Here is a 72,089-nt window from a genome sequence, read left to right on the forward strand (position 1 = left end):
GGGTCTTCCAAATGGAAAGTTTATTGTGACAATCTTGTTTTTGTTCCATCATTGTAAATGTATATCATTGGAGACAGATAAACCTTTTGTTCATAAGTCCCCTGGGAAAAAGGAACCACATTCAGACCAATTGCAGAAATCTATCCAAGCTTTAATGTCTGTGTCAGTTAGCATTTGCTGCATCACAAACAACCAGAAAACGTTGCCAGTGTGTAATAGATATTTATTTAGCTCAAATGTCTGCAGGTCAGTGAGGTTCAGCTGATTTGGGTTGGGCTCAGCTGCACAGCTCTGCTCCAAGCCTTAGTCCAGCTGGACATGGCTCTTCATTGAAGTTTGGGCTCAGGTCTGTCCATATGTGTTCATCTGGGGCCCAGCCAACAGGGAGCTCTTCTCATGGTGAAGAGAGAGATATAAGACAATGTGCCCAGCTACTAACCACATGTCAATTCCCTACTTGTGGTCGCTCTTCTAGCGGTCTATAGGCCAAGGCAAATTAACAAAGCTAAGGCCAAAGTCAAGGAGAGAGGCATGGCAGGAGGGGTGGGAGAGGGGACCTTTAAACAGTAATCTATCACAATGCTCTTTCCAGCAAAGACAGACTATGCATATGCGTTGGTAGGAAAGCCAACTTGGATACCTCCCCTGACACACAGTGTCCATCAGCATGGGCCTTACACAATTCTTTGGCATACAGGAGAGGATGATGCTCCAAAGTGTGGAAGGCATATCAGAACCAACCAGGAGGATATTCTGAAGTGTTTCCTTTCTTTTTTTTTTTTATTGTTATTATACTTTAAGTTCTAGGGTACATGTGCACAACCTGCAGGTTTGTTACATATGTATACGTTTCCTTTCTTATCTCTTGCTATGCGAGAAACACTTTGTAGTGAGCCACTATCATCAATTCACTCCGCAGATACGGACTAAACAACTACATATGACAGACTCAAGATGGGGCCCTGAGGTGACAGGGAAGATCCAGCCCCTGCCCTTATGTGGTATAGTAAAAGAGACAGACATTAGGAAATAATAATAATAATTAAGCAAATATTTAATTATAATTCAGGTAAGTGAAATAAGGAAAAAGTAACAGGGAAAACTGAGTTCGCCTGGGGATTGAGGAAAGATTACTTAAGAAAGAGACACCTGAACTGTGTTCTGAAGAATGAGCAGAAGATGCCTCAGTGGAATGGGGTAGAAGTTGTGGTAGAAGATTCTGGAAGGGGATTCCAAGAAGAAGGCATAGCAGGAGTGATGGTCCTAGGACAGAAAGTAGTGGGGCATGTAAGAGAAGCCCTCATAGCACCTTCTCTACAGCAGGGCTTTTTCCAAGCTACTTTGGAGGACCTCACTGTATTTCCTTCAACAACCTAAAATTATCTTTTCTTTTTACTTATCTATTTTCTATAATTAAAAGTTCCACAAAAGTGAAGAAGTTTTCCGTCTTATTCACCCAGGTTCTGTATACATGTCTATTGAATTAATTGATTAATAAACATAAAAAGGCTTACTGCCTGAAGTACAAAGAGCTAAGGTAAAATGGCTGAAATAGGAAGAGGAAGAGGCCACAGCTGATCTAACAAGACCTGTGAGTCATATTCAGGATTTGGGTGTTTAATCTAAGAACAATATTGTGCCATTAAAGGTATTAGAATAGAGAAATGGCATGCTTCAAATTACCTCTCTAAAGTATCATTCTAGCTGAATTGTGTACAATGGATAGCAGGGATGAGTTAAGAGGTCATTGTGGTACTCCAGGGGAGGAAAATTGGCTTAAACTAGGAAGAGGTATAAGAGATGGAGAAAATTCTTGTATTGTAGTCCTCAAGGATTCTGGGAAAAAATAAACTTGAAAGCCATACACTTGAGTGCTCATAAGTCTCGTAATAGTAGCTGACTGCTGTGTGTCAGCAGTGGTAGGAAGTTTAGATAACCAGGGGATACTGAAACTTCTAGTTGTAAAACGAATTTTTCTGGATGGATGACAGTGAGATCATGAGCAGATTCTCCAGTGATTGTATGTACCATTTTCGTAGGAATATAAGTACATACTCTTCTAGCATCTGGTCGATATCTGAGTGATAGTAAATAAACAGATGGATACTGACAAGTATGGCTAGTTTGAATCGTGCCTTCCCAACCTGGTTTGAGACTGGGAAGCTTGGAGATGGAGACGAGGGACTGTAACTGTATGTTTTTTTAGCATCTCTTCAGCACCTAGCAGTATTTGAATAAATGGCCAACAGATCAACTGAAAGAAACTGGGAGTTGTTAGTAGTGTAGGGGAGAGGAGGAGTGTTTCAGGTAAGTACACTTCCCACCTGATGAAGTATACTAACACTAAAATGGCTTGTACCAGGATTGGGAGAAACAATGATGGCAAGGTTAGGCCTGAAGTGAAATTCATCCTGATGGTATGGGAACGAAGGGGTCAGTAACATTGAATAGGAGTTCCCAGAGTTGGCATAGGGGCTGCTGTAATCTCGTCTTAGAGATGAACAGGGTTAATTAGGCCTCTTCCCAGGGTAAAAACAGTCAGGTCAATCAAGTAGGCTTTAGATTCCTGTAACATGAGACCCCAGAAGGAAAGCATCTTGACCACTTTTAGCTTCCTTGAATGCAAATGAAATCTGAGAAAATGAAGGATGATATTTTTCCACAGAGTTGAAAAGATAATGGGATTAGCATTTTGGGAGTATCTGATGTCCTTGCCTTGTTAATCTTCTAAGAGACAGACAGGCATATCTAGATCCAAAAGACCTCTTGCTGGCTTCCTAAAACATGAGTGCCAACCTAGCACCACCTGGAGATGTGCAGTGTAAAGTCTGTTCCCCTGGCTGTTGACTTGAACAAGGCGGGAGGAAGTGTCCTGAGGGCCAGGCAGATTAGCTGATCTTGCGTGACAGGCCCCAGATGCCAAAAGTGCCTGGTTAAGAGCCTGCTCTTGAGAAGTTCCTGGACTCTCAGGCTCTGATCCTGGTAATTTACTGAGTGAATGTGTAGAGAGAGTGCATCACCATGTATGTTCTCCAGTTGCATGTCCAATATAAAAGCCACTAGACACATGTGGCTACTTGAATTTAATTCAAATTAAATCAGTTTAAACTTCAGCTTTTCAGTGGTACTAGCCATGTGTGGCTAGTGATGATTATATTAGACGCACAGGTAAAGGACATCTCCATCTTTGCATAAAGTTCTGTTAGACAGTCCTACTCTAGACTTCCTAAGCTTTCTCAGCTGTAAAATGGAAAAAAATTCCTACCTTTCTCATAGAGATATGAGCATGAATAAGCTAATGAGGATGAAAATACTTCAAAAAATGTTGCATGCATTATGAGGCAGGGTTGCAGTGTGATTATTGCTTGCTTTCTGGCCGCTGGATTTATCATCTACTGTCAAACCAGCACAGCAATTTACTGCAGGAGTGAACCATCTCACAAGAACCCAGGCCATTCTGAGAAAGTCCCTCAGCCTGTGGAAGGTGTTTACTGAGCATGGTGTCGAGCAACTAACTGGCTTCTCCAGACTATTTTCCAAGCTGCCTGGCAAGAATCCTTTGGAAGTCAATCTCACCTTGGCTTGATCGCCTGTGATCACACCTAACCCTCCCAGGCCAATTATTTCTATCTTTAGTACCATGTTTGGGGTTGACTGGAAAAATGGTGTGAGGCCAATCCAGGTTTCAATTCATCTAATGGCCCTGAGCAAGGCCCACTTCAGAGATGTAGGACCTGAGTAGTCATACAGTGCCTCGCACTCAAAAGGGCTCTACTATTGCCATGTTGAAATTGCCAACAATTTCATATTTAAACATATTCATAAGTGAAGTCCAGTGTGTCAGGGGAATATACACTGGAACAGAGGAGATACAAAGCAAAATGCAGGCATCTTGGCCTGTTCTATTCCTTAGCTCCCAATTCACACAGTGTTCATGATGTCCAGGAGCACAGGATTCTGGTGGACCCGCGCTAAGTGGAAGTTCATAGAGACTCAAATCAAGTATTCAAGGTCGGTGTCTTATGTCCACTACTGAGGAAGCAAAGGCACTGATAGCCCCAAAAGGCCATGACTTTTATTCAAACCAGAGCTTGCTTCAAACACAGAAAGAAAACAATAGTGTTCTAAGAAACATGAACAACCAAGGAAACTTATCATACTTTCTTATGCATATTAGTTTCCTGGGTGAATGACCTACTTACATTGAAAATGATGACAAAGGAGGAAAGAAAAAAACAGGACAACCCGTATTTCTTTTTCTTTCTGTCTTTCATTACTCATCAGGAAGCTGAAGGTAGAGAATGCTGGTAGAATGTATGCATGCCAAGAAGTAAAATAAAAGCATTTGAATTAGTTTATGCAGTTTCCACTGTTCTGGTAAGGAAAAAAAAGATATTCATGTGCAAACTAAAAAAAAAAAACAAAAACAAAAACAAAAACAATAAAACCATGGTGGAATTTCCACATGCAAATTAAATACTACCATATTTGCATTTAAAAATAGGTATTGCACAATACAAAGATGAATATAAAATGTATGCTAATCATTTTAAATTTTAATTTTCCTTAAGATGACACTAAATGGCAAACAAAACTATCATGACAGGAGAAAGATTGTAAACTAAAGGAAAAGCTTTATATTTTAGTATATTTAATTATACTCTTTTTTCCTATTTTTTGAACAAGCAGTTTCATTATGGACTTGGCCCTGCAAATAACGTAGCCAGCTCTGACTATAAGCTAGTTATTTGACTTCTTTCCATTTCATTCATTCAATATCGAGTGATTAACTGAAAAACAGATTTTGGCTGCAGGTACTCAAGTTTAGAATGCGGCTCCAGGTCTAAATGAAGGGAGCTGAAGTGCAGACTGTATTGAGAGGAAGAATAGTATAGTGATTAAAGCACTGACGCCAGGAGCATGGTGCCTGGCATTACATTCTGGCCCTGTCAACTTTTTGATCTGGGGTAATTTATTTAATTTCTCTGTGTCTCAGTTTCTTCATCTGTAAAATGGAAATGTGGTAATAACAATGCCTACTACATGGGGTTGTTGCAAATGTAAAGTGCATTAATATTAATAAATGTAAAACACTTACAATAGTGTGTGGCATATATTTGGTACTATTAACCATTACTATTATTTTATAAAATAGAGGGAAATAGCGTAACTTTAGTCATAAATCTGAGTCACCTATAGTACATTATTATAAATTAGCATTATTTTAAAAATTATATATGACAATACTTAGAAATATTTAGCTTCGAGCCAGCTGGCGTGTGAGGGGTTTGCTAGTTCTAGGGAGATTCTTCAAGCAATCACTACGTCAACAGACACAGATGCTTCCCTTTCTTCATATGATGAAGATCAGGGACCCAAACTTATTAGAAAAGCTAAAGATGCACCATTCATCCCCATTGGAATGGCAGCTTTTGCAGCAATTGTTGCATAGGGATTATACAAATTGAAGAGCAGGGGAAATACTAAAATGCCCCTTCATCTGATCCACATGTGTGTGGCAGCCCAAGGCTTTGTTGTAGGAGCAATGACTCTTGGTATGGGCTATTCCATGTATTAGGAATTCTGGGCAATCCTAAGCCTTGGAAGAAATGAGGCTGTCTTGGTCTTCTTGGAGGAGCTTGCTTTAGTTAGACATCTCATTACTGAAGTTACATATTAATGTTGAAAATAAACTATTTGAGTGGGTTCAGATGGTAACATGGCATTTCGAATACTGGCTTCCTTTCCTACAGGCTTGATTTGCCTGGTGATCGAATTATTCGTGACTAGTTTACCAACTAGGTCATTCAGGGGAGTCAAGTTAACACAAAAGAAACATGTCACCTAAATGCACTGGATAGCGTTAAAATGTCCACCTTCTTAAACTATTGAGGTGAAATTAGTTCTAAAGAAGACAGCAGGCCAACCCTGAAGTATTCCCAGTTTGCTGCAGAATCTTTCATGTTTTGGATGTTATATAAGAGTCCTATTTGCCCCAGTTAATTTAACTTTTTTTCTACCTGTCTTGTGGACTGGCTGGCTTTTTTAGAGCTCTGTCTAGAAAGTGCATGGAATAGAAGTTGTAAAGCCTCCCACAGCTGAAAGTATATATGTATGTGTGTGTTTAAACCAAATCTAGAAAGCTTACAATAGAGCTGCAGAGTAGTAGTATTTATTAAAGAATCGCGGCAGGGTGCGGTGGCTTACGTCTGTAATCCCAGCACTTTGGGAGGCCGAGGCAGGTGGATCACGAGGTCAGGAGATCGAAACCATCCTGGCTGACACGGTGAAACCCTGTCTCTACTAAAAATACAAAAAAATTAGCCAGGTGTGGTGGCGGGTGCCTGTAGTCCCAGCTACTCAGGAGGCTGAGGGAGGAGAACGGCGTGGACCCGGGAGGCGGAGCTTGCAGTGAGCCAAGATGGCGCCACTGCACTCCAGCCTGGGCGACAGAGTGAGATTCCGTCTCAAAAAAAACAAACAACAACAACAACAAAAAACGTAATTATAAACATGAGAATAACTTATGGATTCTAGTTTAGTTCTCTTGTAATTGTAGAATTATATTTTTGCGGCTGTTATATTAGAATAATTTTTAAATATCATCTTGAAATAGAAATGTGTATTTTAAGCACTCATAGAAAGGTAAATAAACACTTTCTAAATGTGTGCGTTGCTGGCTGTGCACGGTGGCTTATGCCTGTAATCCCAGCACTTTGGGACGCCAAGGTGGGTGGATTGCTTGAGTTTAGGAGGTCGAGACCAGCCTGGGCAACATAATTAAACCCTGTCTCTACTAAGAATACAAAAATTAGCCAGGTGTGGCGGTGCACACTGGTAGTCCCAGCTACTCAGGTGGCTGAGGCAGGAGAATTGCTTGAGCCTGGGAGGCAGGGGCTGCAGTGAGCTGAGATCACACCACCGCACTCCAGCCTGGGCAACAGAGTGAGACCCTGTCTCTAAATAAATAAATAAATAAATAAATAAATAAATAAATAAATAAATAAATGTGTGCTTTTCTTATTTTCTCCCTAAGAATTATAAACATTAAACTAAACAAATTACCTAAAATGGAATTGATTAATGCTTTATGAGCAAGCTGGTTTGCTCAGACAGTGTATACACACTTTTATATACTACAGAATGCTATTACACTTGTGAAATTCTCTTGTCTAACCTGAATTTACATTCCATAGTGATAACATGGTATATGTATTGTTATTAAATCAAGTGACCATGTCTAAAAAAAAAAAAGAAATATTTACCTTCACTAAACACTACTTAAGCACACATGTAGTTTGAGGTTCTGATAGGTGAGCAGAAATCATCATCTTCCCAAAATGAACATTTTCTGGTTGTCTTAGGCTTATGACTAAACACACTCAGACACTGCTTCGGGTAACCTGCCCATAGACAGCCAGACTACATTAGTATTGCTTTGTGTTTGAGCTACAATTACTTGTGAAAGAGAAAAAAATTATCAAATTTTATTTTCCAAATTATATATTTAATTGGTAAGTTACTAACCAGTTAGAAAAAATAAATCATAACAAAGCTAGCTGAAACAAACTTGCCTTCATCTATCCTAGAAACTTACAAATGTTTGGATGTTCAGGCACAGATCATACATTATATTGATGTATCACAACTTGGAAGATTCAATACCATGGAGAATAGAGCCTGAACTTAGAACTGGAAAGTAACGTTTGCAATTATAAAGACCTAAGTTCTCATTTCTCTAAATAGCTATGAAGTTCTTCCATGTTCCAAATCCCCTTGGAAGTGTGTGAGTGTAAGAAGGAAATAAGTGCCCAGCCTTAAGAATTAAAAATACCACTGCAACATTTATCTTTAAAGAGAGCTCTGCAGGCTGGAAAAAGAAAGATTTCAATCTGCTTCTAAGTAAAATAATCTTTAATTTTAAAAAGTACTCCCAAAATTATTTCATTAAAAAACCAAAGGATACATTCTTTCTTTTAGAATTCCATTATCCTGCAAAATGTCCTGAGCATTTTGATTCTTTCATTCTTGTTCATATTTTTATTTCTTAGTGACTTTTCTCTTCTCCTAACATACAAACTAAGGGCAAGCATGCTCCCACAAATGTTTATATCCTCCCAAAGTGACTAATATAGTGTCATACATTCAGTACAAATCTTATTTCATTGATTGCCATTTGATTAATAAACCTTAGTAAGATTTTCTAACAAGGATAATTTTTAAATAATAGGATTTAAAAGGAATAAGTAAAGAAATCATAGATTTTATACTGTCTTTCTGTAATAATGGCTAAAAGTCACCTTAAATTTACTAAATCTCTGTAAACTGAATATTATAAAACAAAACACTTCAAGATGATGTAGCAAAGACTAGCCTAGTCTTATACTCTCAGGGCTACTCATCCCTCAGTAGTTTTTGGAAACCAAATGAATTAAGCTTCCACCTCTACTACTCTGGATAATGTCAAAGCCTAGCTAAGCAGCACTACCCATTGATATTCGCCTTGGTGCCTGGGTGTAATCCAAAGTATCTATAGACACTTGGCAACTTACTCTTAGAATCATATAAATTTAGAATTGGAACAGTTCACTAAATTTATCTAGCCCATATTCTTCATTTTCGCATGAAGTACTAAAGTCCTCAGATGTTCTATCATTTGCTCAAGGGCATTAAACTCAATGAGTATGTGGATGTAAGCTATCAGGTCTCCTTAACTTCAAGCCCAGTTCTTGTAACTCTACAGCATCTTCTTTATCCAACTCTCAGAGAATTTCTATGACCCAGAAGTATTTGGGAGCAATGTTTAATCATTAGATCCTTCTAAAATTAGGAGGAAAAATTCATTAATTCAGGAACTCAAGAAAAACCAGGACTTCTGGATACTTTCTGACTGTTTGGAAATCATGTGAAATGCTAGTGTATGTATATAATCCTTTATTCTACTCATATTTTTTGTGGAATACAAGAATATTGACCTCAGACTCGTCCTGAAACTCTGAAGTAATGAGCGTTCAAAATACCCTATCCAGACAGAGTTCCAAAGGCTTCTTTTCAAAGAAATGTCCTGCCTCTAAGGGTCACTGCAGTCTTCCAGGTGGGAGCGTAGGGGCTGGGGATGAAGCTAGGTATTGGATGCTGAGGCTGTTAAGGTTAATGATGTCAGGTCAAATAATTGCCATATATTTTTTCTCATTACCTCACTGGCTTCCTCTGTTATGGCAGTAAGATATATAGTACAAACACTTAAATACATACAGAAAAGGGAGATATTTTAAAATGAAAGGGCTTAAAGATTATTCCTCTAGGGATGGTACAGAATCTGTCTGGCTATGAGGTAGAGGGAGTAGCCTCTCCTAAATTTTAAGATCAAAATTAGCAAGAAGTGAAGCCAAACTTGAGCTAGGCTAGGAATTTAGGACTTAGCCTCTCTTATGGATGTAATTATGTTATTCCTGTAAAGCTACAGACATAGAAAAGATGACTTCAAATAAAACATATAGACAGCACAAAGGCCCACATGTTTAACTGCACGATCAGGTTGAAACTGCAGCCATAAAAAATTGGCCTGTAGAATCCTAATCCATTAAAACAAAAGAAAAATTTTAGAGGACATGTCAAACAGATGAGAGATTAAGAAACTGAGGGCCTTGACAGTTAAGAGACCTTCCAAAGGTCACACAACTGTCAGAGGCAAATCAGTCAGGCCTCTGCATATATTTTATATTATCAACTGCCTGCTTTGTACTGTTTTGAAGCAGAAGTCCAACCCCCAAATTTAGAAATCGAAATGTAAACTGCTTTAATCTATGAATAGGAGAATTTTGAGATAAGTCAAGGTCAAAGAGAGACTATAGGAAAAGATATTACATATTTTCCTTTTGCCATTATTCAATGAGCTGTCCATTGGCTAGGTATAAGCTGTGGAAAGATTTCTCCTGGATTCATCTATTCCCTGGAAAGAAAACTCAATCTGGCTTAAGAGAAAAAATTCCTCTCCATGTAATGATAAATTGTCTAAATTGAAAGCTCACACCATAATCAAAGTTGAACTGTACAGACATCCTACAAAATTAAATTTTCATCTAGTGAATCTGAATGTTTTGAAGAAAAAAAATACTTCTGTTTTTAAGGCCTACTCCCAGGTAACTAAAACACAATCATAATGAAATTTTTTCTTCATTTCTATAAGCTCTGTTTTTAGTGGAATGCTTAATGTTCTTTGAATGTAACCACCAATAATACTATTTTTATAAGAAAAAAATGCCTGTATATGTTGATATATAATGATTCATGCAGTTTTGCTGAAACTAAATATAAACTTAACACATTTTTTAATGTGTCAAGAAGTTTAACCACACAAAATGTTCAGTGTACATTCATAGTTTTCTTTTGTACTGTACTGAAACTAAATTTCATATTTTCATACAATCTATACAATCTGATTCTCTGTGTGTTTCAAATTTACCTGAATATCATCTCTATAATAGTGCCACTAAATAGTTTAAGATGTAGTTGATTTAAACTACTAGTCACAAACCTCAAGAATCAATAATTTTATAAACAATACATTCATTTTTTTTTTTTACATAACTATCTCCAGGCCCCAAACTATCTTTCTAAATTTATCTCCCACTTTTCCTCATCCTGATGCAGCTCTAGATGCTGTGAGCTGGTGTCTTCCAGCTCATGCTTCTCCAGCTGTCTTGCTCAGCTGATTATGCTCTTTCCTCTAACAGCCAGAAGCTTAAATTCTACCCAGCCTTCTAGAGCCATGTCGGATACCTTCCTAGTGCCACAGCATTTCCTAATAACTTGGTCAGGGATAATCTCATCTGCCTGACAGACTGTAACCTTTCATTTCTTCCTGCTGCACCATCACCTTTTGCCTCATAGCATGGATCTTTAGGGAACAATTTATTATAGTGGTAAGAGTGAGAACTCAAGAGCCATACAACCTGAGTTCAAATCCTGCCAATCTATTGACTCACTGCAGATCTTGGGAATATAGTTTAACCTCTCTTAAATCCAATTTCATCATTTATCAAATGAGATAATTATAGTACCTACTTTATAAAGTTGTAATAATCTAAGATTATAACATATAAAATGCATTGAAAGTTGTCTAATACCTAGTAATTGCTCAATAAACATAAGCAACTACTAATACTTCAATTTTATTACTATTATCATCACTATTTGCAGTGGAAAGAGCTTCTACTAATAATTAAGTGATCCAGGAAGTTGCCTAATCTTTCCAAGTATTTGTTTTATTATCTGTACTAAAGCAAAGCTTCTGCACAGCAAAGGAAACAATCAATAAAGAGACCACCTGCAGAATGGGATAAAATATTTGCAAACTATCCATCCAACAAGGGATTAATAACCAGAACATATAAGAAACTCAAACAACTCAATAGCAAAAAAACAAATAATCTGATTTACAAATGGACAAATGATCTAAATAGATGCTTCATAAAAGAATACATACAAATGGCCAACAGGTATTAAAAAAATACCCAACATCACTAATCATTAGGGAAATGCAAATCAAAACCACAATTATATCACTTCACTCCAGTTAAAATTATCAAAAGGACAAAAAATAATAAATACTGGCAAGGATGTGAACACTCACACACTGTTGGTGGGAATGTAAATAAGCACAGCCACTGTAAAAAACAGTATGAAAGTTCCTCAAAAAACTAAAAATATATCTACCATATGATCCTGCATTCTCACTGCTAGGTATACATCCAAAAGAAAGAAAATTAGTGCATCAAAGAGATTATCTACACTCCCATGTTTATTGCAGCACTATTCACAATAGCCAAGGTAAGGAAGGAACCTAAGTGTTTATCAGTGGATAAATGTATAAAAGAAAACATGCCATACATGTAATATATATGGCATTTATACATACATATACATATATGGCATATATTATTAATATATTAATAATATATGCCATATATGTATATATATAATTAACTTTTTGTATATTTCAAAATACCTACAAGATTTGGAATGTTCCCAATACCACTAAATAACATTTGAGGTGATGGATATTCAAATTACCCCAGTTTGATAATTACACATTGTATGCATGTATCAAAGTATCACATGTACCCCATAAATACGTACAATTATATAACAGTAAAATCTTTAAACATTTTTGAAGTCAACAGCAAAAAACTGTATTTACTTTATTATTCATTATCTATTGCTGCATAAGAAATTATCCCCAAACTTACTTTTTTGAAAAACACGTATTATCTTGTAAGTCCTATGGGTAAGGCATACAAGGTCCTCTGGTTCAGAATTTCTCACAAGGCTGCAATCAAGGTGTCCATAGAGCTGAAGCATTTCAAGGATCAACTAGGGAAGGATCTGCGTCTCAATTCATGCTCTTGTTGTAGGCAGAATTTAGTTTTGCACAAGCTGTTCGTCTTGGGGCTTCAGTTACTTTCTGGCTGTTGGTCACAGGTGATGCTCAGTTTCTTGACATGTGGGTCTCTTTCAAAGGCAGTTTACCACACTGCAGCTTGCTTCATCAAAGCAAGAAAATAAGAGGGCAAGAGAGAGACAGTGTAAGTGAGAGAAAAGTCATAGTTTTCTGGAACCCAATCTCAGAAATGATATACTATCACTATTGTCCTACTCTGTTCATTGGTAGAGTCACTGGGTTAAGCCTACATTCAAAGGAGGGAGATTATACAAGGGGGTGAGTGCTATGTAATGGAGATTATTGGGTCATCTTAGAAGGCCTCCTACCACACCTCATAAAGTTATTGTGGAAATTAAATGGGATTAATGTATCTGTAGTTCATTGTAGAGTACCTAGGACACGGCAGATACGCAACAAATATGAATGTATTCTTCCCTCTCTAGCAGAATAAAAATCCTAGGAGACAAAGACATAATCAGTGAGCCCTGCAGTACCTAAGCATTCTACTAAGCCAACTTTGCTCTCAACAACCAGTAGAGTCATAAATGATACTGACACTACTGTTAACAATCTAGCTAACATTTATCTTTATTTTCAGAAGGTACAACCTATTACCTTTCCACAGTGACTCATTTACAGTACAAGAGTGTGGTAGGCAGAATAACAGTCCTCCAAAGAAGTCCATACTCCAATCCATAGAACTTGTGAATAAATTACTTTACATAGGGAAAGGAACTTTGCACATGTAATCAAGTTAAGGTTCTTGAAATGGGAAGACTGACATGGTTTATCCAGGTAGGTCCAATTTTATGACAAGAATCCTTTAAAAGCAGAGAACCATTCCTAGCTGTGGTCAGAGAAACACTTGTGATTATGCCAGAATGATTAGAGAGATGCAACATTGCAGGCTTTGAAGGTAGAAGAAGGGGGCCAAGAGCCAGTGAATGTGGACAGCCTCCAAAATGGGAAAAGGCAAGAAAACAGATTCTAGCCTGCACTCTCCAGTAAAGAGTGCTACCCTGCTGTCAACTTGATCTTAGGTTGGTGAGATTATTGTCAGACGTCTGATCTATAGAACAATAATATAATAAATTTACGTTGTTTTAAGCAACTAAGTTTGTGGTAATTTGTTATAATGGCAACAGAAAAATAATACAAAGAGAAAATATGTAAGTGTTTCCTGAGAGAGATCACACACAGGTACTCTCCAAATGTTGAAGGAATATATATGATCATTCTAGAATGTACAATATTAAAAATCACTGAGTAAAAAAACTTCTAGTTCAAAACACCACTACAAAGCACGGGACGATTTTTTCTAAATCATTGTATTTCAAGACCATTACCTATCATCAAAAGCAATGAGAATAAAAACTATTATGTTTTTATTTAACAAACACTTGTAGAACATTTACTAGGTGGTAGACACTATTATAGAGTCTAAAGTCATAGATATGTTATAAATATTATTCATTTAGTTCTATTAACTTAAAAGACAGTTACTATTATCATCCTTCTTCTACAGACAAAGAACAAACACAATTTTGATGAGCTTTCCCAAGAAAACTTCCCCAAGCTTGTAAGTGGCAGAGCCAGAATTCAAACTCAGGCACTCTGGCTCCAGAGTACAGGAATTATGCTTCTTCAAAAATCATAATTGAATTGTATATAATAATCATAATTAAATCATATATATTCCCAATACATCGTTTCATATATTTATTTAGAGTGAAGCAGACTAAAAAATTGTATATATTCTGGATTATTTTTCCCAAATCATTCATTGACCAATTACTAAGTACCTCCTATGCCACGGGCATAGAGGAAAAAGAGAAATGAATAAAACAATTAGTCTCCCCTTAAAGAGTTGACAGATTAGTGACAAGAGACAGATGACACAATAATACAATAATTTATGTTATCATGAAATAATATAAATTAATTAAAGCAAAACCATCTCTTATGGCCCTATTCTCCATGAGCTCCTGATTTAGAAGGGAAGATATGTATTTAAATAAACAACTGTGTGATACCTTTTAAGTTACGGTAGAAGCATGTAACTGGTACCAAGAGGCACAGAAAAAAGAGTAATATTTGTAGGACCTGGCAGAGGGGACACTGAATGGTTTGAAGAAGGAGAGTAACATATAGAGTTTTGTAGTTTAGAGATCATTCCAGCAAGCAAGGATAGTAAGCCTGAAGGGCAGTGAGGCTGGAGGCCACCAATTTGTTAAGAGATGGCTTAAAGTGCAAGGATAATGAGGGTTTGAATTAAGGCAATTGCAGGAAAGATTATTAAAAGAGAGAGTGAATTTGGAGTGGTATTAGCAGGCATTATGGAAGGGGATCCAGGATATGACATTGTCCATACTCCCCAGAGTGCCCTCCACACACATAAGTCTCCCTCAAAGAATAATAATAGCAAACGAGAGCAGTGAAAAGTTACAATTGACGGCTGTGTAAATACCCAGCAGAGGAATGGCAAGAGAGAGTCTCTGGAATGTGTGAAAAGTCCTGGTGCCCTTCTAGAGAGTTTGAATATTAGCCTGCAGATACTAGGATCTGGACAAAGTATTTAGAATGCATGATCAGATAACACTGAAGGTACCATGGTTAGAAAGATAGATGCTAGCCTAGAGTGAGGAGAAATCAGAGTCTGAGAAAGGAGATAGCACTGTAGTGTATTAAAGTAAAAATTTTAATTTTCAGTTCTTATTTTACAAGGAAAGACTGATATCTAAAGGAAACATTTCTTTTTATAATAAATACTGTTTTTTAAAGTTGAATTGTCATCAATAATTACAGCTAGCAATTGCTTGCACTGCATAATGATGTTTCAGCCAATGATGGCCCACATACACAACAGTGGTCCCTAAGATTATAATACTGTATTTTTACTGCAATTTTTCTATGTTTAGACATGGTTAGATGCACAAATACTTACCACTGTGTTACAACTACCTATAGTACTCAGTACAGTAACACGCTGTGCGGGTTTGTAGCCTAGGAGCAAAAGGTTATCCCATGTAGCCTAGGTATGTAGTAGACTACATCATCTAGGTTTGTGTAGGTACACTCTATGATGTTCACACAACAAAATAGCCTAATGACACACTTCTCAAAACGTATCTCTATTGTTATGAATGACTGTATGTAGAGGCAGTGCTCTAAGTACCTTATATATAGTATTTGTTTAATTCTCAACTATTATTATTGGTTCAGTTTATTGTTAAGTTTCAGAGAGGTCAAGTAACTTGCCCAGGGTCATTCAGTAATGGGTAGGTAGAATTTGAATCCACAAGGTGATGTCAGAACCTGAATTCATAGCCACTGTATCATCAATACGTATCTAGTTAAATCCAGGTATGTAGAAATTATTTTTATTATGTTGAGCTTCAGAGCATGCACAGGCTCTGGAACCAGACTACCTAGGTTCAGATCTCCATTTCACCATTTAATGGCTGTGAGAAATTCGACAAGTTACTTCAGCTTTCAGCACCTGTTTCCTCATCTGTGAGTGGGAACAATAACAGTGTTTGCCTCCTAGGGTAGTTCTGAGGATTAAATGAGTGAATTTAGTAAAAGGGCTCAGAAAAGTACCTTGAGCATATTATATAACCAACAAAATTTACCTATTATCAATATTATTATTCTAACATAAAGTATTGAGAATAGTGGTATGAAACACTGGATATACTGCATGGCCCCAATTGAGATCTGAGATAGGTAGAATAATGGCTCCTAAATATATCCATTCCCCAATCCCTGTAAGCTGTGAATATGTTCCATTATTACCGCAAAAGCGACTTTGCAGATGTAATTAAAAGTTATGAACCTTGAGCGGGGGAGATTCTGTCTAACCAATGGATTCTTAAAAGGCTGTAATTGGAGAGATACAGCAATGGAAGAAGAAGAAAGAAAGATTTAGAAGGATGAAATGGTCTCAATCCACTATTGCTGGCTTTGGAGACGAAGAGGGCCATAACCAAGGAATGTGAGTGGCCTCTAGAAGCTGAAAACAGCTCTTAGCTGACAGCCAGCAAAGAAACAGGGAGAACAGCTACAAGAGCAAGGGACTCAATTTGTCCAACAACCTGAATAAGCAAAAAAAAAAAAAAAAAAATCTGATTCTTCCCTTACCTCTCTAGAAAGGAACACAATCCTGTGGACACCTTGATTTTAGGCCATTGAGAACCATGTTGGACTTCTGACTACAGAACTGTAAGGTAATAAATTGGTGGTGGTTTGAGCTTCTAACTTTGTTACAGAAATAGTATTAATAGTAAACTAATATAAGATCCATACTTAACTTTTTCCGAAAAGACTCAAATATATTGATTTAGGAACTACGTAATATTCTAGAATAAATTTAACTTCTTAAAGTCAGCATTTTAAAACTATATTAGGGACATAAATCAATGCCTTATTTACATTTCTATTGTTAAATTCTTAGAATCTAAAAGTTGCTAAAAGGCTAAAGAGGATATAAAATGCTATTATAAAATATTTTCATCTTTTCTATGTAAAGGTAAAAAAATCAATTTTAATTTTTCTTCTTCAACTTCTCATAGTTAATGAACAAATTAACTTTGATTTTTTTCCTAATTTTTTTAAGTCCACAGCCAAGTTCTAATAAAGACTCTTAACATGTCACTAGAAATATATAAATTCTAGGTTTAAAATAACTCATGTTTTGCATTTACAGAGGTAAACATTCACTAAGAAGAAAATATTCTATGTCTTGGTTATTATGTACTTATTCACTGCCTCTGAATTGATATGAATTAGCTCTGAGAGAATAAGAGCCGTGTCTGTTTTCTGTCTTCACATTTTTATCAACACTGCCTAGCAAAACTCCCGGGCCTCAGAAAGCTTTTGTTACATAAATGAATGAAAAATAAATATATCTTTAAAAAACTGGAAACAAAGCTTCCCTGGAACCTCAGCTCACCAGCTCATGGGAAAATTAAGAAGGTATACTGTATCTACACGTTAAACATTAAAATCTAGAACTTATTTTAAACAATTTCAACAGAATTTTAACTGTTGCATGTTTCCCCGCATTCTTAATGAGATTCATTCAATATGATTCAAGTTTCTTGATATCTTTATTATTTTCATTCGCTACTGTGTGATGTTCACATGACATACATAAGGCTCTATGAACCAGAATTTGCTTTCTGAAAATGTCCTCTATGTCAATCAAGTCTTTGTGTGTATTTTCCCCCTTCCTTCTCAAAAATTAAGTGAAGCACAGCACATCTGCAGGCTACCTGAGAGGTGCAGAGTGGTTGGTTTTCTTCACAGTTGCTAAACGAAAGGCCTACTCTTCTTCAGTGAGATTTTCTTACTCTCTAGAACAGCAGTATCCATAGAAATATAATGGAAGCCACGTAATTTAAAATTTTCCAAAACATTCTCATTTTGACATGTAAGCAACATAAAATTAATGAAATACTTTACATTCTTTTTCTTTTCAGACCACGCTTTTTTTTTTTCTTTTCAGACCACGCTTTAGAAATCTGGTGCATGTTCTACACTTAGAGCAGACCTCAGTTCAGACTAGCCACTTTTCAGGTGGTCAGTGACTACTACACTAGACAGTTGCAGCTCTAGAAAATCCACTCCCAAACCCCTAAGTGAACTACATACCCTATCAATTTGTAGCTTCTACTCTATCTCATTTGTACCATTGTTTCACAATTTGGATAGCATTAGAGTTAATAAATTTTATTTTAGCAACTCTGCTCCATGGGTAGTTTCTGAAATAAAAATACAAGCAAAAAAAAAAAACTTTTCTAATAACACTGGTTCTACAGTATAAGCTCTCCCTTGAATGTCTAACAGAGCTTTCGTAGAAGTGAGTGTTCTTGTAGGAACGGTGAGTCGAGACTGGAGGCAAGAACTAAGACGTTCTTAAACCCTACTACGTGCTGGAATCCTGAAGTGCCTGCCATCATTCAAACTTCAGCACTAACTCTCTAGAGAGACACGGCCATTCATACCACAGAACGAGAAGGCAGTGGCGATCCTCAACGGCTACATGTCACTGCCTGGTGAGCACTCTTCCCTCAGACCCGATTCCCAGAAGCTCTGCCTCGATTCCCCAGGGGTAGGCGAGCTGGCTGCCCGAATTCCTAAGCGTTACCGGGGAGATGTGAGGGCCTCCGGGGGCGGGAAACCTCAGGCCAGGCGCGCGCTGGCCCGAAGGCGAGCGCGCGTCCGGTCCGCTCTACGGGGTCTCTCGGGAGCGCTTTGCAGGGCGGATGACTGACGGGCCAGCTACCTGCCTTCCTGAGCCTGCAGAGATAAACAGCCTATCCTCCCCGTGCACACAGGCCCCGAAGGCGGGCAGGTCTCCAAGTGCAGCACAACTGCCCCGGGCCCGACGCAGCTACCTGCCCGAGGGCTCCCTCCCCACCAGGCCATCCCTCAGCCGGTCCTCCTCCGACAGCCAACAAGGAACCCCGGAGGCGCGGAGGCGTCTCGCCGCCACCCGGCGGCGCCTGCCAGAGGCCCTTCGCTATGTCCGCAAGTAGAGAAAGCCCTGCCCTCCCAAGCCCCGGCTTCCCCTAGGCCCCTTGACACTTGTAGTGTCCTCACTTGCGGCCCCTGACCCGGGGCTGACCGGTTCGTGACTCTCCTGCCAATCAGAGACAGATTTCATCCGGCCAACCGGCCAATCACCGCGCGCGGGTGTCCGCTTCGGCTTTTCGGCCCTTCGGCTCTTCGGCTTGTCGGCGTTCGCGGTTGTTTGGCCATCCACGGCCTTCCGCAGCGCCGCTAAAGCGCAGTTCTCGTTGGTGTAACTTTTTCTTTTTTTTTTTTTAGCCACTTCCGGCTCCTGCGTCGCTCCGGAAGCCTGCGAGTTCCGGAAGCCTTGGTAATCCAGATTCGGCTAGGAAAAGACAAGCTTTCCAGAGAATGTTTCAGAGAAAGTTACGTGGAGTGTGGGCGTTTCGCAGACTCCTAAGGTCAGTGTCTGCCCTAGAGAGCCGGAGTGCAAACCCGAGGTCTTGTTTTCAGCTGGGAGGTCGTGGAGTTTCACGACCTTGTAATTGTCGCCGTTTGCTGTTTTTCCCCTGTTTATTGGCTTCCTGTCTCCCTGGAAAAGGCAAATCAAAACTGCTGAATTTTGGGAAAGGCAGTGAAGCAAACCTAAAGTCCTAAGGATGTTTTTAGGATCGCGGCATTAAAAATAAACACACACACAGCTGCAATTGAGCCCCTCTGCATTCCACGTAGTAACTTAAGAGACGAACTTCGAAATCTTTTTCTCTCATTTGGCGGTCGTGAAGATATTTACCTCTTATAAACGGCTTTATAAAGAATTGAGGATCCAAGCTTTACTTAATATCTGAAAGTTCATGTAAAGTGTTATATGTAGTACAAAAAAATTGAGTATGCTTAGTTTTCTAACACTGTTGAAAGCGCACGTAAAAGCAGTTTGGTTTTCTTATGGAGGAAGAGATAATGAAAAGTTTCTGATAAAATTGCTTGCGATAAATTAGTTATATTTCACGTTGACTTTGGTAAGAAATCTGAATGTGAGAATTGTTAACATTTTTTCCTGGGTTCTTAAATTAAAAATCGTTGTTTGTTTATTTATTGAGGTACCATTTTCCAAATTTCCCACATTTAGTGAAAGGGCTTTTGGCAAAATGAGCAAGCTGTTGAACGTTCAAGTCTAACACATTGTTAAACTTCCGTGATGCCCCTCGAAAATATTTTATCTTGACGTTTCGGACAATTAAATGATACTTGGGCGCTCACAACACCGCAGCTTGTAGTCTAAACACCTTCCCCTAAAGTGTTACCTTTACTTAATCCTGAACAGAATGAACTTGGGGTGGCTCTTTTAACTTATCCGATCTCACCTATATTATCAATTACTTGTTTCCAGAAAGATTACAGTTGAGTGATCTTGAGCCAGAAAGAGATTTGAAAGAATTATTTACAGAGTCAAAAAAAAAAACCCTTCATATTTTTTTCTTAAAAAAAAAATAGAAGTGACAGGACATAGAGCGAATACTAGACTAGTAGACTAAAGAGTATTAGACTAAATCAAGACAGTTGGATTCCAGTCCTGACTCTGGTTGCCTTTGTACAATTTTACCTCTTGGCCGTATTCTCCTTATTTTTAGAAATTAGTGTTAGTACTCAAGCTTTGGTTTTAAAACTGTTGCATAGGAGAACTTGTGTAGAAATTTTCTGGAGCCATGCAGGGAAAGACAAAGCAAGCCCACCCTCAGGTTTATTTTAACAAGAGCAGCCATTTAGGTGTTACGCTTGAATAACAAGGTTCTTGTTAAGATTCAATTTATTTCTTAAACGAGATGATCTGCTTTTTCTTCTAGCATTAAAATTCTGGTTTTGGGGATAGTTATTCATTTGTACTCAATGTACATTTATTACAGTTTTTAAAAATAATATATTCACAGCTAATTTATTTCTAAAAGCTCCAAATATGTCCCTATTCTCTTTCAATTTATTTTATAAATACAAATTTGAAATGTTTTTCTTTATGATCAGAATTAGAATTTATTATTCTCTCTTCTCCATATCCTCTTATTTTAGCCATAAAAGTTTTGCTTATATTTGATGCACATAATGATTCTTGCCGTAGGGAGGACAAGTATTTTTCATTTTACATATTCGGTACCTGAACGTTAAAGGTATTAGCAGGCTTGCTCATCATCACACCCATTAAAAGAGCTCAGTCCTAGCCCCATGTTTTTCTCACAACATCAAATAATTGTAAGTTTCTTTCCCTCTTGCACACCATCCACATGCTCAGGTTCCAATAGCACAAGGAAAATGTGTGAATGTGCACAATCTTTATTTCTGGCCAGAAGTTCTCTCTTGAATTATTTTATTTTTTCCTCTTTTGATGATCTGAGTTGGACAACCTAGAAGCAAATTGGATGTTCTCTGTACCTCTTTTGTGTGAAGTGATAACAGTTTGTAAATGTTTCATGTTCCTTTTCCATTCCTTTGGAATGTACAAGAAACCTCAGGAGAAAAGCCCTAAATTGCTCCATTTGCCCTGTCTGTAATCCTGCTCTTTTAAACCCAGCCCTGTAGTTTCTTTACATGGAAGTGGAGGCAAGGAAGGGATGTCTAGTGTCCTCTGCCTTTCTCCGTGTGGGATATTAAACTTCTTCCTAACATATTCCCATCTATACAATAAAAATACCTTGTTCTATGTTGCTTCTTACTCAATTTAATATATCTTCTTTTTATCAGACATCTCCCTAATTACTGCCTGTCAATGAGATGAGATAAAATTCCATCCAAGTTATCTTCTCTTTCTTCTTACTAGTAAAACAAAAACCAAGAACTTAAGTGTAATGGTGTTTTGATTATGCCTAACCACTGTCTTTTCTTTTTTTTGAGACGGAGTCTTGCTCTGTTGCCCAGGCTGGAGTGCAGTGGCACGGTCTCAGCTCACTGTAACCTCTGCCTCCCGAGTTCAAGCAGTTCTCCTGCCTCAGCCTCCCGAGTAGCTGGTATTACAGGCATGCACCACCACACCTGGCTAATTTTTGTATTTTTAGTAGAGACAGGGTTTCACCATGTTGGCCAGACTGGTCTTGAACTCCTGACCTTAGGCGATCTGCCCACCTCGGCCCACTTGTCTTTTAGTGTTAGATGAATGAGTTGGCATTGCCTCCACCTTGCATGTATGTGTTCATAATAGTTAATGTTCACACCTTGAGTTTTTCACTCATCTATTCCTTTTGTTCAGATTTGACATGGTCCTTTGAATGGTCCTTTGACCACATGTATAGTGAGGCAGGGAGAGGGGGGAATATAGACAAAATACATCCCAAGCAACAAGGAAAACTTTACCTCATTCCTTTAATTTCTTTCCCCATCTACAGTCCTGACAGCTTGACTGGCAGTCTGGTCTTTTGAATGATCTTGAAGGGGAAAAAGATTTCTTTTGAGTTCTGTGGGATTAAATTTGATCCAAGCTTAGCAAATATCCATTCTACTAAGTGTATTTTGTATGTTCTACAGTTTTTCTAATGTTTACCATAAATTTACTTATTACCAGCTTGACTTTAGATGGGTTGTTAATCTTCTCAAGCCTTAATTTTTGTCTTCTTAAAATGGAGATGATAATACTGTACTTACTGTGTTGTGAGGATTAAATGAAATAAAGAATGTAAAGAAAAGTTATAGTACCTTGTACATGATATGTATCACATGGTAGTTCCTCCTATTCCATTGCTAATGGCTCTTTGTTCCTTCGGGGATATTTCCGTGTTCTCTTGTACCATAAAATGTGCAATTAAATGTTTGTTCCAGTTATTTTCAAGTCATTTAGAATTCTTAAGCAATTAGATTCTAAAGCCCATTTTTAAATTATTTATAGAGTATTTAAAGATCTAGCTGCTCATACATTTCATGTGTGTCGTGTTCATACTTGCACTAGTATTTTTCCCATAGTTTATGCCTATACTCTTAGTACTTGGCCTCTTTAAGGTAGCCCCATCTGTGTGACCTGTGGTACCATCCTAAAGTGTTTATGTTTAACTTTTGGGTCCATCACCACGTTGTCAGTATAGGACACTGGTTTAGAGCTGGTTCTGCCCCCTCTGGTCATGGGATTTCACACAAGTCATCTAATCTCTTTGCACCTCAATTTCCTTGTTTTAGAACAGAAGTAATAACAGAAGCTCTTTATTGGTATTATAAGGATTAAATGATTTAATATTTAAATTTGTACCTGGTAATTAGCTATAGTAGTCACTTGTTAGCACTCAGTAACTGGTAGGTGTTAGGTGTTTTCTCTGGTTGTAAACTAACAAGTTCATTGGGATTGTCTTCCTTAGTGGTTCACTGTTACTCTCCATGAATACTGTCTCTGTCTCCTGTGTCCTGCTCTGATTTCTCTATTTTCCTCATGTCCTATATTGCTCTTTTGCAATTGGAAATAGCTGTTCTTTTATTTTTTTCCCTTTCCCTTCCAAGATTTCCTAAAACAGTTTCTATAAGGATTCTAGATAGGTAGGTAAACTTACAGTTGCTTTTGTTTGTTTGTTTCTTTTTTTAGCCAATGAAGAGTATAGTGTAATAAAATGACTTGTCTAGAGTCACACAATCTGTTAGTGAACCTGGGCTAGAATACAGAGCTAATCAGAGGCAGTTTAACTCTGCTTTCCCCAATACTCGCTCCAACATCTGTTCTTTATTTTCACAATAAGCATTCTCAGACTCAGAAGTATCAGGTTTCTGAAAGAAAAAAATATGAGTGCCATGCTGTTATCTTAAAAATATACTTATAAAGCTAGGCCCAAGTATTGGAAATTCTTTTCTAAGGTTTAAAAAAAGTATTTTGTGCTAGTTTTAGATACTTGAATAACTATATTGTATATGAGATAAGTAAGGCACTCAGTTGATTGTATAAGACTCAATATAATCTTGAGTTGTGTTGAGTTTCCTCTTCTCCCTAAATGGAAAAAAAAAAGATATTTTCCCCTCTTCTAGGGCAGGTTACTTACCATTGTCCATATTTTTGAGAAATATGTGCAACTTTGAAGTTTATCTTTCAGGTACATTTTAGAAATGTTTTGTCATGTATCCACTACCACTTCAAAAAGAAAAATCCTATTTGGATTTTGATGAGGCAATGTTCATTGAAGTTAAAAGTAATTTAGAGGTCTGTTGGACATAACACAGTTTTAAAATTTCACATATCTTGGCTATACCCAAATGAGCACAACTGGGATTTACAACATCAGGTGTCTATAAACTATTAAAACTTAGTTTATGTATGGTGAAAGAGAGGAACGAGAAAGTAGTGACAAGGCACTTAGCAAGTCTGTGGCAGAAGTGGGATTTGAACTTAGAGTTGTTAGGCCTGTTCACAGTGCCAGAGGTCACAGTGTTCTAATGGGCTTCAGCCATAGCCTTTTTTCTTTTGCCCATATTTGAAACGTGTTCTGGGAATCAGTGTCCAGTTAAATCCGTCTTTGATGCACGTCCCATTTATTAGTATTGATTTCAATACAATGGACAGTAAATCTATCTGACTACACAAAGGAAATAAAATAGTAGGTTATAGGTTCAAAACTTAAGATGTCTAGTCATAGAATTTTACTCATATAACCTCATAATATGAAATGCTAGTTTAACATTTTCAGAAAGAGAAAACAGTGAACGTGGTCTCATCCACTTTGATTGCTAGAACATTTAAGATGGTGTGGCAGTGACATTTTCATTCTAAAACTTAGTTTGTTATTGTGGAGATGGAAAAGAATAGCCTGGCAGGGGGTGCATGAGTGGGTATGACACAGTAGAGATTACTTGAGAATCACATTTCTGCTGACAAAGTTTACAGGACTGTAAATTTAAATGCAGAATTTTGTAGGCAGTATGCATTGACAAATATGCCTAATGGTAATACCTCTAATACTGAGAGTCTTGGAACAGGTCAATAATAATGTGTATATTGATAGCAGCGATGTAGGAGATGTTACATGGTATTATAGCTAAAATCCATGTTATCCCCTTAATCATAATTACGTTAATATTGACAGGCCCTTGACAATACCCACATTATTATTGATAGATTTCTGTCAATAACATGTTTTTAAAGAAAATATATTCATTCATAATTTGTACTATACTCAATAAAACTATAAAATACATCCTGATACGTTCCTTCTTCCTCAGTGAGATACAGTCATTTGTTTAGTTTTTGGAATGTGATATAGATGGCAAAGTTTTTATTTTGGGATATGAAAAACATAAAAGGAAAGCACGAGTTATTTAAGGGATAAGGTTATATATTGCTGCTCTTAGTAAATAATTTTTAGTTGTCTTTTTCTGTGAAAGAAAAGCAGTGTGACATGTTTAGTGATAAAATGTCAGCAGGAGACCCTTTTAATAGTTTTTAGTACTAGATCGTTTTGTCTTAAACATATTTATGTGACAAGTTAATCACACGAACCCTAGTAGATGCTATACTTTTTATCTGGTCTTGATTTTGCCTTAAGCATCTTTTTCACATATCCTTAACATGGTAGAATCGTTCACTAAACGCTAAGATTATTTACTGCCAATTATAATTTTAGTTACGTATTTTTATATATCTCTTTGCATAGCCAATAAATATATCTCTCCCCTCCCCTGGGTTAGCATTTTGGAATCTTAAAGTTAGTATAGTTCGAGAATTGCAGGAGTGGGTGGCTGGTAGGATTGTGTATGAAAAGGTAGAATAGGAAAAATCTATTAGAATTAAATTTAATGGTGGTTTCAATTCAAAGCAATTCTTTTTAAAAAAAGCAGTTAGCTTGTAATTTTTTAAAATATTCAAGTTTGAGCTTACATTTATAAAACTAAATACTAATTTACAGTGACCAATAATATAGAAATTGTTAAAGCTTACTTAAATTATTGAAGGTAAAGTCAAAATAGACTTACCAGTGGTTGGGCATGGGTGTTGGCAATCCTTGTAACAGAATTAAGGAGAGTACTAGTTTACCAAAAGCACTGGGAATTTTTGACCCAAAAATGTGAAGGGATAGTATAATCTTCCTCTTGATTTCCATGGTTCTTAAGTAAGTTAAATTACTTTGACTTTTCCAGGAAGTTGTTAGCATCATAGGTAGGCCCCTGAATTGTTGCAGGAATCCTATAAATCTGGTCTCCCAGAACGGCAGTTTTCCTTTTCTTCAGTTTTATTGAACTCTGCCGTCAGATTAATCTTTTGAAATTTATATCCCATTATGTCTCTTCTCTTCAATGATTATTCATGCCTACAGAATCAATACAATTTCCTTAACACAGGTTCTTTTTACAATGTGGCTAGGTTGACACTTCAGCCAGTCTCTCCTGCCAGCCTGCTTTGGTCACGGCAGATGACTTGTCTCCTTCCAGATAACAGATGCAGCCACATTGACGGGGGTTAAATAACCAAGGATGCAGCTCATGCTGCAACCCGTGTCCATATGTCCCAGCTAGGCTATGGTCAGGAGCTTGCACATTTCTGGGCTTTCACACAGCCTGTTCCCTTGCCTTACATACCATTTTCCTGTTTTCTCCTTGGTAAGTTTTTGTGATCCTTTATAATGTTTTCACGTTTTGGGATCCATTCTTCACTTCAGAGATCAATGGCCAGTCCTGATTTCCTATGTCTTTTAAAATGCTTGAATAAAAGGAAGTTAGCTGACAGTTAAATATTTAGATTGAATCTCTGGTACCTAGGAGAATGCCTTGTATTTGGTAGGTGTCCAGTATATATTTGTTACATTGAGTAACCAGTTGTCAGAGAATTAGAATTCACTAAAACATAAACTGCTTACACTATATTGGGAATAATTTTATGTGATATAAAGTCGTTTATGGCATTTATGCTTCTTACGTATTATAACAAATCTTGTTGTACTGCTGTAGAGGGAAGAAGATTCCATAATTGGGTTAATTGAATTTCTAGTTATTTTGATTTCATCATTTTCTTCTACTCCTTTGCTGCCCTTTTCTAAAGAGAGTATTCTAGAATAGCTGTACCTGCCAGAAAGAGAGGGGTGGGGTGGGAGTATGTGTGATGAGGAAGAACTGAATGTAATATGCTGGTGATGAATACAAATTTGTTGCTTGTCTTGGACTGCCTGTACCATGTTGTGTGCAGCAAAGCACCCTAGAGTCAAATATTGTAAGTGTGCTTTCATGAGGTTTCTTTACTTCAAGATAACAGGCACAACTATGTTGATAGGGGCTAAATAATCACGGGAGCAGGTCATGCGGGAACCCGTCTCTTTTCTCTATCCACACTGTGTCATATCCTTTCAGACAAGGTGCAAGTTAAGTGGGCAGTGAGTTCCACTGAACCATCATTATCTCTGCCCACTCCTGCCTGGCCCCTCCCACATGCACACATAAGGGTGACATCATGTTCGTGGTTTAACTGCCACAATTTATGTCTTAATGATGTCAATATTTCCTGGAAAAACATTTTGATACAGGTTGATTGAGGCATTACTATAACTAACAGTGAAGGTTTCAGTCTTTTGAAATGAGATTTGCCAAAATTAGTTTGGGGCCTGTTACTTTTCATGCTCATCCCTAGCCAAAGCAACAATAATGTAATAAATAATACTGCTTTATGGCTTCTAAACCACTTTCGTAACATTATCTGGTTTAATCTCAACAACTTTGTGAGGTAGCTGTTATTTCCAACTTTTAGGAGAAGAATCCGAGGCTAATGAAGTTTTTTAAGATCTCATAGCAAGTAAGTGACAGAGCTAGAACTTGAGCCCAGGCCTGTTTGATTTTAAATCTGCTTTTTCCACTCTGTGACAGATGCCTAAAGAAGAATGTAGAGCATGGGAGAAGTATTCCACTTTAATGAACTATGGTGTGTAATAGACAGTGTCTGTTCTATGTTTACAACTAAAAGAAGTCACAAAAATGACTAAAATATTGGAAAATAAAACCTAAAACAAAAAATAGAGAAATTAATCTGGAGGAGCAAAGGCTGAAGAACAGTTTAATAATAGTCTTTTGGTCTATTAAAGAGTCTTAGTAGGGAGGAGAGCAAACCCAGCTGTTCCTAATCTACACTGAGGCCAGGCCTGGGGAGGAAAAGAAGAAAGAAAAAAATGTTAAACTGTAACAGAAGGGATAAGAAAGAATTTTCTGATAATAAGTATTGTTAAATATTGTATTGGTTAAAGACCGTTTTAGGTCTCCTTTTCTGGCAGTTGTTAAAAATTCCTATTTTTACTGAATGTTTTTAAGTGTAATTCCTCCAAAAACAAGAAACTTGAAATAGAAGATTCTTCTGACAAACCACTCACTCTGACCAGTTTCTCACTAAATATCACTAAGGAACCTGAGGAAGAGATGCAGTTATGAGTTGCTTATCAAGGGGGTACATTCTGAGAAACGCATAGTTTGATGATTTCATCATTGTGTGAACATCATAGGGTGTACTCACACAAACCTACCTGGTATAGCCTAGTTCACACCTCATTATATTTTACTGTGCTTTCTTCTGGTTTGCAGATACTGCTTTTACAAATTAAAGGTTTGTAGCAAACCTGAGTCAATCAAGTTTATCTGCACAATTTTTTTCCAACAGCATGTACTCAACTTGGTGTCTCTGTGTAACGTTTAGGTAATTCTTGGCAATATTTCAGACTTTTTTTTATTATGATATTCTTAGTGGTAACCTGTGATCAGTGATCTTTGTTATTACTATTGTAACTGTTCTGGGGCACCACGAACTGTATCCATATAAGATGGTGAACTTAATAAATATTGGGTGTTCTGACTGTTCTGCTGACTTGCCTATTCCCTAAGACACAACAATGTTGAAATTAGGCCAATTAAGATAAGCCTACAATGGCCTCTTAAGTGTTCAAGTGAAAGGAAGGGTTGTATATCTCTCACTTTAAATCAAAATCTAGCAATGATTTTGCTAGATTTTGCTAAGCTTAGTGAGGAAGCCATGTCAGAAGCCAACACAGGCCAAAAGGTAGACCTTTTATACCAAACAGCCAAGTTGTGAATGCAGAGGAAAAGTTCTTGAAGGAAATTAAAAGTGATCCTCCAGGGAACACATGAATTAAAGAAAGTGAACAGCCTTATTGCTGATGATGTGGGACAAGTTTTAGTCGTCTAGATAGAAGATCAAACCAGCCACAAAATTCCTTTAAGCCAAAGCCTAGTCCAGAGCAAGTTCCTAACTCTCTTCAATTCTTTAAGACAGAGAGGTGAGGAATCTGCAGAAGAAAAGGTGGAAGCTAGCAGAGGTTGGTTCGTGAGATTTAAGGAAATAACCATTTATGATATAAACATGAAAGCTGAAGCAGCAAATGCTGACATCAGAGCTGCAGCAAGTTATCCAGAAGCTTTAGCTAAATAATTGATGAAGGTGACTACGCTAGACAATATATTTTCAAGATAGACAAAAGGCTTATATTGGAAGAAAATGCCATGTAACACTGATAGCTAGAGAGGAGAAGCCAATATGTGGCTTCAGAGCTTCAAAGGACAGGCTGACTCTCCTGTTGTGGGTTAGTGTAGCTGGTGGCTCTTAAGTTGAAGCCGGTGCTTATTTACCATTCTAAAAATTCGAAGACCCTTAAGAATTATGCTAGAACTACTCTGCCTGTACTTTATAAATGAAGAAAAACAAAGCCTGGATGACAGCACATCTGTTTACAGCATGGTTTACTGAATATTTTAAGCACACAGGTGAGACTTGTTCAAAAAAAATTATTTCAAAATATTACTGCTCATTGATATGTACCTTAGTCACCCAAGAGCTCTGACGAAGATGTACAAGGAGATTAGTGTTTTCATGCCTGCTATCACAGCATTCATTCTGCATCCCATGGATCAAGGAGTAATTTTGACTTTTATATCTTATTTTTTAAGAACTACATTTCATAAGCCTATAGTTGCCAATAGCAATTTCTCTGATGGATCTGGGCAAAGTAAATTGAAAACCTTCTGGAAAAGATTCGCCATTCTGTGTACCATTAAGAACATGATTCGTGAGAGAAGGTCAACATATCAACATGAACAGGAGTTTGTAAGAAGTTGATTCTAACCACTGTGGATGACTTTGAGGAGTTCAAGACTTCAGTGGAGGAAGTAACTATAGATGTGATGGAAATAGTAAGAGAGCTAGAATTAGAGTGGAGCCTAAAGATGTGACTGATTTGCTACAATCTCATAATAGAACTTGAATGGATAAGGACTTGCTTCCCCTCTTTTTTTTTTTGAAACGAAGGTCATGCTCTGGCACTCAGGCTGGTGAACAACAGCACAGTCAGCTCACTGCAGCCTCTCAATCTCCTGGGCTCAAGCAACTCTCCTGCGTCAGCCTCCCCTTAGTAGCTAGGACTACAGGTGCATGCCAGCACGCCTGGCTAATTTTTTTTTTTTTTTTTTTTTTTAGTTTTTGTAGAGACAGTGTCTCCCTGTGTTGCCCAGAAATCCTCCCTTGGCCTCCCAAAGGGCTGGAATTATAGGCATGAGCCACTGCACCCAGTGAGTTGCTTCTTATGGATAAGCAAAGAAAGTGGTTTCTTGAGATGGAGTTTATACCTGGGGAAATGCTGTAAACATTGTTGAAAAGATAGCAAAGGATTTAGAATATCCCATAAACTTAATTGATAAAGCAGTGGCAGGGTTTGAGACTGTTGACTCCAGTTTTGAAAGAAGGTTTACTCTTGGTAAAATGCTATCGGAAAGCTTTGCATGCTACAGAGAAATCTTTCATGAGATGAAGAGTCAGTCCATGCAGCAAACTTTGTTGTTGTTGTAAGATATTGCCACAACCACCCCAGCCTTCAGCAGTCATCACCCTGATCAGTCAGCAGGCATCAACATCAAGGCAGGACCCTCCACTATCAAAAAGATTATAACTCACTGAAGGCTCAGATGGTTGTTAGCATTTTTTAGCAATCAAGTAATTTTTAATTAAGGTATGTACATTGTTTTTAAGGCACAGTGCTATTGCACACTTAATAGACTGCAGTATAGTGAAAATATAAGTTTTATATGCATTGGAAAACCAAAAAAGTTGTGTAACTTACTTTATTGTGATATTTGCTTTATTGCAGTGGTCTGGAACCTAACCTGCAGTGTCTCTGAGGTATGCCTGTTTTCTTATGTGATTCTGATGAAGTCACAAGTTTGAAAACCACTAGACTAGTGGAGCAGAGACCACAGGACTGTGATGGTGAAGACCACAGTTTAGAAGGATTAAAAGCCCAGAGATATATGTATCTTTATCATAGACACATATATCTGTTAGCGGTTAAAAACTACCGGAATAAGATTACGTTGTTACAAAGAAAGTTGAATGTGTTACAAATAGACAAGATCTATCTTATTTTAAATCACTGCCTTCTTGATTTTAGCACTTATGTAGATCAAGTAGATTTAAAATAGATTAGTTTTACCAGAGGGGCATCAGACTTCTAAAATTCTACCCAGATTTTTTCTGTCATATTTACATAACTGCCTACTGAACTTTTCCACTTAGATGTCTCATAGGATCCTCAGATGTTTAAAATTGCATGTATGTATTATCTTTCTGTTCAAACCTGTATTGCCTCATGTATTTCTTGTTTCAGGGACTTGGATCACTATCACTCAATTACTTAAGTCAGTTTTTCTTGGCTTATTTCTCTCCAGATAGTGTCACTTCTACCACCTCACCACTGTCAAAGATAACCCTTTTCTCTCTGTCCCCATTGATACTTTTCTAATTTAGGCCATCATTAGTTTCTCACTAGATCATTTTAACAACCTGTTAACTCGTCTCTATGCTTCCAGTCTTTCTCTCAGCCTCTATTCCATTCTTGCTCAGGGTGGCCAGAACAAGTAGTCTAAAATGTAAATCTTACTAGTTCTTTGCGTACCACTATTGAGGGCTTCCCGTTACCTTCTTCATAAAATACAGCCTCCTCAGCTTGGCTTCTAGGGCCTTTAGGACCTGTCTCCTGCTTCTTTCCAGCCTTATCTCATCTGTGCACCTCTAGTCCTTAGTACCTACTCTTCTCACCATTGGCAATAATATTCTTACCCTCCTTTACCAGGCTGGCATGCTAATATCAGGTGACTGCTTAGGTATTGCCTCTTCCAGGAAGCCTTCTCTGACCTTCTGAAGTATAGTTGTAACCATAGTGCCCTGAATTTTCCCTTGCATATCACTGATGGCACCTTATTGTAATCACCTGTTTATTTTATACAGCACACCTTTACTTTTCTCTCTCGTTCCACAACCCTCCACAAGGGTTGAAAACAGTGTCTGTTGTACCATTATATCACTAGCTCTCATATTAACAGGTAAATAACAGATGCACAATAAACATGGTGAAATTAGTAATAATCATCTTTCTGGATATGGTAATTTGAAATAATTTTAAAGGGTAATGGATGGGAATTGATATTTTCTATCCTTCACACATCCCAGACTTTCATCCTATTCATTTGTTCATTTATCTAGTGTTTGTAGAGTGCCTTCTGTGTACCAGGAACTGAAATAGTTGTTCTGATTCAGCTGTGATAAGGCTCAAATAATCTTTACAACTGGCTTATCCTCTAGTGGAGGAAATAAACCATTTAAAAGTAGTTTATGTACAGTACATAGAGGCCAAGAAAGGGAAAGAATAGAGTGCCAAGGGAACAACTAGATGGGCAGCAACCCAAATTTGGAGTCAGAAGGAAGTGATGTCTGAGCCAGTACTTAAAATCTTAGTATGAGTTTTCAGTTAAAAGATTGGAAACGGACTGTTCCACACAAAGGGAACAGACAGTGAAGTCTACTGGTGAACAGGAGAAGGGGTACTCTTTGACTGGATGTGATGTGTAAGGAAGGAAAGCAAGCTGGGAGTGGATTTGGGGAGGTTTGTGTTTTAGAACACTGGCAGTGTAGAGAATGCACTGAAGGAGGCAGAAGGTAAGGTAGACCAGTTTGATGGAATCCATGAGAGAGGAGAGCAGCCAGAATTCAGGAAAAGGCTTGTGGGGGATAGGGAGTGACAGATGGGTTAGGAAAAATTTTGGACCATGTACCAACAGTCCTTGGCAATGGATTTGATTTGTAGAGTGAGGAAAGGGAACTCCCTTTTAAACTTTATTCTTTTTTGTATGTAGCTTCTGGCAAGTATGAGGCAAGGATTTCACAGAAGAACTTGGAGCAAAAATTCCCACTGTCATAGCTATAGGCTGTCCAGTCTTGAGGGAGCTGCAGGAACGGGAAAAAGGTGAGATCTCCCCAGAAGATCTTTGGCATTTATGGTGAGAAGCATTCCTGTTGTATATCTGGTTTGAGAGAAAAATAGCTCCAAACAACCTGTTATTCATTGATCATTTTTGTTTCCTGGACTTGAACTTGTTAAACATGTAGTCTTCTGCCACTAAGTCTTCTAGGATGCATGGGTAAATTTAGAACTTCCCTCTTGAAAACAACTTTGGTTGTCAAAGATACTCCCAATTTCAAGAAGTACAAGTTTACTTTACCTTCTAATAAATTGTGTTTATCATCTTTTTACTAAAAATCATAACAGAATAGAATTTGAAAGGACTTTGAAGGCCATTTTATCTCCAGCCCTTTGTTTTACATGTGAAGAAACCAAGGCATAGGTCAGGGTCAGGGGAAATGACTTGTCGAAGAATACGTGACCAGACCGTGGCAGTGAGCTCCAGCAGGATCCATGCCTCCCTCAGTAACTGTTCTTTCTGTTAGGGTATTGGCTTTTTAAAGGCCTAGACATGATAATCAAGCCCGGTGTGGTGATAGCCCATTTTAATTTTTTTGTGTTTTTTTCCCCTAGCTTTATTGGAGTATAATTGGCAAGTAAAAATGGTATATATTCAGAGCGTGCAATGTAATGATTTCATATGTGTATCCATTGTGAAATGACTGCCACAATCAAGTTAATTACATCAATCACCACCCATAGTTACTTACCACCTGTGTGTATGTGTGTGATGAGGACACTTCAGATTTGCTCTTGGCAAATTTCAAAGAAACAATAGAGCATATTAACTATGCTATTCTGGACATGAGTTCCCCAGAACTTACTCATCTTATAACTGAAAATTTGCACCCTTTGACTAATATCTCCCATTTCTCTCACCCTCCCAGCCCCTACCAACCACCATTTTACTCTCTGTTTCAATAAGTTTGACTTTTTTAGAATCCACATATAAATGAGATCATACTGAGGTCCATTTTAGCAACTAAATTTAAGCCTCATTTTTTTTTTTTTGTCATAGGTGGATTTGCCAGTTAATAATATTTAAAATATCTGAACTGGTCTGTATACTGGATTATAGCAGTGACTTGGTGTTTTAATTATATCAGCTTGCACATAATACATATTTATAATAATATATGTGTATTGAATCAGTAAGCTGTACCTAGCTAACCATTCAGCTTCTTATATTTCATTTAAATTTTTTTCCCTTTAGCACCAATTTGTTTCCTTAGTCTATTTATGGCATTATTGTGGTATATATTTTTATATCATAGTTTTCTTAGAGTACTGTGTGATATATACATTTTTAGTACCTTAATAATGATATTTCTGCATTCTTGTTCCTTCATACTAAGATTTAGTACTATTTATTTTCAGCAATAGCGTGATAGAATAGTAACCATGTATTGTTCATTTATTTTTCTTTTGCAAACTTCCTTTGCACATATAAAATGTATTTGAGAAAGATTAAATGACTTGCTGAAAAATAACACCTTTGGAGTCAGTAGTAGTGCTGGAAAATAAACTGAGGTCTTGACTTAACCATCTATTGGAATGTTCTATATAGTTGTATTTATTACCTTCCTATATCTCTTCATTAGTCATGTTATTCAGCCTCCTTTCTGTTAGCTTCAGGATTTTAATGTCTCCCTGCTAGAATATCTGACCAAAGAGTATTGCTTAGAAGTATATTTGTGGAAAGAGGGTACAGTTTTGTTTTGTTTTGTTGTTATTTCTTTGATGAAGAGGGCCAAGAAAAAAGAAAAAGAAATTAAGAAAAAAAGGCAGGGGGAGAAAGAAAGGCTCTGAGAGACGAGACAGAAGTTTCAAGTAAGAAGTGATTATTCGCTGTACTATTTGAGACTACTGAAAGGCTCATCTCTTATGTGTCCTGTGTAATTTGTGTATGACAGTTTCCAGGCGTAAGTTGAGGAGGTTGTACAAGATTGCAACTCTTTGCTAATGTTCTTCAATTGTATTTTTTCCTAGAGACCTTCAGAGACGACATGGCTTCCAGAAAAGAGAATGCGAAGAGTGCAAACAGAGTGCTAAGAATAAGCCAGTTGGATGCACTTGAACTAAACAAGGCCCTGGAGCAGCTAGTTTGGTCCCAGTTTACTCAGTGCTTTCATGGATTTAAACCTGGGCTGTTAGCTCGCTTTGAGCCAGAGGTGAAAGCGTGCTTATGGGTTTTCTTGTGGAGATTCACCATCTACTCCAAAAATGCCACAGTGGGACAGTCAGTTTTGAATATTAAGTACAAAAATGATTTTTCCCCTAACCTGAGATATCAGCCACCCAGTAAAAATCAAAAAATCTGGTATGCTGTTTGTACAGTTGGTGGGAGGTGGTTAGAAGAACGATGCTATGATTTGTTTCGAAACCATCATTTAGCATCATTTGGGAAAGTCAAGCAGTGTGTGAATTTTGTGATTGGACTTTTGAAATTAGGTGGGCTGATTAATTTTTTGATTTTCCTTCAGAGGGGAAAGTTTGCAACTTTGACAGAACGTCTCCTAGGTATTCATTCTGTATTTTGCAAGCCTCAAAACATACGTGAAGTTGGCTTTGAATACATGAATAGGGAACTTCTCTGGCATGGTTTTGCTGAATTTCTGATTTTTCTCTTACCACTTATCAATGTCCAGAAGTTGAAAGCCAAGCTGTCTTCATGGTGTATTCCTCTTACTGGTGCACCTAATAGTGACAATACATTAGCCACCAGTGGCAAAGAATGCGCTCTATGTGGAGAGTGGCCCACCATGCCTCACACCATAGGATGTGAGCATATTTTCTGTTATTTCTGTGCTAAGAGTAGTTTCTTATTTGACATGTACTTTACTTGTCCTAAGTGTGGCACAGAAGTACGTAGTCTGCAGCCACTGAAATCAGGAATCGAGATGTCAGAAGTAAATGCTCTTTAGAAACTAAAATTGCTTCCTCTGAGGAAAAAAATGCACCGTGTTTAAATTCTTAATATTAGTCATCCTAAGTATACCATTTGTGTATCCTTTATAAGGAATGTGCTGCCTAGCCACTGTCTTCTCCTTTCCAGACATGACTGAATTCTAATCACTGGAAACCATGTGATTCTAAATATATTATGTAAATGTTAATGTATTATGTTTTTTAAATCATTGCATTCAATTTTTAATGTCAGGAATAATGGACAGCTTTTGTCAGGTGACTACTAACAGTGCTCCTTCATTTTACTACTTCTTAAAACAAGGTTGGATTCTAAAGATAAAGATTTTGGAGACTCTGGGATGAGTGTGCATTTATTTTCAGAGTTGACATAATATGATAATGTGACAATTATGAGACTGTTTTAAACCTTAAGACCTGATGCCTCAGCTGTAACTTTTTTTTTTTTTTGAGACGGTGTCATGCTTTGTCACCCAGGCTGGAGTGCAGTGGCGCGATCTCTGCTCACTGCAACGTCTGCCTCCCAGGTTCAAACAATTCTCCTGCCTCAGCCTCCCAAGTAGCTGGGACTGCAGGTGCATGCCACCATGCCCAGGTAATTTTTGTATTTTTAGTAGAGATGGGGTTCACCGTGTTAGCCAGGATGGTCTCTATCTCCTGATCTGGTGATCCACCTGCGTCAGCCTCCCAAAGTGCTGAGATTACAGACGTGAGCCACTGTGCTCGGCCGCCTCAGTTGTAATGTTATGCTTTTCTCTGAAGCCAATTTTTAAGAAGTTCAGTCCTCAGCTGTCTGACCCCTCCACAGTTGGCTTTATATTCAGAAAGTAAAAATTACTTAAGGCAGCTTGGAAGTGAGGCCTGGGAACTACTGGGGGCAACTAGTATGAACAGCACTATTTACAGGTCTCTTTCTCTTGCCTTTGATTCAGAGCTCTCATTCTCAGTAAATATTGATAGTTTTATTGAAACAAAAGGCGTCTTTAGCACGGGAATAATAACAGCAGTGCATAATCAAGATAATTCTGTATCCTTCACTCTTTTTCTCTGCCTTTTTTTACTTAAAAGTAAATTCAGACTCTTAAAATGGTATAGAATTATTAGCTTGAACATTGAATTATCTCGTCTTAACTAGAATGTTTTTTAAAAAACACTTTTTAAATGTTTTTAAATAAACATCTTGCTAGTATGGTGGAAATACACTGCCAGTTCATTTTTCTCTTCACCTTTCATTGAACAAGTACTCAGGTGCCAGGTACTGATGTAGCCATTAGAGGCACAACAGTACATTAAGCAGGAAAAATCATATTACCTTCATGGAGTTTACATTCTGTGATTGAATGAACTGTAAGTTTAATTTAGGTTCAATTTAGTGTAAGATACTGAAGAAGTTTTGTAGTTTGAGTTAAGAGTATTTTACATCTTAAGAATTTGCCTTCTTTTTGCCTTCTGTAATTTTAAAACATTATTGTAGAAAACACCAACAATTCATGAAAAAATATAAAATCAACTTTCCCACAATTTTTTGAGAGAGATCATCACTATATTTTACTATATTTGTAGATTTGTTGCGCATACATTTCTTATTTACAAAATTATTATAATGCATAAAAAATAGCATTTTTTCATACGTATAAATATTCTTCAAAACTGTTTTAGGGCTGAGCACAATGGCTCATGCCTGTAATCCCAGGGTCCCTACTTAGGGAGGCTGAGCCCAGGAGTTTGAGGTCGTTTCTAAAAAAATAAAAATATATACAAACGTCTTTTTTGTTTGTTTGTTTGTTTGTTTGTTTGTTTTTGGTGAGAAAGGACCTCACCCAGTCACCCAGGTTGGAGTGCAGTGGTGTGATCATGGCTAACCGCAGCCTTTCCCTCCCAGGGCTCAAGCGATCCTCCCATCTGAGCCTCCCAAGTTGCTGGGACCACAGGCCCATACCACCATGCCTGGCTAATTTTTGTAGAGATGAGGTCTCACTTTGTTGCCCAGGCTGGTCTTGAACTTCTGGGCTCAAGCAGTCCTCCTACCCTGGCCTCCCAAAGTTGTGGGATTACAGGCATGAGCCACTGCACCCAGCCATAATATATTTTTAAAAGGCTATGTATATGCCATCATATTCCTATTCATATTATTATTTAACCACCATCATAGAGCATTTAGGTTCTTTTCACTTTCTGTTGTGAATAATGCAATGATGAATCTGAGTTCATTAAGTGAAGAGTCCAGCTGCACACTGCAGGCCCAATCTGGATGTAGGTGCTCAGATGGTTCTCTTTGAGACAGGCTTTATCCTTTGGCTCTCATTTTTTTGATGAGTGTACATGGCATGAGGGACACAGATCCCGCTAGAATTCAAATTCCACTTGTGTATAACCTAGGGCAATGTGCCACATCTCTGGACATCTGTTCATTGTAAGGATTACATGTTTAGTGTATATAAAGCTCTTAAAACAATGCCTGACACATAGTAAATAGGATATAATAGTAGTGCTTTCCTTTGCTGTTGTCAGTATTATTCTGAGTCGGTTTCATTCTCACACAGAATGATGGCCGCTAGAAGCTCAAGGCTTATAATCTGCTAGCTTTCTGATCCCACTGGCATGAGATACTCTTGCCTAATAGTTACAGCTAAAGTCCAGGAGCTCACTGTTACTGGTCTGCCTTGGATTATGTGCACATTCCTGAACCAGCCACTATAGCTAGGGGATGGAAAATACTGTTCCTGGTTACTTAAATGTAGGTGATGCTCCTCCCATATACCACATGAACCTAAAGGAGTCCTGGAGGAGGCCGTTCACCACAGGAAACTGAGGTGTTCTTAGAAGGGTGGATGCTGGCAGATCTCTACTAGTTAGAGTCTACATTTGCCTTACTCATTTCAAAAGTCCACATTGCAGTCTCATTTTACCAGTGATATAGTTTGATAAGGACATTCATAAGTAACTGGATGATTCTTTAACATTGCAGATTTGAAAGGATTAAATAAAGTCAACAAAATTGTTATATCAACAATTGTTATATTATTTTGATAGAGTAACTTCTAAGTAGTTATCCATATTCTCAAAATCCTAAGAAAACAGTACTTTACATATATGCCAGCTGATAGACTTGTCAGTATTGGGGTAGGGGGCGATTTTTTTCCACAGACCCTAATGGCACTTAGTAAAAATAGGTTTTTATTATTTTTCATTTTTATTTAACATCTGCCACCCCTACTAGGTGATAACCCCCATGAGTTCAGAGACCATGACTATTTTGTTCATCACTAGATAGCCAGAGCCTTTTAGTTCTAGTGTAGCAATAGAAACATTTTATTAGCTGAATAAACCTAAAGTCACAGATAGGGTTCTGCAGAAGCTGGCGTTGAAAGGGGTTTGAAGTACAAGAGATTTTAATGTATAACTCTCAGGGATCCATGCCTGTGAAGGGAAAGAGCAAAGCAGGAATAGGCAGAAGAAATGAGTGTACTCTAAAGCAGGCCTGAAAAAAGTTGGCCATCCCAGAGGGGAGCTCTAAGCTAGTGTCATCTGTCAGAATGTCCTAAATTAGGCCAAAGTAAATAGGCCTTTTTACCTACACTTCTATCAGTCACTGGGTGTGGGCAGCTCTGGGAAGGTTGTGATCTCAAGCATGGCAGCTCTGTAGCGGAAGCAGATCCTGTGGGAGCCAACAGCTGGAGGCAGTCCACTGACCACACTCCACAGCTGGGCACCATGTACATCCTTGCAGGAGGAGCCAGGTGGCATATCTTGGTGTGTACCACATCTAATACTGTCCATTTTTTCCTTTCTGGTTTCCTTTTTTTTTTTTTTTTTTCTTGCATATAGTACACTGAACAAACAACACACTAATGCCAGGTAGTGTTCAGTTTATAAACAATAGATTTATGACTGACACACCCAAGTGTCTCTTGAGTATCTCTGCCCCGCTACAAATACCAGATTTCCTGGCCAAGTTGCTATGGCAGCCCCCAGGAACTCCATTCAGTCTCTGCCTCTCTGAGCACTGCCAGAAGAGTTGCTCTACCTCTGGTGCGATTGTTTCTACTCTCCAGCAGCCTCCAGGCTCAAGCTTTAGGAAAACTGGATGGGATTTAGCTACATGATATGTTTCCATGTTAGCCTCAAGTATGTAACCATCAGTTGCAAGTGTTCTTCCTTAGGAAAATAAAAACATTTACACTTAACATTTTTCTTTTCTCTCCCTTGCACTTGCTCTCAAATCAAGTTTGCTACTTTTGTATTTAAAGTACCCAAGTGACTTCAGTGATCATATCTAAATTACTCAGATACCAATCAGAGCTCACACAAGGCATGTCCTACTACTTTGCTCTCAGCTCCCCTGCTTTCAGTATTTAGTGACTGGATTTGGGACAAGTTTATTTAACTTCTTTAAGATTCAATTTGTTCACCTATGAAGTGGACATTCAATAATGTCTACCTCTTAGAATTCTAATGGGAATTAAATAAAGCATTCTCTCAAAAATTATCTGTTGAGCCCTTGCAGACATTCTTTTTCCGTACTCAGGGAATGCATTCATGAATACCACAAAACACCTGCTCTCATGGAGTTTACATTCTTAGAGGAGTGATAAATAATAAAGATAATTTCAAATGTTAGTAGTACTCTGAAGAAAATAAAACAGGCTGAGAAATGGGGAGTGATAGGGGTTGCTGTATTGAATTGTGTGCTTGTGGAAGGCCTCTCTGAGGTGATACTTAAAAAGAGATCTGAAGGAAACGGAGAAAGCCAAGCAGAAAAGGGGTGCTAGGATAAGGAAATGGCTGCGCCCAATCTCTGAGATGAGTCTTTTACCTCTTTGAGGAACAGCAAGAAATCCCAGTGAACCAGAGAAAGAGGTGGGAAATGAGGTAGGCGAGGTGAGGTCATGCAAGCCAGGGGGAAAATACCTGGATTTATTCCAGCTCTGAGGAGACCAGAGGAGGATTTTAAGAGGAGATGTGACATGATCAGATTTACATTTTTAAGGGATCACTGGATAATTTGTGCAGAGGTATGAGTCAAAGCAAGAAAACCAGGTCAAAGGCTATTGCTAATAGTCAACATGAGCCATGATTGTTATTTCCATTAACAGTATCACTGAAATGGTCTGCAATCTGAAATAAAGCCTGAAGAAACCTAAATAGATTTTAATAGATTCTATCACCAAAGCTATACTCATGGGACAGTTTCTCAAGTCTCCAGTGTAAGAGGCTGCTTTATTTTGAATAGAATTCTAATCAACTTTCACCAACAGATTAAAAATAACAGACAAAAGAGAAGAGGAAAACTGGTAAAAGCAAGCATGGTTTACCATAACAAGCAATAATGAACAACTTGGTATCAAAGAAGAAAAACTTAAAAACAGACTTTAATCTGGTATCATTTAGAGTGGGACACACAGGCTCTGAGGACTAACTGTGAATAGTAATTGTGGTTTTAAAAAATGACCTTGGATCATCAATGAAATCTACCCTATATTCTGTTTGATTTGGTTAAGAAGGCAGAAATTAATATTGCTCTGTTTGAGAAGCCTTCAAAATGGGATGGCACTTAGAGGCAAAAATTTGATTTATTTGAAACATTCAGTTTTAGCAAAAAACGTTCAGTAAGTGTTGTTACTGTTTGAGACAAGGTCTTTTTCAGCAAGAAAACCATTCTAAACATGCTTTTTAGCCAAACCAATTGGCCATATTGTATATACAACTGATGATCCATGGTCCTCTGCAGCTACAACTACTATGTAGTGTACGTTTATACTCATCACCACAAATAAGTTAGCAAATATTTTTCTTTGGTAAAAAAATAATTTCTGTCTGGGCACGGTGGCTCACACCTGTAATCCCAGCACTTTGGGAGGCCAAGACAGGTGGATCACTTCAGGCCAGGAGTTGAAGACCAACCTGGCCAACAGAGCAAAACCCCATCTCTACAAAAAAAAAAAAAAAAAAAAAAGCCAGGTTTGGTGATGCATGCCTGTACTCCCAGCTACTTGGGAGGCTGAGGCAGGAGAATCACGTAAACACAGGAGGCAGAAGCTGCAGTGAGCCGAGATGAAGCCACTACACTCTGTTGCCAGCCTGGGCAACAGAGCGAGACTCTGTCTTAAAAACAAAAAAAAATTCAACTTTTATGTTTAGGGGGTACCGTGTGCAGATTTGTTACCTGCATGTATTACATGATGCTGAGGTTGAGCATAGTGGATCCTCTCACCCAGGTAACAGGTGACAGGGTATTGAGTATAGTACCCAATAGTTTTTTTTTCCAACTCATACCCTCTTTGTCTCTCCCCACCTAGTAGTCCCCAGTGTCTTATTATTGCCATCTTTATGTCTATGAATACCGGTTGTTTAGCTGCCACTTATAAGTGAGAACATGTGGTATTTGGTTTTTTGTTCCTGCACTAACTCACTTAGGATAACAGCCTACAGCTGCATCCATGTTGCAAATAACATGATTTTGTTCCTTTTTATGGCTGCATTGTGTTCCATGGTGTATATGTGCCACATTTTCTTTAGCCAGTCAACTGTTGCTGGGTACCTAAGTTGATTCCATGTCTCTGCTATTGTGAATAGTGCTGCGATGAACATGGGAGTGCATGTGTCTTTTTGGTAGAATGACTTATTTTCGTTTGCATATATACCCACTAATGAGCTTGGTTAGTCAAATGGGAGTTCAGTTTTAAGTTCTTTGAGAAATCTCCAAAGTGCTTTCCACAGGGTCTGAAATAATGTACATTTCCATCAACAATGTATGATAAGCATTCCCATTTCTCCACAGCCTCACCAGCACCTGTTGTTTTTTGACTTTTTAGTAATAGCCATTCAGACTGGTGTGAGATGGTATCTCCTTGTGGTTTTGATTTGCGTTTCTCTGATTAGTGATTTGGAAAATTTTTTCATATGTTTGTTGGCTGCTTGTGTAGTTTCTTTTGAGAAGTATCTGTTTATATATTTTGCCCATTTTTAATAGGTTTTTTTTACATGTTGATTTGTTTAAGTTCCTTATAGATTCTGGATATTAGACCTTTGTTGGATGCGTAGTTTACAAATATCTTCTCCCATTCTGTAGGTTTTCTGTGTACTCTGTTAATAGTTTCTTTTGCTGTACAGAAGCTCTTCGGTTTAATTAGGTCCCACTTGTCAATTTTTGTTTTTGTTGCAATTGCTTTTGAGGACTTAGTCATAAATTCTTGCCCAAAGCTGATGTCCAGAATGGTGTTTCCTAGGTTTTCTTATAGGATTCTTAAAAGAGTTTGAGGTCTTACATTTAAATCTTTAATCCATATTGAGTTAATTTTTGTGTATGGTGAAAGGTAGGGGTTCAGTTTCATTTTTCTACACATCGCTAGACAGCTTTCTCAGCACCATTTATTGAATAGGAAGTCCTTTCCCCATTGTTTATTGTTGCCAACTTTGTCAAAGAATGGATGTAGGTGTGTGACTTTATTTCTCTGCTGTCTGTTCTGTAACATTGGTCTTTGTGTCTGTTTTTGTAGCAGTACCATGCTCTTTTGGTTACCATCACCTTATAATATAGTTCGATGTCAAGTAATATGATGCCTCCAGCTCTGTTCATTTTGCTCAGAATTGCTTTGGCTATTTGGGCTCTTTTTTTGTTGTTGTTCCCTACGAATTTTAGAATACCTTTTTGTAGTTCTAGTAAAAAAATGACATTGGTAGCTCAATAGGAATAGTACTGAATCTGTAGATTGCTTTGGGCTAGGAGTATGGCCTTTTTAGCAATATTGATTCTTCTCATCCAGGAGCATGGAATGTTGTTTCATTTATTTGTATCACCTGTGATTTCTTTCAGCAGTGTTTTGTAGTTCTTATAGAGCTCTTTCACCTCCTTGGTTAGATGTATTCCTAGGTTTTTTATTTTTATTTTTATTTTTGCATCTATTATAAATGGGATTGTAGTCTTGATTTGGTGCTCAGCTTGAATGTTATGGTGTATAGAAATGCTACTGACTTTTGTACATTGATTTTGTATCCTGAAACTTTGCTGAAGTCTGTTATCAGTTCGAGGAACCTTTTGGCAGAGACTTTTGGGTTTTCTGGATTTAGAATTGTATCATCAGCAAAGAGATAATAGTTTCACTCTTCTTTTCCTATTTAGATGCCTTTTCTTTCTCTTGCCTGATTGCTCTGGCAAGGACTTCCAATACTATATTGAATAGGAGTGGTGACATTTGGGTTGGTTCCAAGTCTTTGCTATTGTGAATAGTGCCGCAGTAAACATACGTATGCGTGTGTCTTTATAGCAGCATGATTTATAATCCTTTGGGTATATACCCAGTAATGGGATGGCTGGGTCAAATGGTATTTCTAGTTCTAGATCCTTGAGGAATCGCCACACTGTCTTCCACAATGGTTGAACTAGTTTACAGTCCCACCAACAGTGTAAAAGTGTTCCTATTTCTCCACATGCTCTCCAGCACCTGTTGTTTCCTGACTTTTTAATGATCGCCATTCTAACTGGTGTGAGGTGGTATCTCATTGTGGTTTTGATTTGCATTTCTCTGATGGCCAGTGATGAGGAGCATTTTTTCTTGTGTCTTTTGGCTGCATAAATGTCTTCTTTTGATAAGTATCTGTTCATATCCTTTGCCCACTTTTTGTTGGGGTTGTTTGTTTTTTTCTTGTAAATTTGTTTGAGGTCTTTGTAGATTCTGGATATTAGCCCTTTGTCAGATGAGTAGATTGCAAAAATTTTCTCCCATTCTGTAGGTTGCCTGTTCACTCTGATGGTAGTTTCTTTTGCTGTGCAGAAGCTCTTTAGTTTAATTAGATCGCGTTTGTCTATTTTGGCTTTTGTTGCCATTGCTTTTGGTGATTTAGACATGAAGTCCTTGCCCATGCCTATGTCCTGAATGGTATTGCCTAGGTTTTCCTCTAGGGCTTTTATGGTTTTAGGTCTAACATTTAAGTCTTTAATCCATCGTGAATTGATTTTTGTGTAAGGTGTTAGGAAGGGATCCAGTTTCAGCTTTCTACATATGGCTAGCCAGTTTTCCCAGCACCATTTATTAAATAGGGAATCCTTTCCCCATTGCTTGTTTTTTGTCAGGTTTGTCAAAGATCAGATGGTTGTAGATGTGTGGTATTATTTCTGAGGGCTCTGTTCTGTTCCATTGGTCTATATCTCTGTTTTGGTACCAGTACCATGCTGTTTTGGTTACTGAAGCCTTGTAGTATAGTTTGAAGTCAGGTAGCGTGATGCCTCCAGCTTTGTTCTTTTGGCTTAGGATTGTCTTGGCAATGCAGGCTCTTTTTTGGTTCCATATGAACCTTAAAGTCGTTTTTTCCAATTCTGTGAGGAAAGTCATTGGTAGCTTGATGGGGTTGGCATTGAATCTACAAATTACCTTGGGCAGTATAGCCATTTTCACAATATTGATTCTTCCTATCCACGAGCATGGAATGTTCTTCCGTTTGTTGGTGTCCTCTTTTATTTCATTGAGCAGTGGTTTGTAGTTCTCCTTGAAGAGGTCTTTCACATCCCTTGTAAGTTGGATTCCTAGGTATTTTATTGTCTTTGAGGCAATTGTGAATGGGAGTTCACTCATGATTTGGCTCTCTGTTTGTTATTGCTGTATACGAGTGCTTGTGAATTTTGCACATTGATTTTGTATCCTGAGTTGCTTATCAGCTTAAAGAGATTTTGGGCTGAGACAGTGGGGTTTTCTAAATATACAATCATGTCATCTGTAAACAAGGACAATTTGACTTCCTCTTTTCCTAGTTGAATACCCTTTTTTTCTCCTGCCTGCCAGACCGAATCCAGCAGCACATCAAAAAGCTTATCCACCATGATCAAGTGGGCTTCATCCCTGGGATGCAAGGCTGGTTCAACATACGCAAATCAATAAATGTAATCCAGCATATAAACAGAACCAAAGACAAAAACCACATGATTATCTCAATAGATGCAGAAAAGGCCTTTGACAAAATTCAACAGCCCTTCATGCTAAAAACTCTCAATAAATTAGGTATTGATGGGATGTATCTCAAAATAATAAGATCTATTTATGACAAACCCACAGCCAATATCATACTGAATGGGCAAAAACTGGAAGCATTCCCTTTGAAAACTGGCACTAGACAGGGATGCCCTCTCTCACCACTCCTATTCAATATAATTTTTTTTTTCCCGCATTCCCTTTCCCCCGCTCCCTAAGTGGTATCACTGTAGAGAATGCTATGTAGGATCTTCTGGCTTTGCTTCTATTGCCCTAATAGGCACTTCTGTTGTCAGGTTTTATATTGGGCTGTGCAGTTCAACCTAAGAGCAAGTGGATGGTGCTTATGGATAAGAGCCAGTTTGGGCCAACACCGCTGGATATATACTTGATCATTGTATGCTGGGAGAAGCTCTGTTGCCTCAGGCAATGGGCTTATTCACAGAGTACACAGGGATCTGAGCTCCCTCCTTAGCCCCAGTGGGGTGGGGGCCAAGATGGTCAGGGCTGGACTAGACAGGTCTGCCTGCAGGCCCCTTGATGGCATGCACATGCAACAGTGCCAAGGGAGAATCCATTGCAAAGTCACCAAGTGCCCAGAGGCATGCGTAGGCATGGAGCTGGGAAACTTCCTCAGCCCCAGGTTCTCTGCACAGGGGATAGGGGCAGCCTAAACTCCCTGTCCATGAGAGTGGGTGCTCCAGATGCCTGGAGATCTGCCTGGGTAGGGAGCAGGGAGGGCCTCACTGTACCAGAATCTCTGCCCAGGAGGAGTGGGCTAGCTCAGGCTGCTGGTTCAGGTGAGCAAGTACTCCAAATGCCTGGGAATCTGTCTACATGTGGAGCAGAGAGGGCCCCACTGTGCCATGATCTATGCCTAGAAAGCATGAGGCAATTTAAGCTGCTGAACCAGGGGAGCATGTGCTCCTAATCTCTGGAGATCTGCCTGTGTATAAACAGCCCCGCTGCCCCCCACCCACACCATGATCTATGCATTGGAAGGGTGGGACAGCTCAGGCTGTTGATTCAGGCAAGGGAGTGCTCTGAATAGCTGGAGATCTGCCTGGGCATGGAGCAGAAAGGGCCCTATTCTACCACAATCTGCGTCCATGAACGATGGGGTAGCCAAGCTACTGGTCCAGGCACGTAGGTGCTCCAGATGCCTAGATTTTTGCCTTGGGGTGGAGTGGAACAGGCCCCACTGCACCACAATCTCAGGAGAGCAGGGAGGGCACCCAGCAGTAACACACGCAGACCAGTTCCTGGTTGCCAAGCTGGCACTGGCTGCAAGTCTTGTCATCCAGGAGAAACTGCAGCTGTACCAGATCTCCTCCTACCTCAGGCCTGCAACAGGGGAGACCACAATTCCAGTACCTACTGCTGAGGCACTTTCCACAGTTCTGGCCCTGGAGTCCCTACTCTGCCCCAGAGCAGGTGCTCCAGTCTCTGGCCTGATGCAATGCCTGCATGGCTATGCTGCTAGGTCACCAAATAATGCCTGTGACTTTGTATGCACCCTGATCAAAAATGGCATTCTGCTCTCAGTCCTGGGTGTGGGAAAATGCCTGCAGCTTTTCCCAATGTCTTTTCCTCACAAAGTCTCCAAGCCTCTCCCCAAGTTAGCTCTTGGCTTTGGGAGAAACAAAGTGCTCTCCCTTGGCCTGGGTTTCTTGAATCTGCAGTGGAAAGGTCAGTTATAGAGGGAGGCCCTCTGCCTCTTTCACATACTGGGGGTCACTCATTTTTATCAGCCGGACACTGATAAAATCAGAATCTGAGGTGTCCTTCACAATTTGGTTGGATTCCTATTTTCCTTCTTGAATTAAAGCTGACAGAGTTGGTCTTTATGCACTGTCTTGCTATTTCCAAGTGGCTGAGGTGCACTAAAAATCTCTAATCCCCCGTCTTGGGGGGAACAAAATCAACTTTTTTTAATGTCTATTTCTTTTATCTTTCAAAGAGTATGTAAATCATGAGACAAGACAATATGAGAATATGCCTTCATGTTTCCAGGTAGTCTTTTATTTCCCCTCTTTTCCAAAAAAAAAAAAAAAAAAAAAAAGCTTACAGTTTTAAAATGTTGGGAAAAAATAAAGTAAGCATCATTTTGTATAATGTCTTTTACCTAATCCTGAATTGAGTTGTTATTCTGGAAACTATAAAAAGTCAAATAAAGTTGAGAGAAGTCACTTTTGAGGCCAGGAGATCCATAAGTTTAGTATTTTGTAGGTAGTTCACTTCCTTTCTCATTAGCAGCAGAATAATATATTCTCATTAACAGGTTCAACTTATGTCTACGCTGAAACCTCAGAACCAATAAATTGTATATCTACTTAGTTAAGTAAAACTGATTTTCAACATCGAGTGGATGTGGACATGTTTATATTCATTAACTTCAAGAGATCTATCTGAAGGAAATGATAATGTTTAGTGCCAGACTATTCATAATAAAGATGTGAAACAACATAAACGCTCAACAATAGGGAAATAAATAAAATAGTGTAGCAATTTAGTTGACTAAAATAATGTAATATAAATACAACAGGAAAGAATTTCTTGCAGAAATATTTATGAATATTTTTAATTACATGAGAAAGTGCTCATAATGTAATACTAAATTAAAGAAATAGGATACTAAATTAAGTACACTATGACCTCACCAATGAGATAAATAGGTACATAATATGTCTTACTAACAACAAATACCTCTTAGTAATCAAATTTTGATTTTCTTCTTTATGTTTTTCTGTATTTCCCAAATTTTCTACAATGAGCATATAATTATTTTTAATAAGACCCAAGCAGGTTATTTCTTTAAAATTTCATGACCAGTTTTGTTTCAGTTAATCCAAAGATAAAACATCTTCACAACTTGTAAACAAGTTTTTTGATGTGAGATGATTTAGGAGGTAAAAGATTCTAAATTACTATGGTACCTATTTTTGCATTAAATAAAACCTGCCTTTATAGCCAATCACAACTGTAGAAAGTCCGAATTATTTCATATGTCTTAAATTACATATTAAATATCTGACTCCATACTATATATGCATTTTAATCACTTAGAAGTATGTAGGAAAGTCTAGAGCTAATACACCAGATCTGAACAATTGATGTGAATATTGAATATTGTCACCTGCCTAAGCTTGTAAAGTCACTATATTTCCACAACTAAGAATCTAAGATACAGGGTCTGACCTAGGATTTTGTATTTCTTCCAGATATCAACACAAAATGTCGACATTTCTGAGTATTGTTATGGTTTGGCTGCCAATAAGAGACAATGCAAACTTGAATCTCAACTGAGACCTAATCTAAATAGTCACAGTTGGTCAGGCACCATGGCTCAAGCCTGTAATCCCAGCACTCTGGGAGGCCGAGGTGGGTGGATCACCTGAGGTCAGGAGTTTGAGACCAGCCTGGCCAACATGGCAAAACCCCGTCTCTACTAAAAAATGTAAAAATTAGCTGTGTGTGGTGGTGTACACCTTTCCCAGCTACTTGGGAGGCGGAGGCAGGAAAAGCGCTTGAACTTGGGAGGCGGAGGTTGCAGTGAGCTGAGATCACGTCAATGCACTCCATCCTGGGCAACAGAGCAAGACTCTTTGTCAAGAAAATATATAAAATAAATAGTCACAATTCTGAATTATTGGAGCTGAAGTCTTTACTGTTCTTGAGGTTTTCAGAATGGTTCCTTGGTAAATATATCTCACCATACACTCAGAAAATATCATCCTCTCCTGACAGCCTCTATTTTAAATCCACACCAATTTGTAAGAGTGCCTTTCTAGTCACCAAAAATAATAAAATACTACAGTTTTTTTCACTAATTGAAATTATAATTACTTGCTTTAAAAATACTTAGTTCTAGACTAAATGTAGAGGTCAAAAAAAATTTAAGAGCAAGGATCCTCATCCAATATCGTGAGCATTATTTCTTAGTTTTCCTTCTCAGACCTAGTGGAATATTTCTCAGTTCAACTTGATGATTCTCTCAAACAGCAAAATAGCCTTTGAGCTCAGTAAGGACAGAAACTGTATCTTTCTCATTTTTGTGGCACTACAGCCAAAAACTGACTGACACAATACAGATGCTCTGTAAATGTCTGTAGAAACCAGGAGAGTTTGGAGTTTGATCATCAAGCCCTTCACAAAGATTGAGCAGAGCAGCTGATGGTATTAGCGTAGGGAGAATTCTGTATGAATGTATATAATGTTGTGGAAAGGCCACACCTCAGGTTTGTAGTGTATCTTAGGATTGCCATTATTAATTTAAAATATCCTGTGGCATTCTTGCTTTGAGAAAAACAGTTGGAATTCAAGAGCACAATAAGAGAATTAATAACTTTGCTTTGAAAATACATGCAATTTCAGAGCTGTCAATTTTAGTTATGTCTCTTTAAATACTTTTTTCTTCTAGAATCCAACTGGGTAGATGAAGTTTTTTTTTTTTTTTTTTAATTCCATTATAAAAGTAATAGCCCTGTTCTGGTGTTTTGTAAGCAGATAATATTCTGCTGGTGACTGTCTTTGCAATAATGCATTGCTCTGAATTCTGAATTCTATTATTTTACATCTACAGCAGCGTAAAGTGTATTTTTTATAAACAGCAAACTTCACCTCATAAAAATTCATTACATAAGGGCATAAGCAAGTGCTTTTCCTTCTAGTCATTGGCAGTAAGTGATTCATCAGTTTTCCACAGAAAACCAATTTCATTGCAGATGTTCTGTAATTTCCAGTCCTCCTGAATTGTGGAGCCATATCACAAAATCCCAATGCAAGGAACATAAGGACTTTTTAAAAGGTCTGTGCTTAGTCTCTTTAATAGGATTAAATATCACTTGCTGTCTCATTGGTTTTATTTTTTTAAAATTAAGAAATCAGACTCCTTTTCTTTCATATATATGTTGATTCCACACATGGGTGGATAACTGGTAGCAAATTCAAAACCAACAGATTTCTTCGCATTTGAAACAATGACATTCATTCTTTTCCCTGGAATCAAAGCAGAAATATTAAGAGAAACAAAAGTTTTCCCAAACCTAAATCCATTTTCTTCAATCGTGCTTAAATTCACTCTTTTTTTACCCCAGGGTAAGGAAGTCAGGCAGAGGGCTGGGGGAAATTCAGGAAGTGTCCATCTGTCAATTAATGGAGCTCCCGAGAATTTCCCTCAGGTAGATTTCTCCCACTGATAAGTTGAGTGTGGTTTTGTCTAATGTTTCAAGGTTGAGAAGTGGAAGATGGGTATTCAGTATAAAATATGGAGATAAGAGTCGGGGAAAGCCTGCAGACTCAGTGATGGTCTAAGGACATATATGATAAATGAAAATTTCTCAGAAGTACAAAAGACTTCTCTCAGAAGATTAAACATCTCCTAGAAGGCTTATGAAATTAAAGTCCAATTTTTTTAAGAATATCGTCCTTGGATTGAAGGGTTGAATCAAAAGCATGATAATTGAATTTACTTACAATACAGAGTTATGAGCTATTGCGAGGGTGAAGTGATAGATTTTCAAGATAACCAGTTTGGTTGTGAAGCTGGTCCTTATTTACTCCTCTGCCTTCCATTGCAGCTCTGGTTACCCACGTATTTCCTTTAATGAGTTAAGTAAGTAATGCCCATGGACTTGGTCTCTGCAGGGCCACTCCTATGCAGAGGTCTCCGCTTGTGTTTTAGAGGTATAAATATCTGCCCTTAGCTCTGCCATGGTTCCTGGCATTTAATCATCAATTGAAAGTAGTATGTCTATAAGGGCAGAGCATTATCTATAATGTAAATTCCATGCAATGTGCTGCCTTCTGTTGTGGATTTCCTGCCAGCACCAGTCAGAGATTAGAGGCAGCTGGAGTGGGAGAAAGGTGGCTCGGATACATACATCCGTAAACTATAGAACCACCAATCAAAATCTATTCTATTTCCTCATCTCCCTAACCACTAATTATTTTTTACACATTACCTCTTGTTACTTACTATCCTCTAAATTCATGTTCATTTTATTTTTATTATTTTTTTTTAGAGGCGGGAGTCTTGCCATGTTACACAGGCTGGTCTTGAACTCCTGGCCTTAAGCAATCCGCCTCGGCCTCCCAAAGTGCTGGGACTATAAGTGTGAGCCACTGCATCTGGCCCTCTAAGTTCATTGTAAACTGGCTTCTCCTTTATACAAGATAAAACTTAAGGCCACATGAATGATTAAGCCTAGCCTCCCTCCTCATTCAGCCAAATGATTAGTGAACACTTTTTTCAATATGTTTTTTTTTTCAGTATGTTGGGCATTAAGAATCCAAAGATAAATAGGAGATTAGAGTCTACCAAAGGAGAAGGTAATGGGAGTAAATAGACAAAGTGCTTGGAGAGCATTGAGAAATGAGTGATTTATTTCATCAGAGACCTGTAGAGGCCTTCCAGGGACAAAGATACTTCGGTTTAGTCTTGAGGTATGTAGGATATCTTCAGGTAAAGAAATTTAAAAAGGACATCAGAATGGGATATACATACATGTACACACACATGTCATCCACACACATACATATATATATGTTTGTATGGATATGTGTGTGTATGTGTGTGTATACACAGAACCAACAGATTTCCTCATGTCTGAAAACAATAACATTTAAGAATATCTTAAGAGTATATAAGTTCTTGAGATTTAACACCTGAGCCCCTAACATCCAAGTTTAGATGAGTAGTCATTCATTCAACAGATAATCATCAAGGACTCACAGTCTGCCAGACACTGTGCTAGGTAAGCATCAAGGATGCAAAGACAGTAAATACAGGACATGTTTTCTGCCCTTAAGAAACTCACAGTTTCCCTGAAAACTAGTTAATCACTATGGAAAACAGGGTCCAGTGAGAAAAGAATTTTATGCAAGAACAAGGTGAAGATGGAGTCATAACATAAGACATCCTTTAGGAAAGAAAGCACAGGCTGTTAATCCCAAATTGAGATTTTTCCAGGGCCACTAGGAAAGGCTAAGGATGCCTTGGAAGAAAAAGGGAAACAAAACCAGAGAAAAGGCTGTTGAAAGAGGACAGACCAAGTAGCAAACAAATTTTGGCCGGAATGAACCAAAAATTCATCATTCTACCAGGTGGCTGGTACCCTTTTAGAACTTTTTATTCTGTGAGATGTGTTATAAGCCAGTCTTTACAAAAGAGACAACTAAGTAATTTTCCCAAGGTTACACAGCAAGGGTGAGAACTAAGGTCTTTCTGATGCAAAATCTACCCTCTTTCTACAACACCCAATCGCCCTTCAATTTTATCTCACAATTGCTACCAGAGGCTCATTGTTTAACTGTCTTGTCCACACCCTCTGCAATACACTGCTTTCAACAAAAATCAGAATTGTGTCAAAAAAATTTAAAAAAAGGTCGTGCATATGGAACTACCACTTAAAGTAGGGGCGATATGAGAATAGAAACCAACTAGAATGTCCTGAGTAGATATAATTGAGAAATAGGAGAGATACAGTATATTCTTGAGATACTTGGATACTTGAGAGGAAAGGCCCTTGTCAAGACTTTCTTTGACTCAAGAAAGGGAGAATAGTGATTCAGAAAGGGAAGAGTTATTGTTGTTTTCTCAGAACTCAACATTGTGCCTCGTCCATGGTCATACTCAATAATTACTTGTTGAATGACTAGAATAATGAATATCAAGGGAAAGGGAAAACACTGGAGATGCTAATTTTAACTTACATATTGGCAAAGCTACTTTCTGGTGGTGATGTTTTTAATAAAAATACCAAGTATTGTTGGGAGTATAGAGAAGCTAGCATCTTCTTAAACTACTGTATCAGTGTAAATTTTTTTGGAGAGCAGATTGGTTATATGCATCAGCAGCTTGAGAAAATGCCTCCTTTTTCACAAGAAATTATAGTTCTATAATTTAATACTACTAATAGAGGGACTTATTTACCAGGATGTGCATGTCTATTTACTATGGTGAAAATTGCCAACAACCAAAAATCTCTCAAAGGAGATACACTAAATAAACCATGCTGTAAAAACATGTAGTTTTTCTTGTCTATTATTTAGTAAAAAGTAAAAGTTGGTTATAAACAGAATGTACAATATCACCCTGTTTTCCTAAACACAGAATATGTATATTTTTATAGTTATATAAGTCTATTACAAAAGACTAGATAAATTTGTAGTAAAAATTTTGGCAATAGCCATCTATGGGAGATTTAGGTAATTTTTATTCCCTTCTATGTGATTGTATGTATTCTCCAAATCTTCTACAATAGATATATAATTATTTTATAAAAGGAAAAAGGATCAGGCTGGTGGCTCAGGACTATAATCACAGCATTTGGGGAGACCAAGGTGATAGGAATGCTTGAGGCCAGGAGTTCCAGGCCTGCCTGGATAACATAGTCAGACCATGTCTCTACAAAAAAATAAAAATAATTAGCTGGCTATGGTGGTGAATGCTTATAGTCCAAGCTACTTGGGAGGCTGAGGCAGGAAGATTGCTTGAACCTGAGAATTTGAGCAAGACCCTGCCTCAAAAACAAAACAAAACAGAAACAAAAATACAAAAACAAAAATTAAAAAAAAATAAAAATGTAAAAGCAAGCAACAAAATGAGAAAAATATTTTCAAATTATATAAAAGGTAAAGAGTTAATGTACTTAATTCCTACCTATCTACTAAAAAATAATGAGCACAAATACAAGAAAAAACAATCCTCAGAAAAAAAGAAATGAAAATGGCTAATGGACTTATAAAAATATGTTCTACTTGGCCAGCAATGAAAGAAATGGTGATTAGAACAAATTAGAATAAAAATGTACTATATGAATATGAATATTTATTGTTGTTGAAAGCCCAGTAATGATATACTTGGGGAAAGCAGTTTTCCATTATGAATGAAGAGCCTTAAACAACTCATAGCTTTTGACCCAAGATTTCTACTTCTCAGAATCTATCATAGTAAAGCATTCAGAAATGGGGACAATGAATTAAGCATATATGTATATTAAAAAGTGATACGCGCTCCTAGGGTTTACATATGTATATGTTAAAGGTATTTATGGAATAAATCCTAGGAAAGCTTAAGTTGAGTCACTTGAGGTGTTTTGACTGAGACTGAAAATTAAGGAAGATAACTTCTGCATGTTGACATACAATACTTTCAACTGAGTAACAATGATAATATCCTAAATTTAAGTATGGTTGGTGTACCATAAAGATGTACGTTTCTAGTCATTTAAAAAATGTTACTTGAATTGAAATATCGTTTTTTTTAGTTAGCTTGTTAGATAAAGCCAACAAGGAAATAAAAAAAAAAAACAATGAAGAAAAGGGTATTGTGTTTGTTGTTATTGCTGTTGCTGCTACGGTTTTTATCTTAAGTGCCTGTCACATGGTAACATTCTATAAATGAATATTGATGAATGGACTTCCTACAAATTAAATATGAGTCCTTCTTTTCAAATAGTAAGGTATTTGAGTTTCACTGAGTTCATTGTACCACCGATTTTTCCAGTGTTTATTTTCCTCTATTTCTTACAATTCTGATTAAACTGCTATCACCAGAAATAGGTATTTGTATACATAATTGCTAGACCCAATGTTCTACTTGGCTAAAAACACCAACTCTTAGATATTCTGATCTGTCAGAAACTGTTTCTAATCTTCAGTGAGGGCTATGGTTTGGAAGGTAGAGTGTGTTCTAAGATGCTCAGCAACCTCTTGAACCAGGAAACAGGATCTTTATCTTCCTGACCTTCTATTTATCTTTTGAAAAGACAGAAGCAATAACATTAGCTATGTAACTAACCTGCTAGCTCAGGTTCCTCTTTGTCCTTCTTAGTGGGCTCTTTCCATTTTTCTGTTTTCTTTCAGCATTCTCTATTGCTGAAGTATTTGGGGGAAAAAACTGTTCTATTAACTTACGTTGTTTACAGAAAAAAGTTTATTTTCTTTAAATTAGTTGGCCAAGTTAACATTCAGTGAAAACAAGGTATTTGATGTTTATTATTCTTACTTTCTTGTTTCAGTGAAATATAGATACTTTATACTTGTACACTTATTAACAAATCAGGTCCTGACTGAAGACCTCTGTTTTGAAATAAAAATGATGTCCTAGCTCTAAAGTACATCCAATCAAAGCAATTGAGTTCGAAGCACAAAACAACACTAGCGATTTCATTATCTACGTTAGAAAATATGGGAATGCAGGCACATAATCTAGCCAAAGACTAATCAGGATTTCATCCACAACTCTTCATACTAAAATAATCTATCAAGTAGGATTTTTAGGCTAAAGCTATCTGATACCTATGTAAAATCACAGTCAACTGTAGTAAACATTATACTGATATGCAAATATAAAAAATTAAGTGTTTCCTGAGGTTCTTCTACTCTTTTCCTGAATCTTTGTAGTTCAAGGATTATTCCTTTTACAAAAACCAAATGAAGTTCTTCTTCTTCCGTTCCATAGTCAGCTCTTATCTGTGATCATAGATTTACTGGCCACAGTGCTTATTTGGTAAGTAATCATAAAATCACAGGCTTGAAAGTACTTTTTTAAAGAATACCTCTATAAAACCTTTATCAATTGGGTATTCAGACGCCATTTTATTACTTTCAGTAACTGAATTCACAGTCTCCCAAGAAAAAATCAGTCATGCTTTTGAGATGTTTTGTTAAAGTGTTTACCTGTCATTTCAAAATAGTTGTCTACTGGTTATAATTCTGTCCTGTAAAGCCTTTAGAAAAAGTAGAATATTCCTTCCTCAAGAGGGTTTTTTATATATTTGAAGTAAAACACAGCAGGATTGTCTTCCTTTACTCATGTCCAGTCAGTCACCTCTAGCACCAACCATACACTCATGCTGCAATGGAAGCTGGGTCAAGGAGCGGCATGGGAGCTGAAATTCAGGCTGCACTGTATGTACCAAGTGTTGGACCCCAACACTGGGACTGTATCCACCCATAGAAGAAGGTGTCTTTTTATAATTTTCATGAAGGTACTTCCATTTGGTCCACTCGTCATGCTTTTTATCTATGCGATTTAGTTTATCTCAAGAAGGAACCTTCCACTTATTGAGACAAAGTTGTCATCTGAGTTTAGGGGACCTGTGTTCTTTACATGACATGATTTCTAATCTCCCCTCTCTGGTTGCTTCCTAAATTTTTCCATTGTTATCCATATGCCAACATCACTATCTTCTCAACGATCGATTTTTTCTTAATCTAGTTGTTCCTAAATGATATATATTGTTATGCAATAAATTATACTGTAGCACCATTTTTATTATCCTATGATTCTAGTCTTCAATAGCTCTTGTCTAATTACTTTATCAAAGCTGAACTTTTGGACCTGGCTTTCAATGACTTATAGATTGGATCTATCTTACTTGAAAATGTAACCCAAAGGGTTCAAAACTTAACTGATTATCGTTATCCCCCAAACCGCCTCTTTACTATGTTCTTTTAATTGTCCCACCATCTATTTAGTTACAATGAAAGAAAAGCTGTAATTATTTCTTGACTTCCCCTCCTCCCTCACTCTTGCGTTCAGTTGGTCCCCCAGCTCTGCAATTCTACATTTGCATTGCCTTATATACCCTTTCTACTCACTACTCTTCATTTTTACCTCCCTGCCCTAGTTTGGATTATACTACTCTCTAACTTCTTTGCCTCCTATCAAGACACCCAATGCATCTCTAACAATGCTGCTTGCTATTTAAATTTTAAATTAATCAGGACTTGCCAATAAAGACATGCCTGAGACTGGGTAATTTATAAAGAAAGAGGTTTCATTCACTCACAGTTCCACATGGCTAGGGAGGCCTCACAATCATGGTGGAAGGCAAAGGCGGAACAAAGTCAGGTCTTACATGGCGGCAGGGAAGAGAGCATGTGTAGGGGAGGGAACTCCCCTTTATAAAACCACCAGGTATCATTAGACTTATTCACTATCACAAGAACAGCGTAGGAAAGATCCACCCCTATGATTCAATTACCTCCCACTGGGTATCTCCCATGACACGTGAGAATTATGGGAGCTACAATTCAAGATGAGATTTGGGTGGGGACACAGCAAAAACCATATCAGGCCTCTACACTGTTTTAAAGGTTCTTTGATGGTTTCCTATTTAAGTAAAAGGAAAAATGCCTACTTCGTTTGGCATGGCTTCAAGAACCTTTTATTCTTTCTCCCATTTGCTCTCCACAAAGGAAACACTATAGACTTCCAGGGTTTGTGTGTGTGTGTGTGCTTCAGATGATTCCCACTTCTTTATAACTCTGATGCTTCCCACTTCTTTGCAAATGTCAGGAGCTAACATGGCTCCAACAACCTATTATCGTTGTTTCTAGTTCATGTCAATTTTCTGTGGTCTTAAATACTAATCATTCTTCATAATCGAGGTAGAAACTAGTAGTTTGAATTTATTTATTGTGAATCAAATACATTCCCTAAAGATGGCACTTTAAATTTCACCATGATTTCTGATAGTTTTTCTATTCTTAAAAGTGTGATATAAATTTATCATTTCCACTCTTAGTAGACTCCGCCTTGTTGTAAAGTACAGCAGCACATTTGATTACAATATTATTTATACCTTTTGCTTATTGTCTGGCACTTAGTGAATTTAATATACTTTCAAACTGTAAGAACTTTAATATTCCTGCTCTGCAAGTCCACAGATTGTGGAATCTTCATATAAGAGCATGACCACATTTACTGAAACATTTACTAATCATTTTCCCCCATACTAAGTAACATGAGAGGATTTGAACCTATGAAGAAGCTACTTCTAAATGTGTCTTATATTTTCTTTTGCTATGTTATGTTGAAACATCAAGATGTTTTAATGCAAAAAAAAAGTTTAATGTAACTTCTTATCAGCAGAAAGCTTGCTTGGATCCTTATCATCAAGCCTTTCTGATTTTTCAAGTAGAGACAGGGTAGATAAAAAGCCTCCTAAAGGTTTAAAATAATTTGAAACCCAAAGATGGAAGGTTGGGCTGAGACAGATCTAAATCTAAAATACACTAAGGTATCCAGACTTCCTACATTTTCAAAAGTGGTAGAGATCTGCTGTCTCTCTTTAAGCTTAATACCCTCTTGCTTGAGTAACATATTACTTAAAAATAAATAATAAAGAACAACCTCTCTTACAAGGAGCTTAAGTATGTGAGTTAATTGAAAGGTCAATATCTAACTGGCTTCGAGTTTATCCCAAAAGATTCAAACCTCAAGGAGGAAGAGCAACTGGACAGATCATAGTTCCTGGGGATGAACCACAGCCATGCTGCTCCAGGAGGCCACAGATATGAATTGAAAGGTAGGGAACCTAGAGTGAAGAAGACAGTGCATGAAAATAAAACAGGACAAGGCAGTCTGTGACATCACAGATCCAGAAGAAAAGAAACACAGTCACTTTAAAATTAGTATCTCATTTCTTTGTTCTTTCTATGAAGTGAATTATTAATATTAACATTGTTTGAATAGTATTTGCTGCGTTTTGAAAAAGACAAGTCTCTAGAGTTGGTGCCCATTATTACCAATCAATGAGGAGAAGGGTGAGATATTAGTTGTCTAAGGAGAGAGTGGAACCATCTCATTGTGATTAGTCTGAACCACAGCCCCAAAGTCTTTAGGAATTTAATTCAGTCCATCTGTTTTCATGGCAAGCATTTCTTACCTTATCTGAACTCTAGCAGTCTCCAAAGTGTGTTTTTCAAACTACAGATCATAGCCCCCTAGGATTGATTAATCAATTTAGTAGGTTGAGACAAGCTATTTTGAAAACAAATAAAATAAAAGTAAGTAAAAGGTAAAATAAATGTCCTCACTCATGTAAAGGGTAATGTATTAGTCAGAATAGGCTAACCTATACTTGATGTCTAAATGTCTTTAACATAATAAAAATTTCCTTCTCATATGTGCAAAGCCAATGCAGGTTAGATGAGCCCCCTCAGTCTTGCAACTTCACAACATGGAGTGAGTGGTCTCCAAGACAGCATGCTACCTGCAGCAGTGAAGAGAGAGGTTCAGAGCCACACAAGCTGTATTTAAGAGGCAGGCCTGGAAGTGGCTTGTATCGCTGCTGCCCATATCCCATGGGCCAGTACTTGGTTGTGTGGATCCAATCTAACCGTAAGGAAGGCTGCACAATGCAGTCCTCTTGTGCATACGGAAGAGGAAGTGGAAATGGAATTTAGACCAAGGCACTGTCATTACACCCATTCTTCATTGAGTTGAACATATATAAGCTTCTGTAGAAGAGATAAGTCAGCTATTTTAACAAATACCTAAACTTTCCTGAAACAGTAAGCAGAAATTTTATTTTATTTTTCTTCTGAAAAGAAGATGCTATCTGTCACCAATGGGGCAAAAACTAAAGTTTATTTTTTAGGTATTTGGATTTTCCTATCAAGTTGATTAAACTGACATGTATTGAACACCTGCTGAGTGTACCAGGCCCCATGGAAAAATCAAAGATGGATGAGATAGCAGTTCTACCTGTTTCCCTATCATCCCTTTCTATACCATCATTATTTATCCAACTGTGTGCTCCCTCTGAGCTATCCCACAAGGCCCCAGATAGCCACACTTGGAGACTTTTTCCCAAAAAATTGGAAATATGCAAAATTTCCCCAGTCTGAGAAAAATTGTTACCTTATTGTGAAGAATTCCAGTTCTAGTAAAGAATTACCAGTGGACAAGACTACTTGTCCAGGCTTCTGACTTCTTTTGCTCAGACTCCCTCCATGGATTCTGTATCCATTGTCCCTTAATCCTAAAGTCTTGGTGCCTGCTTCTGACTAGATGATGCTATGAACTGAACTGTGCCCCCTCCCGTTCATATATTGAAGCCCAAGTTCCCAATGGGACTTTATTTGGAGATAGGGATTGTAGGTGGTAATTACAGTTAAATGAGGTCATAAGGGTGAAGTCCTAACCTGATGGGATTGGTGGCTTTCTAAGAGGAAGAGATCTTTCTTTCTCTCCACTCTCTACGAACTGAGGGAATACCGTGTGAGGACACAGTGAGAAGGTGTCCATCTGCAAGCCAGAAAGAGCCCTCTCACTAGGACCTGAGGGTGCAGGCACTCTGATATCAGATTTCCAGCCTCTAGAAATATGAGAAAAATGTCTAGTACGGTACTTAACACCACCTAGTCTGTGGTATTTTGTTTAATGGCAGCCTGAGCAGACTAAGACAGATGCTTACCTTAGGCAGTCAATAATAGGATATACACGGATTAAGTGTCTCCTTCACTGTGCAGTTTCTTTTGCCTATCCAAGCTGAGTTCATTATTCCTATTTTTCATGCTATAGTCATTGTGTACACATTCTCTTGTGTATTAAAATGTAAGTTCCTGAGGAGTGGGAACTAATTCAATGATAATCCTTCATGGTGAGAACACATGAGATAAATATGGAATGCTGTATCAAGGTCACAAAAAAGTGTCATTTAGTAAGTATTGTGTTGGTGTTTTATGCAAGTTATCTATCTTAATACCTAAACTAACCATAAGAGGCAAACATTATTATCCACATTTCACAAATGAGAAAACAGGCTCACTAGGTCTCTGATGTCATATTGTAAGTAATCAGTGGAACTGAGATTTGAACCAATCCGTATTGGACTCCAAAGCACATTTTCTTTTAATATTGTATTATAAACCTCCCCTCTTTTCTTTCCCTCTATCTTATCTACCTTTTGGACTTGCTTTCAGAACCCTAGCTCAGCCTTAACCACTGAATCATCTCTACCCTTTACCTACTTCTATGCTTTCCACCATCTCTGTCCCCTAAACCTATTTGACTTTCCTTGTCCCAAGTCCTTAACACATTGGTATCTACATTATTGGAGCTGATACTTTGATTAAAACAATGCAATATTGTACTACTGAGTGCCTCTATATTTAATTATTTAACAATTACTTTCCTTACTGTGCTAGTCATGATAATATACTAATGAATCAACTTAATTAAATAAAAATATGTTTGTTCTGTTTCTTTTGAAAAATATAATCTGATTCTCTTCTTCATTATAGTTACTGCTACAAAAATTACAAGCTAAATTATTTGTTAAATTGCTTAAATCCATTGGGTTTATTCTATCAGGAGTGGAAATATTTGTCATCACAAGTCTTTAATTACTTTTCCCACTCATAGTAGGCATTTACAAGTGACATATGATATGAATTTCTTAAATTAAATTATTGCAAACAAAAGAACAGCAAAACATTAAGTTCCTTAAAAGTCAAAAATATTTTGATGATTCAGACAATAAGCAGCAATATAAATAGATTAATAAAATTAAGCATGATTCATATTCATTCTCTGGTGCAATTGATCCACTAAAACATGATGCCATTCTAAAGTTTAAAGAGCCCTTGTAGCTGAAGGCTTAAATATGTCATTTTAAAACAAGTGTATCGTTTAGATTTAATTGACTGTCCTCAAAGTATATGGCTTTAAAATATTTATGAGTGATTTTTGGTTATGTGTAACCCACAGCAATCCAGATTAAAAATAATACTGGTAATAACCCATAATATTGTTTTCAAAACAATTACTTTCCTAATCACTGGTAATGTTTATCTTACTCTTTGGGTTACTATCTTCATTAAATAAAAGATCTCCAAGTTTTACCTCAAAGATAGTCCCACTACAGGGTTTTAAATAAGTGAAAGCCCGTTATAAAAGCCATGGGCGCTAGACATTATAAATGGAAGCTGCCATTGCAATTAATTTTTGCTCAATTCTGGATTTTAGGGTTCTTTTCATACTCTGAGATTAAAGATTTTGTGGAGAAAAGAATCAAAATCCCAAAGTGGGCCAAAATGCCCTATAAGATACAAATACTTTATTTGAATATGCCAAAAGAAAAGCTCTAACTACAGTATAATATTACATAGGTGTTAGCCTGGATCCATTGATTCCAGTGATAAAAATTAAGAAAAAGAGAATGTGTATAAAAGGATTGGCATAATTATTGACTTCTATGTAGTTTTTATAAGGGTTGTTAGTCCTGCGCCAGTTGCCCCTTAATTGTTCAGCAAGGTCTCGAGTGGCCTTCTGCTCCACCTCTGTATTCCCAAGCAGTGCAATCTAATTGCAAATAATGGCTAACCATGAATCATGTAAATTTCATTCCATGGAAAGCCACATGGAAACTTCCACCACTAGGAATACCATTCACTCCAGTTATCAGATATTCTAGGTTATTTGCACCACTGCTCTTGTTCAGTCATTCATTGTGTATCTTTTGCATGTCTGCCAGTAGCTGCTATGTTTAGCATGAGAAAAACAAAGTGAGAAGACATAGTTCCCCCACTTAATGCACATAAAGGATAGTAAACAGTTGTTCAATGTGTCAGGAATTATTGTGTTTTAATTCTCACAACAACTGCCTTATAATGTAGATATCACCATTTTAGAGATGGGGACAATCGCAACAATAAACCTGAGACTCCGAGAGGTTAAGTGTAAGCCAAAGGTCACAGAGCTAATAGGTTATGGAACTTATGTTCACGTGAAAGGTAGTTCGATCTCATTTCAAACCTATGGTCCTTTTATTATTGACTTCTGTGTTCTCCATCAATTTAAATATACAAAAGCTTCATGCATTTATTTTGTTTGTAAGTCTTCCCTAAATCATCCTCATTCTTTATTCTTAAAGTTGACATTCTCCTGTCTAGAATGCTGTTTTTAATACATTTGATTTCTTTAACAAAAATAATATTTAAAATATATTAGGTACTAAAATATCATACAGGGACTTGTGCAATAAGTAAGTTTTACTTCCCCGACATGCAGAGAGAATAGGTCCACAGAGAACACCTCTGCAGGAGCCCATTCTCTAGGCCAGTCATGACAATGAAGCAGCCTTTGATGAGAAAGAGTGTGGTCAGGAAGAAGCACGGCTTGAAAAAGAGCCAGAGAGGACTCTCAGTCATTCTAGAATTTGAGGAGTGATTTTTAACACGCCAGGAAGAAGTGAGTCAATAAGGAAGAATGTAAATCAAAAGGGTACGTGTAAAAGGAAAAACACAGTCACTTTTATGTAAATTGAAAGATCTGCTTTTGCCAGGAGGAAATTCTGGGAAAGATCTCTTCTGCACCTCAGCAAAACGCAGGCAAGTTCCCGTCTGTTTCCTTCCCTCTGTCAGGAACAATTTTCCCAAACCAGTGGGGCATACAGGACTAGAATGGAAATGGGATGGATTGGAACTCATTCGTGCTATGAAATCACAGAAGGTTCAGAGAGGCAGGGTTTTTTTTCTTGTCTGGTTTCTGTTTCTGTCTTTTTTCCTTTCTTTTGAGCAGTTTTCAAGAGGTCATATGAGCCGGGCTCTACCCTGAGGCTAAGACTAAGTCATTTCTAGAATATTTCTAGATTGAAAAAGTAGACTGGAAGCCAAAAGTTAATCATTTTTATTTTGTCAATCTCCTATGGCAATAAAAATAAACTTCATTTTGTTATTTTTAAAATTTTTTTAATTATAAAAAGCAATGGGTTTGTGGAATTTTATTAATATAAAAATACAGTGTTAATTTTAGTTTATAAAAATTTTAAGGACTAATTGTCAAACTGATGTTTCATATTTTTCATATTACATCATTTCTATTTTAACACATTTCTGAAATGTATGGATGATTTATTTTTTAAGTGTCATACCTTCTCTCATAAACTTACATGGCAATATAAGACTCCAAATTTATATTGCCATGTAAGTTTATGAGAGAAGGTATGACACTTAAAAAATAAATCATCCATACATTTTCAGAAATTCAAGAAGCCTTTGTCAGTATCCCCCTAGACATTTTCAATCTTTTCCCTAAAATCCCCATTCTTTGGTCAGTAAATTACTTTAATGCCTTAATTTATTCCCACAGTGGTCCCAATGTTAGTTTTATCTTGCTGGTCTAACAAATTACCACAAACGTAGTGGCTTAAAACCACATAAATCTATCATCTTACAGCTCTTAAGTCAGAAGTCCTGTATGAGTCTCACCAGGCTAAAATCAAAGTATTGGCAGGTTGTGTTCCTGTCTGGAGGTTCTAGGGAGATCTGTGTCCTCCTCATTTGTCTATGAGCAGAATTCGGTTTTTCACAGTTGCAGAGCTGTGTTTTCTTGCTGACTGGCAATGGGGACCTTTAGCTCCTAGAAGCTTCTTTCTGGTCGTTCCTCATGGTCGTATGTCTCAGAATCAGGGTGTTAGACCCTTCTCACGTTGCCATCTCTCACTGACCACAGCTATAAAAAGCTCTCATGTTTTAAGGCCTCAATATGATTAGATTGGGTCCACCAAGATAATCCAGGGTAATTTCCCTGCTTTAAAATCCTTAAACATAATCACATCTGCTAAGTCCCTTTTGCCTTGTAAAATAACATATTCACAGATCCTGGGGATTAGGGATTGGGAGTATTAGGATATTTGAGGGAGCCATTTTTCTGCCTACTACAGCCCCTCCTCCACCATAATGGAAGTCTGGATTTCTTCAGATGATCTACCTTTCCCAGTAACTCTCTCAAATTGAGGTGGATCACTACCCCAAATTTATAATTTAAAAGCTACACATTAGGTTCCATATTCACTACTGGGGTGATGGGTACACTAAAATCTCAGAATTCACTGCTATATAATTCATCCATCTAACAAAAAAACCATTTGTACCCTAAACGCTATTAAAATAATTTTAAAAAGAGAACAAATGGAAACTGACAAACCATCTTTTCAAATATCTTAAAATTACAAATCCAGTTAACAAACTGTTAAATAAAATGTCAATTCTGTTCTGAAAAATATGTCCTCCATAACAACCTGAAGGCAGGTTCAAATGTAAATTTCTCAGACCTCTAGGAATTCCTCTTCAGAACGTAACAGAAGGAGAAAGCCACCCGGGCTTATCCCCTTTTCTTTCTCCTTCACATCCTTCCTCTGTCCAACACTATGCAGGGCGCCATGTGCAGGCGTCTTGATAACAATGTGATTATTCCAAGCTCTCTAGTCTAGAATAAACTAGTCCTGCTTTTCCAGAAAATCTCTGACTATATTGGTTAGTCCAGCCCCTCAGTAGATAAATTACAGAAATTGAAGGAAAATTTGAATAAAGCAAAATGGAAAAAAAATTGAACAACAACAAAAAACATTACATAATATAAGATAATCATAAATACTAATGAAACAGTACTTGTACAGTACATGTGTACAAGTCATGGACTCTCTAAGATGGCAGAGCAAATCTTAGGACTCGGAGATATTTCAGTTCAAATTATTTCTCTGCTTTATATTGGACAAATCACTTTACCTCTTTTAGCCTCAATTCTCTTATCCATAAAATGGTGATAAGAGTATACCTGATAACTTATGATAAAAATCTATGACAGTTTGAAGATAAAACAGAAAAATAAACATGTAAAAGTGGTTGGCACAGTACGCACAGTAAGTATTCAATAAAAACTCTCATTATTAAATACTGAATTTAAACAAAGTTAAATTTTATACTAATCAATTTATGTCACACCTAAAACCGAATGACAGAAAAAGGTGAAAAATTAAGGCATTATGAAAGATATTAAGACAAAAGCATCAAACCAAAAAAGCCAATATCAATAATCACCAAATTAGAAGTGAAGACAAATAATGATTAGGACAAAGGAGAACCATAATCTGATTTTCACTTTAAAAGTGTAAATGTGGCTGTTAGGTTGACAATAGGTTGTGGTGAAACAGAATGAGATGACAAATTTATTTCTCTCCCATATGAAAAAATAAATCCAGAGGTGAGCATCCCAAGTCTGGTCTGGAGGTCTCATAAGACATTAGAGACCCAAGTTCCTTCTGCTAACCCTCTGCAATACAATCCTTTGAACATTGATGACATTCTCAAAATCACAAGATGGCTACTGAATCTCTGGCCATTACATCCATACTCCAGCAGAAGGAAGTAGGAAAGGCAAAGTTAAACTCCCTTAAAAGCCCATCTGGAAGTCTCACCCTCCACCTTCTATTTACAATTCATTGGTCAGGACATTGTGACATGGTCACACTTACCTTGAAAGGAGACTGGGAAATGCAGTTTTCAAAAAAGACATATTGCTGTCCAAATTAATATCAGGATTCTGTTATTTAGTTTAAAAGTTGAGCCTGAGTATTGGGTAAGCAACTAACAGCTACTGCTACAAATCCTAGGCCCAATAGAAACATATTTGGAGGGGAATATACTTTTATAGATTTAAGAAATGACACAGAAAACAAAAAAGAATAAAATTAATAAATCTAAAAGCTTGCTTTTTTATTTACTTTTTTTGTAAAAAACATTGGTGATCTTTTAATTTTTATTTTAGGTTTGTGGGTACATGTGAACATTTGTTACATAGATAAACAGGTGTCATGAGGGTTTGTTGTACATATTATTACATCACCTGGGCATTAAGGCCAGTACTCAACAGTTATCTTTTCTGCTCCTCTCCCTCTTCCCACCCTCCACCTTCAATTAGCCCCCAGTGTCTGTTGTTTCCTTCTTTGTGTTCATAAGTTCTTATTATTTAGCTCCCACTTGTAAATGAGAATATACAGTATTTGATTTTATATTTCTACATTAGTTTCCTAAGGATGATAGCCTCCAGCTTCATCCATGTTTCCACAAAAGACATTATCTCATTATTTGTTATGGCTGCATAATATTCCATGGTGTATATGTACCACATTGTCTTTATCCAGTCTGTCAATGATTCATATTTAGGTTGATTCCATGTCTTTGCTATTGTGAATAGTTCTGCAGTGAACATACATGTGCACGTGTCTTTATAATATAATGATTTATATTCCTCTGGGTATATACTCAGTAATGGGATTGCTGGGTTGAATGATAGTTCTGCTTTTAGCTCTTTAAAGAATCACCATACTGCTTTCCACAATGGTTGAAGTAATTTTACTCCCAGTAACAATGTATAAGTGTTCACTTTTCTCTGCAACCTCACCAGCATCTGTTATTTTTTGATAGCCATTGTGACTGGTGTCAGATGGTATCTCATTGTGGTTTTGATTTGCATTTCTCTAATGATCAGTGATATTGAGCTTTTTTTAAATATGCTTCTTGGCCGCATGTATGTCTTCTTTTGAAAGTGTCTGTTCATGTTCTTTCCCCATGAGGGCATTTGTTTTTCTCTTGTAAATTTGAAGTTCCTTATAGAGGCTGAATATTAGAGCTTTGTCAGAAGCATAGTTTGCAAGTATTTTCTCCCATTCTGTAGGTTGTCTGATTACTCTATTGATAGTTTCTTGTGCTGTGCAGAGGCTCTTAAGTTTATTTAGATCCCATCTGTCAATTTTTGCTTTTGTTGCAATTGTTTTTAGTGTCTTTGTCATGAAATCTTTGCCCGCTGCTAGGTCCAGGATGGTATTGCCTAGCTTCTCTTCCAGGGTTTTTATAGTTTTGGGTTTTATATTTAAGTCTTTGATCTATCTTAAGTCAGTTTTTGTTTATGGTGAGAGGTAGGAGTCCAGTTTCATTCCCTGCATTTGGTTCGTCAATTTTTCCAGCACCATTTATTGAGTAGAGAGTTCTTTTTTATTCCTTGTTTTTGTTGACTTTGTTGAAGATCAGATGGCTGTAGGTGTGCAGCTCTATTTCTGGGTTCTCTATTCTGTTCCATTGTTCTATGTGTCTGTTTTTGTACCAGTACCATGCTGTTTCGGTTACTGTAAGCCTGCATTATAATTTGAATAAAGTAATGTGATGCCTCCAGCTTATTCTTTTTGTTTAGGATTGCCTTGGCTATTGGGGCCCTTTTTTGGTTCATATGAATTTTAAAATAGTTTTTTCTAGTTCTGTGAAGAATGCCATTGGTAATTTGATAGGAATAGTGTTGAATCTATAAATTGCTTTGGTCAATATGTCCATTTTAATGATATTGATTCTTCCTATCCATGAGCATGGGATGTTTTTCCTTTTTTGTGTCTTCTCTGGTTTCTTTGAGCAGTGTTTTGTAATTCTCATTGTAGAGATCTTTCACCTTTCTGTTTAGCTGTATTCCTAGGTATTTTATTCTTTTTGTGGTAATTGCGAATGGAATTTTCTTCCTGACTTGACTCTCGGCTTGGCTGCTGTTGGTATAGAAATGCTAGTGATTTTTGTACATTGATTTTGTATCCTGAAACTTTGCTAAAGTCATAGCTGAAAGAGCTTTGAGGCCAAGACTAAGGGGTTTTCTAGATATAGAATCACGTTGTCTGCAAACAGGGATAGTTTGACTTGCTGTCTTCCTACTTGGGTGCGCTTTATTTCTTTTTCTTCATAGAAACAGATTTTTTAAAAGTGTAAGTGAATGTTATATATAAAATTATATAATAATAATTTTGAAAATCTTGAAATTCTTGATACCCATAGAAAATTAAAGTTTCCAAAACTGACTCAAGAAGAGAAAATCTGAATAAATCAATAAATATAAAATTTAACATCCTGTTTAAGAAATTTTTTTCAAAAGTTACCCATCCACTCTATTTTACAGTTGAATTATTCAAAGCTTTCAAGAAAAAGATAAATTCTATTTTTAAAAGTTGTTCTGAGGCAGGAGGGGTCGCTCACACCTGTAATCCCCGCACTTTGGGAAGCCAAAGTGGGCAGATCACTTGAGCCCGGGAGTTCAAGACCAGCCTAGGCAACATGGCAAAATCTCATCTCTATAAAAAATACAAAAAAATTTAGCCAGGCATGGTGGGGCATGCCTGTAGTCCTAGCTACCCGGGAGGCTGATGTAGGAGCATCACCTGAGTCCAGGGAGGTTGAGGCTGCAGTGAACCATGATTGTGCCACTGCACTCAAGCCTGGGCATCTGAGTGAGATCCTATCAGGAAAAAAAAAATTCCATAAAATTAAAAAGGGAAAAACCTACAATTAATATAAATAATAAACAAAACAATTAAATTACCCTGTTAACAAACCCTGGCAAAAGATACTGACAAAAAATAGAACCATTTCTTTTATGAAAATAGATGTAAATTCTAAAATGAAATAATGGCAAATAAACCCAGCACTACATAAAAAAAGGGGGTGTAACTATGATTTACTGTTAGGAATCAATGTACTGTTGACACTTGAACATTGAAGGTCAGATGCCAACCCCTGCAATAGTCAGAAATCTGTATATAACTTTTGACTTCTTAAAAACTTAACTATAATAGCTTACTGTTAACCAGAAGCCCCACCAATAGCACAGTTTATTTATTTATTTATTTATTGAGACAGAGTCTCGCTCTGTCGCCAGGCTGGACTGCAATGGCGCAATCTCGTCTCACTGCAACCTCTGCCTCCTGGGTTCAAGTGATTCTCCTGCCTCAGCCTCCTGAATAGCTGGGACTACAGGCATGCGGCACCATGCCCAGCTAATTTTTGTATTTTTAGTAGAGATGGGGTTTCACCATGTTGGCCAAGATGGTCTTGACCTCTTGACCTTGTGATCTGTCAGCCTCAGCCTCCCAAAGTGCTGGGATTACAAGCGTGAGCCACTGCGCCTGGCTAATAGCACAGTTCATTAACATGTATTTTGTATGTTATATGTATAATATACTGTATTCTTAAATTAAACTGGAGAGAAATTTCATTAAGAAAATCATAAGAAACAGAAAATGTATTTACTATTCATCAAGTGGAAGTGAATCATCATAAATGTCTTCATCCTCATGGTCTTCAGGTTGAGTGGGCTGAGGATTGGGAGGAAAACAAGGGGTTGGTTTTGCTGTCTCAAAGGTGGCAGAGGAGAAAGAAGTAGAGGAAGCAGAAGGGGAGACAGGAGAGGCAAGTACACTTGGTGTAACATTACAGAAATACATTGTAATTTCTGTCTGACTATTTGCTTTTTAATTTCTCTCAAAATGTTTCTATATGTTACCAATCCTTCTTTTACTAGTTGCTTTAGTTTAAGTGCTTGTATCATAAAAGGGCCCCTGTCATAAAAGAAATCAAAAGGAGTCCTTAATAATCAAAACTCTTCTACCAGATTGTCTAATGTCAATCTATTTTCTGGCACCGCTTCTTCAACAACTTTTCCTCATTGTCTGGCACTGGTTTGGAAGCACTCATCTCCAGATCAAATCGTCTTCTGTTAATTCCTCTGGTGTGGCATCTGTTGGCTCTTGAATTTCTCAAGATCCATATCTTGAAATCCTTTAAACCCCACTTTTTTTTTTTCCATATCCACAGTCTCTTTCATGATTTCCTTTATTGGCTGTGTTTTAAATCCTGTGAAGTCATGCATAACATGACAAAGCATTGATGAAACCCCTCCAGAAAAGCATTCTCATTGTTCATGCCTTCTTGTTGCACAATCAAAAGACTGGCAGCTAGTATTTATAATTTTTCTTCAAGGCTTGAGAGTTAGCAGGTTCATAGATAAGGGCAGTCCTGATTCTAAGCCTGACTGCATTTGCACAAAACAGTAGGGTTAGCCTATTCCTTCCTGCCTTAAATCCTAATGCTCACTTTTATTTCTTATTATTAAGTGCTTTGTTTTTTGGCTTTTTCACCCCAGAATAGAGCACTTTCGTCTGCATTAAAAACCTGTTCAGTCTTCTTAATTTGTCTCCTGCCTCTTGGTCGCAGAAGCTACTTCTCCTATTATCTTGAAATTTTTAAAGTCCTACCTCTTTCTAAAATTATCAAACCATACTTTGCTGGAATTAAATTCTCCAAATTTTAATCCTCTACCTTCCTTTTGCTTTAAGTTGCCATATAATACCTTTTTCTCAAATTATATTAAAGTCTACGGTTATAACTTTCTTATAGAAATCCTGCATCCACGGAAAAGCGGCACTTTCTTTTTGTTTATTATTATACTTTAAGTTTTAGGGTACATGTGCACAACGTGCAGTTTTGTCACATATGTATACATGTGCCATGTTGGTATGCTGCACCCGTTAACTCGTCATTTAGCATTAGGAGGGATAGCATTAGGATAGCATTAGGAAAAGCTGCACTTTCAATACAAGATAAAAAGGTATTTCACCAAAATTGCAAGGT

At 37.5% G+C, this 72,089-nt stretch overlaps 1 protein-coding gene across 3 annotated transcripts; it reads left to right on the forward strand.

The window, feature by feature from the left end:
• The first annotated feature begins 18,662 nt into the window (after positions 1–18,662).
• Positions 18,663–37,303, forward strand: PEX2 (peroxisomal biogenesis factor 2). 3 transcript variants are annotated; one of them, XR_010134962.1, is made up of 5 exons: positions 18,663–18,980; positions 19,277–19,419; positions 31,033–31,064; positions 33,074–33,183; positions 35,170–37,303. XR_010134962.1 is itself a non-coding variant. In XM_004047172.5 (4 exons), exon 4 carries the CDS (start codon positions 35,187–35,189, stop codon positions 36,102–36,104), a length of 918 nt encoding a protein of 305 aa, XP_004047220.3. In that variant the 5' UTR covers positions 19,241–19,419; positions 31,033–31,064; positions 33,074–33,183; positions 35,170–35,186; the 3' UTR covers positions 36,105–37,303. The 3 variants fall into 3 exon arrangements, 2 of the variants coding, with proteins under 2 accessions (XP_004047220.3, XP_018888252.3); XM_004047172.5 differs by lacking the exon at positions 18,663–18,980 and having other exon boundaries at positions 19,241–19,419; XM_019032707.4 differs by lacking the exons at positions 18,663–18,980; positions 31,033–31,064 and having other exon boundaries at positions 19,241–19,419.
• The last annotated feature ends 34,786 nt before the right edge of the window (positions 37,304–72,089 follow it).

This window comes from Gorilla gorilla, chromosome 7 (genome assembly GCF_029281585.2).
Source record: "Gorilla gorilla gorilla isolate KB3781 chromosome 7, NHGRI_mGorGor1-v2.1_pri, whole genome shotgun sequence".
In the NCBI taxonomy this organism is placed as follows: Eukaryota; Metazoa; Chordata; class Mammalia; order Primates; family Hominidae; genus Gorilla; species Gorilla gorilla.

What these genes read in the sequence shown, in the direction of transcription:
- PEX2 (XM_004047172.5), top strand. Translation starts at nt 35,187, where the DNA reads ATGGCTTCCAGAAAAGAGAATGCGAAGAGTGCAAACAGAGTGCTAAGA.